Source organism: Podarcis bocagei (genome assembly GCF_964188305.1).
Source record: "Podarcis bocagei genome assembly, chromosome: 6".
Classification (NCBI taxonomy): domain Eukaryota; kingdom Metazoa; phylum Chordata; class Lepidosauria; order Squamata; family Lacertidae; genus Podarcis; species Podarcis bocagei.
Window position 1 is genome coordinate 29,699,013 of NC_138130.1, and position 60,948 is coordinate 29,759,960.

At 44.1% G+C, this 60,948-nt stretch overlaps 2 protein-coding genes across 5 annotated transcripts; one reads left to right on the forward strand and one right to left on the reverse strand.

Moving 5' to 3' along the window:
- The first annotated feature begins 13,601 nt into the window (after nt 1–13,601).
- Nucleotides 13,602–48,714, forward strand: FHL2 (four and a half LIM domains 2). Of its 3 annotated transcripts, none has more exons than XM_081198617.1 (6): nt 13,602–13,758; nt 35,795–35,974; nt 40,216–40,390; nt 46,187–46,356; nt 46,759–46,945; nt 47,294–48,714. In XM_081198617.1, the coding sequence occupies exons 2-6, from the start codon at nt 35,819–35,821 to the stop codon at nt 47,443–47,445; spliced, it is 840 nt and encodes a 279-aa protein (XP_081054743.1). In that variant the 5' UTR covers nt 13,602–13,758; nt 35,795–35,818; the 3' UTR covers nt 47,446–48,714. The 3 variants fall into 3 exon arrangements, with proteins under 3 accessions (XP_081054743.1, XP_081054744.1, XP_081054745.1); XM_081198618.1 differs by lacking the exon at nt 13,602–13,758 and adding an exon at nt 24,717–24,894; XM_081198619.1 differs by lacking the exon at nt 13,602–13,758 and adding an exon at nt 33,632–33,729.
- Nucleotides 48,715–54,321: 5,607 nt separating this feature from the next.
- LOC308589412 (ashwin) lies at nt 54,322–60,546 on the reverse strand. Of its 2 annotated transcripts, none has more exons than XM_081198651.1 (4): nt 60,362–60,546; nt 58,025–58,191; nt 55,213–55,582; nt 54,322–54,482 (listed from the first exon to the last, which is right to left on the reverse strand). In XM_081198651.1, exons 1-4 carry the CDS (start codon nt 60,485–60,487, stop codon nt 54,426–54,428), a joined length of 720 nt encoding a protein of 239 aa, XP_081054777.1. In that variant the 5' UTR covers nt 60,488–60,546; the 3' UTR covers nt 54,322–54,425. The 2 variants fall into 2 exon arrangements, with proteins under 2 accessions (XP_081054777.1, XP_081054778.1); XM_081198652.1 differs by lacking the exon at nt 60,362–60,546 and adding an exon at nt 60,137–60,292.
- Nucleotides 60,547–60,948: the final 402 nt, after the last annotated feature.

Genomic DNA, 60,948 nt, shown 5'->3' on the forward strand with positions numbered 1-60,948 from the left:
TCATGATGATGATGTGACTTCTACATTCCAGGCTGGGGGTAGTGGGTAGGACCTGAAAGGCTGAAGATTGCTCCTGCTTTTATTAAATCCAGCGCTGGCCTAAGACATTTTCCTGCATGAAGCAGAGCCCAAATTGCTGCACTGTTCAGACATCAAGAAGGAGGGACAGGCCTCCTTCTTGCTGCCCAAAGCAAGTCATTTTGCTTGCTACATGGCAGGACTCAACAATGCAGTTAATCGGCTAAGGCTTTTAATTAAAAATTGACCCCTAATTAATCAGTGGACTTGACAAAGAAAGCTCTGCGCACTATACGAACGAACCACTTTCCAGCCCTAGATTTGATGAGAAAGCAGTCAATGTTTGTCCACTCCACTCCAGTTTCTGTGTAAAGCTAAGAGCAAAATTTGGCCTTTTCTGTCCTACTTTGTGAAGCACAGGCTACCAAATCAGACAGCGCTCAGTCACGGCAACTTGCGTAGGTCAAAATATCAAATGATGGGCTCAGCCACAGATAAGAGATTTATCGGTTTGCTAATGTTTTGCCCAGCAAAGTGCCTGAAATAGCATTGCTCTCGTCGTCCAGATAACCTCCAGTCAGAAGGCTGAACTCTTCTAATTTCATACATGGACTACGTGACTCTTGTCAAGGTGTTGGTAGGCAAGTGGACCAGGAGCTCCGAAATGGCAGGGCAAGTGGAGGAGGGAATTCTGCTGAGGTCTCTTTCTCCACTTGTAATGACTGAGTGTGCAGATGATCCCAGAGGCTGCAAGCCTTGGATGGCTTATTATGATGCAGCAGAATGAAGATTTGCGTTACATTTTCCTAACCATATGTAACTGAGGAAGAAGAGTGAACAGATAGCCCTGTACCAGTGCTCTTAGTCTGGCACAGAAGAAGAGTTTGGATTTGATATCCCGCTTTATCACAAGGAGTCTCAAAGCGGCTAACATTCTCTTTTCCCTTCCTCCCCCACAACAAACACTATGAGGTGAGTGGGGCTGAGAGACTTCAGAGAAGCGTGACTGGCCCAAGGTCACCCAGCAGCTGCATGTGGAGGAGCGGAGATGTGAACCCGGTTCACCAGATTACGAGTCTACCGCTCTTAACCACTACACCACACTGGCTCAGAATAGGAAAGAGCGTGACTGGGAATACGGTCTGTATGAAGACATGTTACACACTGGTAAATTTCATCACTTTGGGCACTGAGTGAGCTCTGAGTACTTCAAAACAAAATAAGGGAACTGGAGCAATAGCTACCTCATTTAATCTCTCTGTACCCTGCTGCTTTGAGACCTTTCCCACTCAGGCCCAGATGACTTAGATCGTCTTCTTTTTAAACAACCATGAAAAGCTGCTCCAAACTAATGACATCTTATCGTATGAGCACTACTGTGCGCATTGTTCATGGAAAGAAATAGACCTGAAGCAACAGGCAACAATATCAGCAACGTGATGTTCCTTAAAAGACAATTTGGTAACAACTTCTTGAAGAAGGTGGACATAAGAAACAATTTGTTAAAAATATTATTCCCTGCGTTTTATCTTCATTTTGGCCGGTGGACTGAAACTACCGCTGGTTTTGATTATATCTCCACCCTCACTAAAGCCTCAAGATACAGTGTTTACAGATCTCTCCACCCACCTCTTTTTCCTCCAGTCACTACTGATGTCCCTAAATTTCCCTTCAGCGAAGTGTGTAAAATCTGCACTGTAGACTGTCCAAATATTTGTCTGGCATTTCAAAACGTTGTTTAGAAGAAGAAGATGTTGACGTATCACGTCAAAAAAATTCCAAGTAGAGCCTGGTAGTTATAATATCTAAGTATCTGGGAGTATTTTGTAGCTGAGATGTCTGCTCTGGAAGTGATGCAAGAAATTGCTAGCTAGGATTAGGCATTAAGTCTTGCACAAGAAATCATTTTAGCAAGGTCATTCGAGAGAAAGGCCGATAGCATCTAATAGGAACCAGCTGCCTTTCATTTAAAATTGAGCCCCTGATAACAGCATTCCAAAAACATGCTGCACATGGCAAAGAATGTGGAGCTGGGCTTGTGTCTTCCACCACGGAAGATACACCATGCAGATTCTGGGGGCAGCAGCAATGACAGACCTCTGGTTGTCCCTCATAAGCCCCCTTTCCCCTGCCATTTCGTACTCTCGGTCTGTCCTGTACTAGCTTGCTGCTTCAGGGCAATCCCCACCAAACCATTGCACAGTTTAAAAACTCTGCTACTCCATTCCACATGGTTGGATATTTTAGGCACATTTGAAAAAGTTCTGATTAACATCTCAGTCCGCAAAGCCTCTCCTCCTCCCAGAGGGGAGGTGTTGTGAGCGGGAGCTGTTCCCGCGTCAGCAAGGGGGCGTATTCAGCCCCCTGCTTCATTTTCCTGGCTGCTGCGCCGCGCCCATCAGGCCAGCCAATAGGGTTGGCTTGAGGGCGGGGTCTAGCCGCATTCAAGCGCCTCATTCTGTTTTGATATATAAATTGTTTGATCCAATGCCTAAGCCAATACCACTCACATGCTGTAACCAATAAAGTTGTGGCCTTCTTTAGCCCATTAACCTAAAATACATGTGTCCTTGTGTCTTATTTACCCCTACACGGGTTGCGGGTCCTCGACTCACAACTAGGACAAAGGCTGTGCACACGCTACACCTTTAAAACACATTCAAAGCACATTCTTTCCCTCAGAGAATTATGGGCACTGTAGTTTGTTAAGGGTTGCTGGGTATTGTAACTCTGCAATGAGGAAACCACAGGCACCAGAATTCTCTGAGGGGAAGAATGTACTTTGAATGTGCTTCAAAGGTATAGTGTGTACACTGGAATCTCTGTACCTGCATCTCCAATGGCTCAGAGACCAGTGTGGACATTAGAGCAATTGTGTCAGAGATATGGGTACATGCTTACATTCAGTGATATTTTTTCTAGAAAAAGAGGTTCACTCACCATGAACACTGCCCTCTTTCTCTCAGAATGGCAATGGCACCCACCTGAGAGGTGCCAGAACTCACCTGAGAGGTTACGGAACTCACATGAGAGGTGCTGGAACTGAGTTCCGCCGAGTTCCCATGGGGGGGGAGCCCTGCTTACATTAAACATAATAATAATAATAACAATAATTTTTATTTATACCCACCCTCCCCAGCCAAGACCGGGCTCAGGGCGGCTAACACCAAATATAAAAACAATTGATTGAAATACAGCTTAAAAAACATGATTAAAATACAACATTAAGATTAAAATAGATAGATAGATAGATAGATAGATAGATAGATAGATAGATAGAGCCTAGGGCTTGCCAATCAGAAGGTCGGCGGTTCAAATCCCTGCGACGAGGTGAGCTCCCGTTGCTCAGTCCCTGCTCCTGCCAACCTAGCAGTTCAAAAGCACGTCAAAGTGCAAGTAGATAAATAGGTACTGCTCCGGCGGGAAGGTAAATGGCGTTTCCGTGCACTGCTCTGGTTCACCAGAAATGGCTTAGTCATGCTGGCCACATGACCCGGAAGCTGTACACCGACTCCCTCGGCCAATAAAGCAATATGAGTGCTGCAACCCCAGAATCGTCCGCGACTGGACCTAATGGTCAGGGGTCCCTTTACCTTTTAGATAGATATTGGGTGGTATCCAACTAAACAGTTCCCGTAGTGCAATGAGATTTAGCTGTACAAGGAACTTCTCCACTCTCTCATCCCCCCCCCCCAAATGCCCCCTGTGCTATTCCTATATCTGCTCTGGGGATTTCCCCAACTCTGCAGAGCAGGGATGTGCAGGGGGAGGAGAAGGTGGGGATGTTCCATTGCCCGGTTAAAACTCTTTGTGGAGCAGTCTACTTGGATACCCAAGGTGACATGCATCAGCTAATCAATAACCCGAAAATGTATGTGTATTGAGCAATCTGGAGAGTCTCAGAGCTGCAAGCAGAGCACAGCAAGAAGGGGGGGGGGGGGGACGGGGACGACGACTGCACAGTGCAGGTAGCACAGTGCGAAACTTCTCTCCCACTCAGATCACACACACACACACACATTTGTGGTAAGACTCATGCAAGAGTCATGTTCTTTCTTTGGTATGCATAGAAGATAAAATCGGGACTTGCAAACCAGTTCTGCAAAGGGGGCTTTTGTAGGAGGAATAGGGAGGAGACCCCCCCCCCATCTGTCCTTCGCCTTAGGCAGCAAAATGTATAGGGCTGGTCCTGCCCGATGGGGACCTTATATACCTTATAAAGGGGACCTTATATATTAGCTTCTACATATTCCTCTTCCTCCCACTGGCCCTCCCACAGTCAGAATACTCAATGCTGTTTTGCTGCTTGCCATCCACGCTAGTGGACGGAACATGACAGAATGGGAGGCATTCGGCAGAGTGATACTTACAGTAGACCTGTTGAAATCAATGGACTTGACTTAGTCATGTTCATTAACTTCAGCAGATAGTCTGATACATGCAATGTATCTGGGCTGTGTTTTGCTGTATCTTCACTCAGCCACCCCTCCCCTGCACTCCAGGTATCTGTTTCCATCCTGGAAATGGTTGCAGCTATTTCTTTATCTATGTGCATGCATTAAAAATAAGTAAATTCCAGGAAGTGCACAAGAACAAGCATTATCAGCCTTGCCCAGACAGTTTCCCAATGGCCAAAATGGAGGTTTATGCTGTTTTTTGAGGGGAGGAGGTGATATAATATCAATATCAATAATAATAATAATAATAATAATAATAATAATAATAATAATAATAATAATAATAATAATATATTTATTATTTTTACCCCGCCCATCTGGCTGGGCTTCCCTAGCCACTCTGGGTGGCTTCCACCAAAATATTAAAATACACAAAATATTAAAATACACATATCCATTTGGGCATTTGGGTTTATTTTTCTCTTTAAAGAAACAGTGAAATCACCCACAAGAATGATAGAGGTATTGTGCAAGACCTATGTATCTTTATTTTATTTTATTTTTAAATCCCAAATGTATGCACTGTCATTAGTCTCCCAGGTAATCCCAAACAGTTTGTTGTTTCACTAGCCCCAGCTGGCATTAAGTGTATACCGACTATCACTTTAAATGATAAGTAGACAAAAGCAAAAGAAGTGAAATGGTTTGCAAGCAAACAAACCATTATAGCCTGACATTTCTGCAGCATTTCACAACAGGGCAAGAATAGCGTTATAATCCCGGGATTTGAGATCTTGGAGGACACTGGTCAATCTGCCCTTCTTGTTTTACTCTGCCCTTGTGGCTCATTAGTTAATGTAGTTATCTGTCCTCATACTTTCCAGATATTGCAAATGCTACTCTCAGAATTTTTAATAAATGAAGGGTTTAATTCAATTAGCCTGTTTGTTCCCATTAAAATTATATTTTTAGAGTCACACTTGCATTCTAGAAACGAGGGGCATTGCCTCCATTTTTAAGACACCCTATTAGAATGAGGTGGTACTAATTTTTTAACAAACTTGAGCTATTACCAGCTTCAAATCTGTTCAAAGTGGCCCACATCAGCTTGGAATCTGCTGCACACCCTACTGGGATCACAATTTTATGAGGGCATTAAGAACCTTCCATCAGAGACCTGCAACCTCTTCACAGAACTGCAAATTTCAGGGCCCCTATACTGAGAATTATGCGACATGGGTGGCACTGTGGTCTAAACCACAGAGCCTACGGCTTGCCGATCAGAAGGTCAGCAGTTCGAATCCCCGCAATGGGGTGAGCTCCCGTTGCTCGGTCCCAGCTCCTACCCACCTAGCGGTTTGAAAGCACGTCAAGTGCAAGTAGATAAATAGGTACCACTCCGGCAGGAAGGTAAATGGCGTTTCCATGCTCTGCTGTGGCTCACCAGAAGTGGCTTAGTCATGCTGGCCACATGACCCAGAAGCTGTCTGTGGACAAACGCTCATCCCTCAGCCTATAGAGCGAGATGAGCGCGCAACCCCAGAGTCGTTCGCGACTGGACCTAACGGTCAGGGGTACCTTTACCTTTACCTATACTGAGAATTACAACAGGTAAGCACACGGGAAGTGCAGATTGGGGGTTGTTGGGTTGAATTGGCGCTCCTGGAGCTTGGAGAAAACTATGCTTAGAGTTATTGCCAAAGAAGGCCAGGAACCGCTGTCCCAAGGACTCTACGAAATGGCCTATATCTCGCAAGAGAGCCATATTCTTGTGAATGCAACTCATTCTGCACATTAAAAACAACAACCACAAGTCAGCGATAGCAACTGGTTGGCAACTTTTCGCAGAAATTAAGCCTTGCTTAATTAAATAAAAATAAATTGCCTAAAAGCAGGTAAGCACGAAACTATCTAATGAAATAAATGTTCCCTTGGCCTCTAATTGCATGCACCTCATCAAAGGCTGCTGCATAAATTAATGAAAGCAAGTGGAGGACTGTGAGGAGATCACTTGAATGAAGTTTTCTGACATTTAAACTTTGTTTTGGTTTGCAACCGGTTACTTTTGCTGTCACAACCAAAAGATGATTACACCCAAATGAAAACTTGTCGAGATTAATGAGGATTTAGATGGGTGGATTATGAGATGAATATAGATTTGGGCCAAAGTTATTTGAGCGTGTTCTCTAAACAGAAGCTACAGAAGAATGAACAAACAATGGAGACAGCCTGGGAGAGCCAGAAGCAGCTGCAAAACAGAAGCTTTTATAAATCATACTATTTGCAGAGGAGAGAGAGAGAGAGAAGGGGAGAGTAGGGATTAATAAAATTAGGACTAGAAAACTCATTCATTCTCCCAAAGTACAGAAGCTTATTCATAGGTACGTAGATGGTTGACAAAAGACAAAAGAATGTGCTTTGGGTGCATTCTTTCATATACTGGACTTCATCCAACAACAGTGTTGCGCAAAGGAACGACTTCTGCTCACACAATGGAACTTTCCCTTCTTCTTTTCCCTTCTTCCCTTTCCCTTCTTCTTTTCCCTTCTTCCCTTTCCCTTCTTCTTTTCCCTTCTTCCCTTTCCCTTCTTCTTTTCCCATGTGCAATGCTGCACTTGCATGTTCCCTTGTGGGCAGCCATCTGGGAGCCACATGCGTGGTGGGTGAGGCTAGAGGCAAAAGTGGCCAAAACTATGGATATGATTATTACCTTTGGACAGTAGGTTCCATCCCAGCCATGCAAATGGCTGTAGTTTCTACACACCTGACCCCACACCTCTCACCCTGTGAATGTATACAAACGAGTTCTCCATTGCATTTTGAACATAGGGGAATTTGTCAGGGGAAACCTGTACAATTTAAGGCACTGCAAACCATAGTTGTGGTTGCAAGTTTTCTTCTCCTCATAGGTGGACCAATAGACATCCACAGACATTTGTTGACATTTTGTACACCTGCATCTTCTGTTTGCATCCATTTTCAGATGCGGTGCACTTCGGAGGCACTTAGAAGCTCATGGGACACAGAGGGAATGGGAAGAGATGAGGTCTTCCAGCCAGAGATGCAAGAACTAGGTATAATCAGTGCAGATACAACTGCAAACCACAACTGCACAAAGATTAAGAAAGTTCTGTACAGTGCGTGAGTGGAAGCAGGGAATAGGTTCCATGCATAACATTTTGAAGCAAGTCCTGCAGATCATGTTAGGAAAACTCTGCACACACCAGTGGAATATTCAGGACTGAATTTCCTTGCTACAGTACTTATATAGGGCTCCCGTCCAATCAAAACACCAGCCTTTATCTTAACCAATAAACACTGATGAAAAGTTCAATATTTGTCCTAGGCTGATTTGGATCGGGCTGCGAAAACCTCTAGTCCTAATCTCCTTGGGGATAGTACCAGCCATGTACATACGCAGGTGGTTAACAATTCCTGTGAAAACCAACTCAGGTATCATGCACCCGTGTACAGGAGGCTGCTAGGGAGCAGCCCAAGAATTAAAAGCTGAGAAATTGCAAGGTGATGAGGAACAAAGAGCAACACAAATGCACAAGACAACAAGCTCTATTCCAGGCATAGGCAAACTTCAGCCCTCCAGTTGTTTGGGACTACAATTCCCATCATCCCTAGCTAACAGGACCAGTGATCAGGGATGATGGGAATTGTAGTCCCAAACATCTGGAGGGCCGGAGTTTGCCTATGCCTGCTCTGTTCTAATGCACTGACTCCCTCCATTCATTTTAGAGGGAGAAAGTTTTTCTTCCAAACAAACACTGGGTGAAAAGTTCCCAGAACAATAGGTTGCTGACATTTCTGCATGCTGCTTTCTCTTTGCCAGCTCTGTCCCCGGGTCCCTTGGAATATCATGTATTGTCCTTACCTCTTAAATCTACCAAATTAGATTAAAGGCTCAACGGCATTGCAATGCAGCGTTTAATCCATTGTGCTCCTTGTGAGCGGCAGGATAGTGACGTCAGATTCCCACAAATACCTCTCTGGGAAGCTCTTTTCCTAGATGAAGAATGTGGTATTCAGTCGGTGCATTCTGATATAATCTTTTTATTGCTACTTATTTCAGATTGTCACCCCCCCTCCTCTGTGACCCAGCCTTGGGGGAAATTCACAGGCACCTGCAAGATAAGATCCCTTAAGTTTCTGCTGTTGGCATGCCCAAATGCTAACTAACTGTATTGTATTAGGAAGAGAGTTCTTTCCTTCAGCAGCGGGAGGTGCTGGGACTCAAATCTGACTTCAGCCCACACCTGTTTGGCATGGCAGCCACATGGCTTTTCATTCCAGATGTGTTAGGGCTGGTGTCGTTCATTGGTGATGAGATGAAATACACTCTGCACATGTACAGAGAGAGGGTCTCTGATATAGAAGAGAAGAAGAAGAAGAGTTTGGATTTGATATCCTGCTTTATCACTACCCTAAGGAGTCTCAAAGCGGCTAACATTCTCCTTTCCCTTCCTCCCCCACAACAAACACTCTGTGAGGTGAGTGGGGCTGAGAGACTTCAGAGAAGTGTGACTAGCCCAAGGTCACCCAGCAGCTGCATGTGGAGGAGCGGAGACGCGAACCCAGTTCACCAGATTACGAGACTACCGCTCTTAACCACTACACCACACTGGCTAAAGACTCCACCCAGGCCATTGTGTGGCTATGGTGTGCCCTGATTCAAACTAAACATCCTAGAGATGGGGGCATTGCCAAATGTGCCTTGAAAACCCATTTTCATGGCCACTAGGACACCACCGCTATGAGAGTTCACTCTAGCCATAGTTCAAAAGTTCTCTCCCAACTTGCCAGGTTGTCCTTTCACAAGCAACTGTGTGAGGGATGTTAGGCTGGAACTGGTGACTGAGTCAAGCGCACTCAGTGAGCTTTCAAAATGGGTTGGGATTCAAATCTGGATCTCCCCAGACCTACTCAGCCATTCTAGCCAATGCAGCACACACTAATTCTTAAGTCCCATGGACTCTGGAGAGATGTAAGGCTAAGCTAAACTCTCTCCTTGAAATAAACAAGACAATTTCGCGTGAGGCTGAAGGTGGCTCTTGCTTCAGCAGAATTTGTAAGTGCAAATGTAAAACCTGCTTTGCTGAGAATGGCTATTTACAACACAAGTGCCTCTCTCCTGTTTTCTCTCCCACTTCAAGAAGTTGTTGACGTAAATAGCAAGAGAAGTTTAGAGGCCACTTGAAGGTCGTACGAGACATTACCTGTACAACGTCCCATTCGCATAAAGCGAGGTATGAGTATCTTTCTCTAAACCAGTGTTTCTCAAGCTTGGCTCCACAGCTGTTGTTGGACTACAACTCCCATCATCCCTGGCTAGCAGGACCAGTGGTAGCAGATGATAGGCGTTGTAGTCTAACAAGAGCTGGCGACCCAAGTTTGAGAAACACTGTAAAACATACATTGAATGGGGGGGGGACTGAAACCTCTGCCTGCCCTATACTTCAGACCACTGAGCCAAGCTGTTACCCTATGTTACTTTCATCCTGTTAAACTTTTCTTTTGTGGTAGTCTGATGACGAAATGCAAATCAACAAATCTGGCCTGATCTGATGCAAGCACTTTTCTCGGTCTGTCTCCCGTAGGAAAGGGTGAATCTGTCAATCCTGTTTTTCCTCAGGTTCTTGTTTCCCAGTTCTCTGTGTTTCCGCCTCCACTGGCATTTTAAAACAAGAACAACACAAGTCCCATTGAAAATTCAGCAGCATTATTGTGGGATTTTCTCCTAACACACATGTTTTTGTAAAGCAATCTCCCCTTTAATAATGCATTTTGTGTGCTGTTTCCACTAACACACATACACACACATATTTCTGTGCACACGTCACCCTAGTATATGCATGGTTGTGCATTTGCACATACATTACCAGGCTGGAGAACTGCAGCGCAAAGGGGTTCTGAGGATCATCTAGTCCAACCCCCTGCAATCCAGGAACATGCAGCTGTCCCATATGGGAATCGAACCTGCAACCTTGGCGTTGTCAGCACCATGCTCTAACCGAGTGAGCTATTGTGTTTCAGTTCTGTATTGTTTTGGAAAGGGTGAATTATGTACCTGTGCATAACAATGTGAACTGGATCAAATGTATTCCCCATCTCTGATCTCCAGTTCCTTTCCACTATTTGAATTGGGGAAAGGGGAATAGCTTGGACCACAAAACTGATGGAAGGTAAAACACAGGAGAAGGAGAAGTGATGTCTCTCTCCCCCCGCCACACCCCCACCCCCACTTTATATATGGATGGGGTAGATGTGCGAAAAGACAACACATGGAAAGCATCCAGCTGCCATTGTCACGTCTAGTATGGCCCTACATCTCATATGTTAATTGATAACCAAATGTACCCATATTTCGCCCTGTTGGACACTGCCACTTAGTGGTAAGCAGGAAGAACTGTAGTTCCTGTCTACTTCGCTTGCAGTTCCTGTTGGCCTTACCAATGCATCCTCATTACTCATCTGGACTAGATTTCGAGGGCTATTCGTGAATCTTTGGAGTGTCTTGGAAGCAAGCCCTCCAAAGATTTTGCTGGGACTTTCCCCCAACAAATTGTGCCTGGGATTGCAACTTTCAAAGTGCTTAACTTTTCACCTAACTGGTTAAGGAGATCAGGGCTGTGGGCACACTTCCAGTCGGAAAGGATTGCCTTAAATGAGCCTAGCGACTCATTATCTGATGTACACCCAATATTATTAGACTCAGAAGAAAGTGGACCACCAGATATTTGCACAAATGAAAAAGCAACCTTGGCTTATCAATATAAACGTAGAAACACATTTAGGAGAAAACAGACAGCTGAATATTTTCCCCAGGTTTAAGAGAGAATTGCTATCAGTTAATTGCACAATGCCGTTTAACACGCTAGGCCATCAATAAGAATTGTAATGAGCTGTGCTGGGAATGTGGCAGGAGAAAGGTGATTCTTTTGGTTACTTGTGGTCTTGTAAGAGTACACAAAGTTTCTGGAATCAGATCCTTTCCATGATTAATAATATTTAGAAGTTCAGAAATAGATCCAGGGCAGCCACTGATGAATCACTGCCCCCCCACCTGAAATAAAGAGTAGATAATTACCTATAGAGCAGATTGGAGCCAATAGCTCATTCCAAAGGAGGAGCAGAGGAATGTACCATGATAGCTCTTCAGGTAAAGGACAGTCAAACAGGAAACATGGCCAGCCTGTTGAGGCCCTAATTATTTTTGTTGACCAGTTAGAAAGGATCAGTACCCACAGAGAAAGAAGCCATTTTGTTCTATCTGATTGAACCCAGTATAGCTTATTTGCATGTTAAGACCCCGAGCCTCCGCCTTATGTTGAATAACTACACCTGGACACAGTATTTTAGGTTAATGGGCAAATAAAGGTCACAACTTTATTGGTTACAGAATGTGAGTGGTATTGGCTTGGGCACTGGAATTGAACCGACTATACCTGACTCCTGCCTGCCATTCAGGTAGTCCAGTAAGGGTCAACCACCAACAGGGGGAGCCCTGTTGATGTACATCAACTAAGAGCTCCCCCAGGGTCCCTGATGGGGTCATGGCATGGCCCTAGCCCCTACCCAGGCTTCGGACAAGATCCACACACCCGGATCCCTTTAATAGAATACCCTTAAATTGGAGGGGCAGGTGGTTGTCAGGAGCTCGTCCTACTCTCGAGTAGGACCCTGGCAGAGACACATGCCCGACTGGCATGTTCTCTCCCTCCTGATCTATTGTTTGGGAGCTTCAAAAGCTTTCTTCTGCCCAAACATCACAGTGACTGATGCCAACAGACACCGGAACACTTAGGGATCTGCAGAGTCTGTGCAGTTCCCAAGACAGACCTCAGCAACTCAGCATTTTGGCTAATCTACTTTATTTACATATAAACACACATGGAGCACTGCAACATAGCTCCCTCTCTCTCTCTAGTATCAGACAGCAAAGAGAAAAAGAACAAAGGACAATAGTCCCACTTTACGGAACATAGTAGCACAAACATCCTGTCTCCGTCACTTCCCACTCTGTGGACTCGAAACATATACTGTCATGTGATAGACAAAAATCCCATGACTGCAATCATGGAGCAGGAATTCTAACATCAATGGCCACAACCTCCCCTCCTCTGAACCAGGCTTTACCAATGCCTAACTCCCAAACCTTACAAAAGCTGTGACGATTGCTATGAGGTAGGTGAAAACCAAATGGCTGGTGCCAATTTGCCAAGTGGGAAAATTCCTACCAGGCCCCTTCAACTAGGCGACCAACTGAGGTCCATAGCATGGCCAAGATGACGAACGCTTAAAAAGAGGGTGGGAGAGCCGCGGAAGCAGGAAACAAGGAGGAAATCTTCCCGACCGCGCAGCTGCTTAAATTTGCTAAGCCACGCCCCCCCAGCGAACCAGATTGATTGGCTGGGGGCCGTGATGCGGCAGGAAGTCCCCCATGATGCGGGGCTTAGCCACACCACTGCTGTGTATGGGAGACCACGTGGTCTGCCCCCAACGCTGCCCCACAAGGAATGGAGCGGCCTTGGTAGAGCACAAGACTCTTCTTTGTCTTTTAATCTCATAGCAGCTACAGGGCCCCCCAATCCAAATGGGGTCCAAGGTATGGAGGAAGGTATTTTTTAACCCTTTGCCTGCTGAAAAATCCCTCCTAGAGATGCTATTTATAGCACATGGCGGCTTAGCAAGTAAACAGCAGCTTGGGAGATTTTTATTTTTATTTTGCTGGAAACAGCAGGGGGTAAGGATTAATATCTCCTCCCTTTGAACCATTGCCCTGATCTGGATCAGCTGAAGCTAGGTTTTAAAAAGAAGAAAAGAATCCCAAGTAGCGGGTTCCCAGACAACCTCACATCTAGTTTGACCCTTCGTAGATAAACTATATAGCACATTACAAACTAGATCATGCGCCTGATGAAGCAGTTCCTAAAAGCTTATGCGGCAATAAATCGGACAGTCTTTAAACTGCCTCGGGACTCATTGTTTGTACAACTGTCCATATATGCAGAGATACAAGCGTGGCTGCCTCTGGCAAAGAAACTGGAGGGCTTCTCTAACTGGGGCCAAGGCCATCCTTTCCGCGGCAGACCTGTGCTCCTGTTCACAGCGATTCCTTAAAAGGCAAGCCCTTCGCAGAGATGCTGTTGGCTCTTATCTCCCAGGACGGCTGCTTCTTTGGAGATATTGTATTTATAGCTCATCTGGCAAACGAACTCTTGACAGTCTAATTGCTAAATACATAGTTTGGGTAATCCAATAAAGGAATAAGCCTCAGTACCGGCCTTTTGTCTCCTCATTTGCTGACTGGAACACGCAGGCACCGTTCAGCAAGGTAAGAGCAAAAAGAGCATGTCTACGTATCTTTTCCAGCTACCCTTCAATCTTGCTGCTACAAGGAGAATGGGGCTTAAGGGAATCTTGGTATATTTTTCTTTGGAACCCTAAGGAATACCAGCATGCACAAGATGTTTTTGTCGCTTCTCACAGACGGAAGCCAGATAGCCTGTTGGCCTGATTCCCCTCTGATGAACTTTGCTTGCTTTCGTGTTGCTGTGGGATGACAAGAGCTATCTCAGTTGCGGTTCATGCCTCATCATGTTTTTGCTGCATGTGTAAAGGAACTGACAAATTCGACTCAGTTCACATTTAAAGCCAAACCTGCCTAAATTCACATTGCATTTAACAATGTGAGAAATGAGAGTCCTTTGAAATTCACACTTACCTGATTTTTTCAGCGCGGTTCTCCAACCATGTCATGTGTCCCAAAACTGTGAATAGAAATGTGCATATTAGTAGCAACTTGTGCTGAAATGCTAGCGACTTTTCATTGTTATTCTTTCTATAGGAAAAAAATGCAGATTGCTGCAAAAAAGTGAAGGACTAAATTTAGAATTAGCAAAATGAGAAGCAGAGTGAAACTGAAATCTACATATTCACCCATCTCTGTTGTTGTTTAGTCGTTTAGTCGTGTCCAACTCTTCGTGACCCCATGGACCAGAGCACGCCAGGCACTCCTGTCTCCCACTGCCTCCCGCAGTTTGGTCAAACTCATGCTGGTAGCTTCGAGAACACTGTCCAACCATCTCATCCTCTGTCGTCCCCTTCTCCTTGTGCCCTCCATCTTTCCCAACATCAGGGTCTTTTCCAGGGAGTCTTCTCTTCCCATGAGGTGGCCAAAGTATTGGAGCCTCAGCTTCACGATCTGTCCTTCCAGTGAGCACTCAGGGCTAATTTCCTTCAGAATGGATATGTTTGATCTTCTTGCAGTCCATGGGATTCTCAAGAGTCTCCTCCAGCACCATAATTCAAAAGCATCAATTCTTTGGCAATCAGCCTTCTTTCTGGTCCAGCTCTCACTTCCATACATCCCATCTCTGTTACTTTAATTTAATTTACTTCAATGTGTTGAAAGGCATCAGCTTCATCACCAAACACAGACTAATTTGCCTGGCAAATGGGGTTACCCAGTATAATTACATACTGCCTGGGTGGGTGTGCTCATTTGATTGTTTCCATCATTTCTATCCCAATTTTCAAAAAGTTTGTTTTTCAAAGCAGCTTACAAAAGGAAGCCAAAGTTCTGTTCTGTCTTCTCTGAGCCGGGATGGGTGGTTTTCGCAAAATAGAATACATCTGAAAATAAGGGATGCCTCACTTTTAGCAAACTGTATACTTTTGTAGAACATTAGAACCCTCACGTGTACCATGTAGTATTTTCAGCTACTATTCTTTGAATACTTTTGGGGGGAGTCTATCCCCTTGAACCTATTTGGACTTTCTGCATACTGAGTAAACTTAGAAAGAATCAAGTTCTTCCCCTGAGTGCATAGGAGACAGAATAGTATTCTAGGGGAAATGCCCTTTCATTAGTTTCAGTTTTCCCATTGCAGTGGAATGTTTGGACATTGGAAAATGAAAAGGTAGCATACCCTTAGTATATGCATAGCCTTCTGAATTTTTTCCCTTCCTGTTGCTTCCTGATGGCTTTGGAGAACGAGCCTGATAATATATTTAAACAGCTTTGCATTAGAGGTAATAGAAGCTGTGCTAAAGGAGACTTTAAAAAACCCCCAACTAAACTGTGTGTGACTTGTGACAGGAGAATACTTCATCATAATGATTGTGCAAAATAGCATTAACAGCTGCCGAAACATGCACTGTAAAGTGTTCATCACCCTGAATTGCTTTTAAAGTGATCTCAAGGGAGTACTACGTTTTGTCTGCAAATGATGTTTGCATGGGGGAAGTTAGAGTGATTGTACTGGTATTTGCAGGCTGTGTAAATTAATACAGTAATTGTTTTTGTTTGCAGTGTGCATTATAGTTCTGGGACCAAGAACTTCTGAGTGAGGAAACCTGTGTTATCCCAGTTCTAGGCATCAAGGTTAAATCAGATCTCCCTCCCACCCACAAAAAAAAATATGTGTGTGCATTATAATGGATCAAAATATAACCAGCCTAATTTCTACATATAATTTCACCCGTAGTTGTTGATGCTTTATTGCTTTATTTGATTATGTTGTGTCCTGATCTACTATTGATTTTAATAAAAAGGAAAATATGCTTCCACTAAAGAACATGGGCATAGCCAGGATTTATTGGGGGGCAGGCATTATGTTGGGGGGCAGAACTGAGTTATCAGCAACGCAATTGGTCAGTTAGTTAAGCATATTTATTTATTTACTTGATTTAAGGAGGGCAGCTTCCCTGCCCCTGCAGCCCCCTGGTTAAGCCCATGCTAACCAATGGGAATTAACTAAATAAATAAAATGCACACCTGTGAAAAATAAGACACCTGCATCTGATCCTGGCCTCATATCTAACCCAAATTCCATTGTTGTGAATTTGGCTTGTGCACAGAAAAGTAGCTTGCCAGGCAGAATGGCTTTGCCTTAACTCTCCTCCTGAGAGTGCTTGTTTTCTATGTGCAAGGCAATTTTTATTTTATTGATTTCTTCATAAGAATTGGCTTGCTAAGCCTTACCAAAAAGCGCGTTGCCAATATAAAGAGTTGTGGCTGTGTGTGTTTTAAATAACAGCCATTCATTTTTAAATAAGAGGAATGATTATTACACAGACAGTTCTGTCTGCAGACTTCCTCTAAGCTGAGGTATCGTACAATAAATCTAGCACCCAGTTTGACCGCATCAGTAAGCCAGGCAGTGCTGATTGGCTGAGTGAAACCTAGCTGAGAAGGTTTCATGGTTTATGGATTTTATAAATTGAGTATGAATGGAGATAGCTGCTTTTCCTCAATAATACTATGATTATAATAGTGATTTATGTACGTGCTGCTTTTTCTGCTACTAAACTCCAAGTGGCCCTAGGATCAGATAGCTGCATTTCAGGAAAATCTTATGGCAGAGTCGCACGACATGTTACATTTGTTACACCAATATCACACCGGCAAATACATAACATATGAAAGTCAAATCTGCTTGCGCATGCATGCATTTAGAAAACCTGGTTTGGGAGACATGTACATAATACATAATATATTTTACATTGACATTTGCTGCAGAAAATGGTGCAGCAACCATAATTTGCAGTGCTTTCTAGAAGGCATAGACAGTGTTCATCTCCTGTGAGGTTTAAATTACTGCTTTTGCACTATTTATGTGAGTGTGTGATTCTTATGGTAGGGAATAGACAGTGTATAAAGGGAATAAAGACACTTGCCATTGAATGTGCACCTTGCCTAATATAAGTTCACCGTAAGCCAGTGTGGTGTGGTGGTTAAGAGCGGTGGACTCGTAATCTGGTGAACCAGATTCGATTCCCCGCTCCTCCACATGCAGCTGCTGGGTGACCTTGGGCTAGTCATGCTTCTCTGAAGTCTCTCAGCCTCACTCACCTCACAGAGTGTTTGTTGTGGGGGAGGAAGGGAAAAGAGATTGTTAGCCGCTTTGAGACACCTTAAGGGGAGTGAAAGGCGGGATATCAAGTCCAAACTCCTCCTCCTCCTCCTCCTCCTCCTCCTCCTCCTCCTCCTCCTCCTCTTCATAACTGGGAAAATCCCAAACATCTGACCCCAGCCACCCTGTGTAAAGTCTTGCATCTTGCATTTAGCCTCTCCTAAGGACGGGGCCATGGGACGCAGGTGGCGCTGTGGGTTAAACCACAGAGCCTAGGACTTGCTGATCAGAAGGTCGGTGGTTTGAATCCCCGCGCCGGGGTGAGCTCCTGTTGCTTGGTCCCTGCTCCTGCCAACCTAGCAGTTTGAAAGCACGTCAAAGTGCAAGTAGATAAATAGGTACTGCTCCGGCGGGAAGGTAAACGGCGTTTCCGTGCACTGTTCTGGTTTGCCAGAAGCAGCTTGGTCATGCTGGCCACATGACCCGGAAGCTGAATGCCGGCTCCCTTGGCCAATAAAGCGAGATGAGCGCAGCAACCCCAGATTTGGCCACGACTGGACCTAATGGTCAGGGGTTCCTTTACCTTTAAGGACAGGGCCAGCGCCAACATCTGGAACCCTTGGACAGCTGCTGAGATACCCACAGAGAACAACACTGTCAATAACCTTGGTTTCCTCATACCAGGCAGCTCAATCTGCAAGTAGCCTGCTGCAGATTACACCACTGCTATTGCTGCCCATCCCTCAGCAGGTAAGCCTGCCTGGGAGACCCAGAGATGTAGGAGAGAGTAAACCAAAGGACACTTTGCTGGGGAGAGACCTCACACCCTGCCTGAGGAATTCCATGTGTCCAGGATTTCTTTATTTTTTTACTTTTTCCTTTGAACAGTGGAACTGCCCCTTCCCTGCCTACTCCTATATACCTACCTGGACTTCAAGGTCATCTTCTGTGGACCTTCTCTAGATGCCTCTGCTGGATGAGGCCCAGCAGGTGGCTATCAGAGATACTAGGTCTGGATCCAACCCATGGTGCTGCTTGCTTCATTTTGAGGTCATCATTGCTTTTTTCCAGCCTCCTGAATCAAAACATCATAATTATTCTTCCTCCTCCTTCATGACCCGAAATGCTCTTAAACACATGCCACAGTGGAAAAAAATGCTGCACAGTTGCTATTTTTAAAGAAAGTGGAAGATTTTGAGATGTTTTCCCCACACCACTCATAGTTTGATCAGTGTGGGGGTACAGCACTTACCATTTTTTTTACTCTATAAGACTCACTTTTTCCCTCCTAAAAAGTAACGGGAAATGAGTGTGTGTCTTATGGCGCGAATGCAGGCTGCGCAGCTATCCCAGAAGCCAGAACAGCAAGAGGGATTGCTGCTTTCACTGCGCAGCGATCCCTCTTGCTGTTCTGAGATTCAGAATATTTTTTTCTTGTTTTCCTCCTCCAAAATCTAGGTGCATCTTGTGGTCTGGTGCGTCTTATAGAGCGAAAAATACGGTATTTTCTCTGTGTTTTTTGGTGTTTATTTCAAGGCTAGAATAAACATTCTTCTTCTTCTTCACAGAGCCATTATCTCAGAGGAACTTTCATTTAGTTGAAATTTTGGAGACATTCGAATCAACAAGTCCCCAGTCCAAGTCCTAAAAGAATGTGTTTCTGAGAGCTAGAAAGCTATCCACAAGCTGAACCTTAAGAATGGGAGTGAGAAAAGTGAATAGGTGAAAAGTGTGTTCCTTCTGCAGCATTACAGAGCCAGTCCTTTAAATCTATGGTAAAAAAACGGGACGCAGGTGGCGCTGTGGTCTAAACCACAGAGCCAAGGGCTTGCCAATCAGAAGGTCGCGGTTCAAATCCCCGTGACGGGGCGAGCTCCCGTTGCTCGGTCCCAGCTCCTGCCAATCTAGCAGTTCGAAAGCACGCCAGTGCAAGTAGATAAATAGGTAAACCTCCTGCGGGAAGGTAAACGGTGTTTCAGTGCGCTGCTCTGGTTTGCCAGAAGCGGCTTAGCCCTCCTGATGCCACACCTAGCATCCCTGAACATTAACTGGCTGGGCCTGATGTCCACAACATCTTGAAAGCTACAGGGTCACCAGCCCTGCCTTAATGTGTCAAGCAATGCAAAATATACAAGATCTTTCTCTCCCACTTTCAAGTGGGAATCTGGAGATTTGCTCTTTGGGTCTGCCACAGACTGGGAAACTAGATAGATTTTCATGCTGTCCTTGCCACTGATCCTGTTTGTGTCTGCCTGCTGTGTGCTCCCGAAGCTCTGTGGAATTCACAGCACAGGCCTCACTTCAGTCACAGTGTAATCCACAGAGCTTCGGGAAAGTGGGAGAGAAATGAGTGGTCAAGCATCGCCAAGTTAGTTAATGGCATGGTAAAGCTATGTTGTGGGTACTTTTATTCTCTTTTTTCAAAAAAATGAAATGAATTTCGTACTGTGTAACCAATGCCATTATTAGAATCCTAACAAATAAGTTAAACAGGGGCGGTTGCCTGGGCACAAAATTCTTAGGGGTGCAAAATTTCAAAAGGAAAGAAAAAAAAGAATAATAGTAAATTTAAAAATAGCACACCCTCTCCCTCACACAGAAAATCTTCCAATGTTTGTGTGGGCAGGCTAAGGAGCAGATTTGGGCAGCAGCTGGGTGCTAGGGCACTCTCTGTGCGGCTTTAGAAAGATACACACTCCCAACCAATATCCCATCCTGCTCTCCACTGTGCTTGACACTCATGGGGCACGTTGGCTGCCACTTGGGCAGGTGGCCAAGCTATTGCCCCTTCATTCCAGCCTATCAGTGGACAATGTCATGAATACTTGCCTTGCCCCAGCTGCCAGCAACCCACGCTACACCACTACATTCATTTGCATGGTGGCTTGGCTCTCCCGCTGATTGAGATTTGCCAAAGTACCAGTGCAGGAGACACCCAGAGAAGTTAATGTAAGCCGAATGCAATCGACATTGGAAACTGACCTTGCTTAGTTAATGGCATTGTAAAGTTAGCTGACATATATATATATATATATATATATATATATATATATATATATGCAGGTTATGGTGTCTTCGGGTGTCTTCCCGTGTAAGAGTTGGGGTGTCTAGGCGACGTTTCGACGAGGTCTCACTCGTCATCTTCAGGCTGGTGCTTTCGGCTTCTTGTTACTGGAACAGAGCAGGATCTCAGTGTTTGAGTTCCTATAAATACTGTTGAGGGGGTGTGGTGTATAGCCTCCAACGTTCTGGGCAGAGAGGAAGTTCCCAGGTTAGTGTGCCTTTTCTTCTTTTGTTCATTAATTACTTGAGGGATATCTTGAGTGATTTCTTGAGTGATATTCTGAGTACCACTTAGGAGGGTCATTAGGTGTGGATTAGTTGCTAAAGCTTTCGTGTCTTGACCTCTTGAGCTTGTGAATAGTTTTTCTGAGAAGATGGCTGTACTGCAAATAGTTGTGCTCTGGCTTGGCTTCGTGTATAGGGGCGAGCTGTGGTTTTGTGCCCTGTGCCAGCCAGATCTGTGTAGGGATTGCAGGGGGGTGCAGCATCCGGAGGTGCCACTATGGTTTGGCTACTGGATGGTGTCTGTAATTTATCTGTGGAAAGGGTCTGGGTTTGGGTCTGGTGTGGTTGATTGGAGATGGCGTTCTGTGTGCCTCTGGTTCTGGTGTCGGTTTTTGTGGGGAGGGCTAATTTCCAGATGTCAGGCAGGCGGGACGTGTCGTCACGCTTGTTCATGTTGTGAGGGTGTTTCTCTATCTCGATGGCTTCCATGATTATTCTCTTGTGGTGATGTTCCATGTTAAAGAGCAATTTGGAATCTGTAAAATTAATTTCGTGTCCTGTTTCTTTCATGTGTTGGTAAAGAGAGGAAGTTTTTTCTTCTTTTTTGACGGCATTCTTGTGTTCTGCGATACGTGCATTTATTCGTCTGTTTGTTTGTCCAATGTACGTGGCTGGGCAGACTTTGCAGGGTATTTCATAGACCCCTTGGTTTTCTAGCTGGATTTTATCTTTGGGGTTTCTGAGGATATTGGCTATTTTTTGGTTGGTGCAAAAGGCTGTTTTGATATTGTGTTTATGGAGGATTTTGCTAATTTTATCTGTAGTGCCCTTGATATAAGGAAGGAGGGCCATGCCATTGTTTTCTTCTGTGTCTTGGTTTTTGGGGGGTGTTTCTTTTTGGATTAGCTTCGTAACCCTGTTTTGCTGGTATCCGTTGGCGATTAACACATTTGAGAGATTCTGTAACTCAGTTGTTAAGTGGTCTTTGTCAGCCAGGCGTTTGGTTCTGGAGATGATGCTCTTTAACATGGAACATCACCACAAGAGAATAATCATGGAAGCCATCGAGATAGAGAAACACCCTCACAACATGAACAAGCGTGACGACACGTCCCGCCTGCCTGACATCTGGAAATTAGCCCTCCCCACAAAAACCGACACCAGAACCAGAGGCACACAGAACGCCATCTCCAATCAACCACACCAGACCCAAACCCAGACCCTTTCCACAGATAAATTACAGACACCATCCAGTAGCCAAACCATAGTGGCACCTCCGGATGCTGCACCCCCCTGCAATCCCTACACAGATCTGGCTGGCACAGGGCACAAAACCACAGCTCGCCCCTATACACGAAGCCAAGCCAGAGCACAACTATTTGCAGTACAGCCATCTTCTCAGAAAAACTATTCACAAGCTCAAGAGGTCAAGACACGAAAGCTTTAGCAACTAATCCACACCTAATGACCCTCCTAAGTGGTACTCAGAATATCACTCAAGAAATCACTCAAGATATCCCTCAAGTAATTAATGAACAAAAGAAGAAAAGGCACACTAACCTGGGAACTTCCTCTCTGCCCAGAACGTTGGAGGCTATACACCACACCCCCTCAACAGTATTTATAGGAACTCAAACACTGAGATCCTGCTCTGTTCCAGTAACAAGAAGCCGAAAGCACCAGCCTGAAGATGACGAGTGAGACCTCGTCGAAACGTCGCCTAGACACCCCAACTCTTACACGGGAAGACACCCGAAGACACCATAACCTGCATTCCTGTACCCGTGAAAATCTACGAAAGCAAATATATATATATATATATATATATATATATATATATATATATATGGTATTAGCGAAAGCCGTCAGAATCTGTGCGAAAGGCACTGGTCCTCACACAAGGCAGATGTGTGAACTGTGGCAAAGCCATGCTTGAGTTTGGCTGTGGCAGATTTCTCCCCTATACCTCCTTACCAGTGCATATCCCACCTCTCTGATCAAAGGCTGTTCAAAATGTTTTTGGGATGGGGGTCCAAGCCCCCCACCCCCACATTCTACTGTGTCACATTCTATTTGGACCGTGTCAGTAGCAGATCTTGGGTTCTCGAATTTCAGTGGTACTCTGTGTGATGCCAAAATTCAGCACCCCTCTGCCTCCCTCACTCCATTTCAAAGCATAGTTGCAGCATCCTCAGGGGTCGTCGTCCCCCCCCCGAGACTCCCCCCCCCCAGTGTGACCGATCCAGCCGTGCTCCCCTAAATCTGCCTCTGGTCACATTATGCTTGAGAACAGGGCCCCATTATGAAACAGACTTCTTCTCATTAGTTTTGCATGGTCGAAGTCAACATCCTGCATCCTCCAACTTTTCTAGCAATCACTGTCTCTTGGGGTGGGAAACATATATAAAATGTAAGGAGAAATCCCAGCAGGTTTTCTCACCTGCAGCGCGAGCCTGATTTCCTCCTGGCTTCCAATCTGTGGGGCAGCCACATAGCCTAGCAAGTCAAATAATTGATTAGCTGTCAATCTTCCCCACACACACTATTTTAGCTGGGCTGCCTGCTTTATTTTTTTGGCACCCTGTGATGTGCATTTATACGTTTCTCTCTCTTCCTTTTTTTAAAAAAAGTGGAAACATTTTTGAACAGTTGCAAAACTTCTCTCAGGGGTCAGCAAACTTTTTCAGCAGGGGGCCAGTCCACTGTCCCTCAGACCTTGTGGGGGGCCGGACTATATTTTGAAGGGGGGGGATGAACGAATTCCTATGCCCCACAAATAACTCAGAGATGCATTTTAAATAAAAGCACACATTCTACTCAAGTAAAAACACACTGATTCCCGGACCATCTGCGGGCCGGATTTAGAAGGCAATTGGGCCGGATCCGGCCCCCGGGCCTTAGTTTGCCTACCAATGAACTGGGGGGGACTATGTGCACTGTCCACTTTTTTGCCTTTTTTTGCAAAATTACAGAACTGTTCACACACACACTGCCACCTTCCACTTGGAGATTAAACAAAATTACGTATGTCTGGGTGTAATATGGTTTTCTCATTCTTAGATTAGTCCCACTGCTCTAGATGTGGCACTAAATTTAAACTGCAAGTAATTTTATCATGAGGATTTTCACCTTTGAGCCCCATTCCCATTATTTATGTTAATGGCTGATTCTTTTTTCCTGTGAAAGAGGAAATGAGCATGCTGGCCAAGGAAGGTTTTACATGATTACAAACTCAGTGAAGGCAATGCCTCCTGAATTCTGTAACAATCAACGCCTGACACACTCCCCATTTAGCTAGCACCACTCTCTGCCAACTCAAGGAATGGAGTACAAACAGAATTTGAACAGGACATTAATGTGCCCACACACCAGTGTTCAGGTGCGCTAACAGTGCTTCAACCCTGTGTGTTTAAAATCATTCAAAACAGTCAAGAGCTGTTTACTAATTGCCTAATGAAACCCAAGAATGTCCGTTTCTTGACGGTGCTGTAAAGTCTCTGTTGGCAAATCTCAGAACTCAGTGCCCAGAATTCGCTTGTTGCAAGGCTTGGTAGTCAAATCCTCATTTGGGGATCAATGGCTAGTGTGAACTGGCCCTCAGTCCCACCAGACACATTGCTTATGACCTTTGGCTACCCTGACTCTCTTGAACAATACAGCATGGCCAATTCAAGGGGACACAAACAGGTAACATCATAACCCTGTTTAGGACATTAACCAGGCGAAGAGGCACACAAGATTAATGGGGGAAAGGTGTGCCAGGGTGCCTGCTTGTGCAAGATTCAAACGCTTATGCATTTTTCTTCATGTGGGCGGCAATTGTTTCAGTTGGCTGGCATTGCTTAGAAGCGATGCTGAATTTAAAACAGAGATTATTTTTAACAAAACCTCCCCAAAAAGGGGGGGCAAGTATGAGAGCGGAAAACCCACTTATTTTGTTGTTTTTCATATAAAAAGAACACCTAGGAGCAGAGTCAACAAAAGAGGGTGTGGGGATTTAGGGGTGCGAAGGATCTGCTCCCTAGAATAGTGTCGAATGCCAGCTGCACTGAGCCTCAAAGAGTGAGTGTCTCTAGTGCTTTTGTCTCCTTATATGGTAAAATGATACACAGGGGTTTTTCACTAGGCTGTGAAGGCAGACGCCTGTTTCCACACAACACAGACGGCTGAGCAGAAATCAGAAGAGCCGCTTGCTCACAACTGGAGGAATCCCCGGCTAGCTGTACATCTCTCCTCTCCTCTGCCAGCAGGTCACTGTGTTGCCCATTTATTAATGGATGTGACTCCCCATCCCAACTCCAGAGGGTACCATTAACTGCCTGCCTGTAAGTAGACGTCCCTTTTTGTCCCTCCCTGCAACAGCCAACAATAAACCTTTGGAGCATCTGCTATAAATAACAAAGGGTGTGATGGGGAGAACAGGGTGTGATGTTGAGGCAGAACAATGGTTTGCCCAAGATGCAGCAACAGCCCTACCTGTCTGTGTTATATACGGTGACAGGGCTGGCCCTTTGTTTTTTAGCAAATATGGGCTATAGAAAGAGGTCGGGTAAGAATAATGGTGTTGTCTTCAGGGGGAATGTTCGGTGTTTGAATGTGACATGTGAGCAGGGAGGTATGGCATTGTGTCAGATCCCATCGCGACAATTTTCACTCCCCAATGACATGCTGGATAAGCCCCGGGGAAGCTCATAAATGAGAGTTCAGATATTGGTTTCTTTTACACCTCTGTGAACATTTCCTGCTTCCCAAAGCAACAAAAGACCTCATTAATTCTTTCCAGTAGCAGAATCAGAGGAAACAAAGGTAGCCTTGCCTCTTTGTTGTCTCTCTCTCTCTCTCACGCACAAACACAAAATAACTAAAAGACAGAGAGTCCTCTAAAGTGCATTGCTATTGTTTCAAGATATTTAAATAGAAGGTACACGGCTCTTTTCTTCCTTTCATTCGTTTATTTAATGTTTAATCCCCACCATGCTTCTTCTATGTTTGCAACTGAGAAAATGCATGTGAGTCGACAGCAGCAACTTTTGTATCTTGTCATTTTTATTCAATTATAAATATTCATGTCCCCTCTTTCTGACTTAGCAGGCTTCCAAGGTGGCTTTGTGTATATTTCTGTATTAATGGGTCACTTCCTCCTTTCCTATTTCCCACCATAATACCTTTACCCTTGATTCAAAACATCTTGGGTTACTGCACATGCCAGATGAAACAATTTCTGGAGGTTGTTAAAACAAACTGATGATTTACTCTAGATTGAGCAGTTGCCATATGAATAGTGTATTATAATTGCATGCGAGTCACGCATGAAATGCAATTTTTAAAAGATGAATTCAGGAGAACCAAGAAAAGAGAGAGAGAGAGAGTTAAAGTCCCATTTAACTCAATAAGAATAAATTGCCAAGGCATTTTAGTTCCATTGATATCAGTGATATGGACTCAAAACTAACTGGCTTTGTTGTTGTTGGCATCTGTCAGTCTCAAGAGACAACGACTCCATGGATGAAGTCAAACCGCTGTGTTAGCAGCACCAAAGTGACCTCTGTGGGGTGCAAGCCTGGGCAGTGTGTATAGAGATCCAGGGCTGCCCAGTCGACAAGACCTGCCTCTCTGCTTACTGATGTGGTCCAAAGGAAAGCAGAGCAATACATTTGGTACCAGCTTGGCTGCAGAAGTTGCTGGAAGGAGGCGTACAAGGCGCCATCCAACAATCTTAGGGACTCCACTCTGGATTTGCACCAGTGTGGTATAGTGGTTAAGAGCGGTGGACTCGTAATCTGGGGAACCGGGTTCGCGTCTCTGCTCCTCCACATGCAGCTGCTGGGTGACCTTGGGCCAGTCACACTTCTCTGAAGTCTCTCAGCCCCACTCACCTCACAGAGTGTTTGTTGTGGGGGAGAAAGGAAAAGGAGATTGTTAGCTGCTTTGAGACTCCTTAGGGTAGTGATAAAGCGGGATATCAAATCCAAACAACTCCTCCTCCTCCTCCTCCTCCTCCTCCTCCTCCTCCTCCTCCTCTTCTTCTTCTTCTTCTTCTTCTTCTTCTTCTTCTTCTTCTTTACTCTTTAGCCTTTTCTTCTCCTGAAGATATCCCACAAGGCAACAGAGGTTTAGGATCAGCTTTCCTTCTCCTAGATGGGCTACCTTCTCAGGTTAATGAGCCCCATCTGCCCCTCACTTCCCTCTACAATATGAGCAGAAACCGCCTTCTTAACTGCTGGACCCACCATTGGTTTCATCCATTCAATTTGCCAGAGCCTGTTTTTGCGTGCAGAGGTATTCCCTAAGAAACTGAGGGTTTAAGACCCATCGACTACCCTCACCTGGTTTAGCCGGTCATAGCCGTTCTCAGGTTGTGACCACTGTCACATGCTGACAGCTTCTAGGAGCTACAGGTAATTGCAGGGTAGAGACCAAAGGTGGACCACCCTTTCCTTAACACCCCATACACTGTGGAACAAACGACATAGGATGATTTCCCCCACATTATTTGATTATCTCCTGCCAATTACCTGCTACTTACTATATTAAAAAGTAGGTTTCCCGTAAGCAAAATGCAATGTAATATAATAAATGAACAGAGGATATGCTTTCAAAAATGGTGTGTACAGAGTGTCTGTTTTGTTGTTTAGAGTGTCTTACTTCAAGACTGGGAAGGCTAGAATCTATACATACTAATAAGGCCTTCAAGTTCCTATGCGGAAGCAATCCAATGGTGCATTCAGCCTTGGGACTTTTGGTTCATCTGCACTTTTAAGCCACCTATTGTAGAACCCAGGAAAAAGAAAAGTTAGGGCAAAATGGACAACCGCAGCCTTGAAAAAGCTTCATTCATCTGATCAAAGCTGTGGCTCAGGAGTCACTATTGAAAAGGCTGGAGTATACACACATTCTGAACATGGCCGTGATGAAATGGCCCAATGTGGTCTGGCACATACTCAAGGCTAAACAAACTACGGCTGGCTTACAGAACCACCCACAAGTCTCAAAAGTTCATGGAGACAGCAGAAGAGGGTGTAGCAATTTTCAAAATGGGCTGCCTGTGTGTTCCTGCCACGCATAGCTGACAGGTCCTTTCCTCCTGAAAGAGTGTGGATAGGCATTTCTCAAATGCCTCTCTAAACAGCTATGGCAGTGATGGGGAACCTGAGGCTATTTTGGGGCTACTGCTCTCATCAGCTGCAGTCTGCAAAATCAATGGTCAAGGATTTATGGGAGCTAGAATCCCACATCCGGAGGGCATAGGTTCCCCATCCCTGTTCAATATCCTGGATCCCCACTCCTTTTCTTAGGAAGGTAAGGTAAGGAAAGAGGAAAGAGGATCCTAGCATTCCTCGATCCTCTCTAAAAGCCTTCCTGACCAACAAGGCTGGGCAGCAGCAGCAAAAAGCAAGTGCACCAACCTCTTCTCATTGTTGCCCTGTTTTCCCAAATGCACAGATAAGAAAACACCATGCTTAACATCAATTTTACTTCAACTAGGTAAAGGTAAAGGGACCCCTGACCATTAGGTCCAGTCATGACCCGACTCTGGGGTTGCGGCGCTCATCTCGCTTTATTGGCTGAGGGAGCCGGCGTACAGCTTCCGGATCATGTGGCCAGCGAACCAGAGCAGCGCACGGAAACGCCATTTACCTTCCTGCCGGAGCAGTACCTATTTATCTACTTGCACTTTGACGTGCTTTCGAACTGCTAGGTTGGCAGGAGCTAGGACCGAGCAACGGGAGCTCACCCTGTCGTGGGGATTCGAACCACCAACCTTTCGATCGGCAAGCCCAAGAGGCATGGTGGTTTAACCCACAGCGCCACCCATGTCCCCTTAGTCTGGATTAATGCAATATAATTCATGTGGGGCTGCTTTTGAAGGTAGTTCAGGAACTTCAACAAGGACAAAATGAAGACACCCAGCTGTTGTAGATGGCATCTGGTTAAATGCTTTAAAATCCCTGAACACTTTGTAAAGTAGCCCCTGAAAGCCACAGAACACACTGTGGATCCCTGTACCTTCCGGTTCCCTCAGTTTCATGAAAGGTCAAGTTCCTACTCATCACAAGGATTCTCTTGTTGGCTCATTAAACAAAAATCAAGTTAATCCCCAGCAACCCACAGCATTTTCTGCATGGTCCTTCTCCCCTTCCTTCTCACAATTCCCTTTTTCTCCATCTGGGTTTTCTCTTTAAGCCTCACCTGAATGAGATTCCCTCCCACCTTTTTAAAGACTTGTATTCCTTTCATCCATCCTTAGATTCTCAGTCCTGTCTCACTCCTGGCCAACAATCATATCTGTTCCTCCCAATGACTGCCTTTTGTGACGCCACAGTACATGCTAGAACATCTCCTTTGACTCACCTTCCCACTGACATTCCTTTTCTGACCCACCCATTTTTTTGCAATCAGGTCAACTGCAAGGGGGAATGCCAAAGCAAGCATGAGTAATTGGCGTTGCTTGTCCTTCTCCCTCACACAAGGTTACCTCAAGGAATACCCGCACCTGAATCAACCTCTCTGTGTCTTAAGATCCACTTCAGAGGCCCTGTTTAAGTGCCTAGGCAACTAGGATGACAGGTAAATGAAACAGGGCCTTCTTGGTGGCCCCACAGTTATTGAACTCTATTCCACTTGAATTTAGGCAGGCATCATTCCTTGATTCCTTCAAAGGGGCATTAAAGACCCATGACTCTACTTCTGCTTGTAGTGCCTAGCCTGTGGCTGTGCCTTGGTTTTTTGCATGGCTGCGCTGGTTCGTGCTGGTTTTAGCAGTATTTCATACTGCTGAGCATGCTGTGAAATGTATGCTTGCATCTGTTTTTAAAACTGTATTATGGTTTGCTTGCATGCATTTTCAGTGAACTGGTTTGGGAAGAATTTTCTTTGAAGAGCAGCCTGTATCTTTTGTGTGTGTAAGTAAACAGATGCACTCTAGATCAGCAAGAAGAACCATTAAGTTGGAGAGGGAAGATACCGTATTTTTCCATGTATAAGACAATGCTTTTTGCTATAAAAAAAAAAGGCAAAAATTGGGTGTCGTCTTATACACGGATAGTGAATGCAGAAGGGGGACGTGCGGTTAATGGCAGCAGCAAGCAGGAGATTGGCAGCAGCAATTGGGCGGGTGATTGGTGGCTGTGGCAAGGCCTGCTGGCGATTGGCTATGGCTGCAGCAATTGGGCAGGTGACTGGCGGCTGTGGTGAGGCGGGCAGGCAATTGGCTGTTGCGGCAAGGTGTGTGATCGGCAGTGGCTGCGGCAAGCGATCAGCAGTGGCGGGCAGGCGGGTGAGCGATTGGCGGAAGTGACCTGCCCCCCCCCCGCAATTAAATAACTTAATTTCTTAATTTGAAGTTTAAAAAAATAGGGGCTGTCTTATACATGGGGGCGTCTTCTACACAGAAAAATATGGCACATGTTTTAAGACAGGGGTGTGGAACCTCAGGCCTGGGTACCAAATTAGACCTTCTTGCTTTCCCCAGTCAGCCTTCAGGATTCTCCCAGGCCCAAATCTCAGCCCAGGTTGCAATCTTCACTGGAACAGCTCTGTACCTTCCTCCAGAGCTTTTGCATCCTTGATAAGACCTCTTGCTTGCCTGGGTATAGGATGAAGAGTTGTGCATGCAGAAACCTCTGGCTTTTGCGTGTTTGGCACGTAGCTCACAATGCAAAGGAAACAGCCACATCCATTGCTTTGTCCACCTTTTACCTCTGGTGCCACCCATTTTTGACCTCTCGTCCTACACAACATTGGTGTGTGGCCCCCGCATGGTTGCACCCAAGAAAATGTGGCCCTTGAACTGAAAAGGGTTTCCTATCACTGGTTTAATACAAGCAGCTGTTTCCGGGCCCAGTTCTAAATTCTTTTGAAATCCCTGGATGCTTTGGAACCAGGTGTAAAGTTGCCCCTTATAATGAGAACCACCTGAGCCCCAAAGCACCCTCTAACCTCCCAGGGTCCATCTTGCGAGGGGGGAGAAGCCAATTCCTTGCATGCAGAAAATTCCAGGTTCAATCCTCAACATCTCTAGCCGAAAGGACAAAAGAGCAAGTGATGGGAAAGGCCTCTCTTGAACCCAGGACCTTTGAGAGTCACGGCTAGCCAGAAATGACACAGTGCGGCAAGATAGGCAAACCACCTGAACTTTGGCTGAAGCAGCTTAGTTTCATTGCTCCTAAGTAGAGATGGAAATATGATGGATTGTGCAGGGCTGGGGTTCTGGGATACTGACTGTTCTGAGGAGTGAAGAGATATTAAAAGTCTATACATTTCCCCCCCACAAAAGTGTGACATGGAAAATTGTGAAAAACATTTGCATGTTTGCATCTGCACCCTGCTAACTACTCTACAGATAGAGGGATCGATATATCTATCATCTATCTATCTATCATCTATATCTATCTATCTATCTATCTATCTATCTATCTATCTATCTATCTATCTATCTATCTATCTATCATCTATCATCTATCTATCTATCATCTATCTATCTATTTATCTATCTATCTATCTATCTATCTATCTATCCATATCTATCATCTGTCTGTCTATCATCTATCTATCTATCTATCTATCTATCATCTATCTATCTATCTAATCTATCTATATCTATCTATATCTATCTATATCTATCTATATCTATCTATATCTATCTATCATCTATCATCTATCATTTATCTATCTATCTATCATCTATCTATCATCTATCTATCTATCTATCTATCTATCTATCTATCATCTATCTATATCATCTATCTATCCATATCTATCATCTATCTATCATCTATCTATATCCTCTATCTATCCATATCTATCATCTGTCTGTCTATCATCTATCTATCTATCATTTATCTATCATCTATCTATCTATCTATCTATCTATCTATCTATCTATCTATCATCTATCTATCTATCATCTATCTATCTATCTATCATCTATCATCTATCTGTCTATCTATCATCTATCTATCTAAAAACACACATACTATCTTTTCTTATTTTCCACTCTCTTCATTCCATTCTTGTTTGCAGGGATTTGTAGCTTTGATCGGAAAATGGATTAGAGTTCTTGGAAGGAGGACATAAAGTTCTCGCGAAGCAATGAGAGGCAATGTTTGTGCCAACAAACTGGTAGGGGACTGAAAAATGAGCTACTCCCGGTAGTTCAGTTTTGCTAGGCTGTAACAAAAAGAGGACCTTGTAAATCTTTACAGCTTTTGAAACAATAACAAAAATCCTTTCCAAACACCTCTTCCTGCGTGGATTTATGTCTGCAAAATGTTCCAGATACAAATCTTCCTTTCTTTCAAGAAGGAAAACAAAGAGGAGTGCCGGGGGTGGGGGGTGGGGGTTGTACATTGGGCACAAATAATGAATGCCTTACAATAGGCTCACACCAGTAAAACAAAACAGAACCCCAAAATAACTGTGAAGAAAAACTACATTCCTGCATAGAATTGTACACTAGTCTGTCAGTCTCATGAACTATGAGGCCACAACTGCAACATATCTGATCTTTTTTTTAAAAAAAAATGACAAATCCTAAATAGAGGGACCTGGGAGATAATTACTGGGACTGTGATTTAACTCCTTGGACTAATGGCAACATGGGGAAAATTTTCCTCAGCAATGCAGTGTCGGTAGTATGAGTTAACCCCCCTCCCCATTTTCCTATTCTAATCCTGCTTTCTATTTAAGTTAAAAACACACTGATACAGTGGTACCTCTGGTTACAGACGCTTCAGGTTACAGACTCTGCTAACCCAGAAATAGTAAGAACTTTGCTTCAGGATGAGAACAGAAATTGTGTGGTGGCGGTGCGGCAGCAGCAGGAAGCCCCATTAGCTAAAGTGGTACCTCAGGTTAAGAACTGTTTCAGGTTAAGAACGGACCGCCAGAACGAATTAAGTTCTTAACCAGAGGTACCAGTGTACATCTGAAATTCACACAGCTCCCTTTCTGGCCTGATACTTCCCTGAGAGTATCGCAACAAGAAAGGTGTTTGGACAATGTCTGGCACCAGTGCTATTTTACTAGAAAAAGAGGTGCCGGAACTCACCATGAATACCTCCCTTGTTCTCTTAGAATGGCAATGGCGCCCACCTGAGAGGTGCCAGAACTGAGTTGTGGTGAGTTCTAACTGAAAAAAGCCCTGTCTGGCACTGAGGTCCAAAGGCAGGCAAATGCTTAGAGGAGGTAGGTGCAGGAAGAGATGACAAACGTAATGAAGAGCAAACCTGACCAAATTCAGGGAATGCCACAGGGCTGGGAGCTTTCTGGTGGTTTGTTGGGGCAAGAGACCATCCCATACTTGGAAATTTGAGGGTTTCCCCCTCAAAAATTTCCCCTCAGAATTGGACTTCTTGCGGTAAGGGAAGCAGTGAGACGATGCGCTGGAAACTGGGATATAACGCTTGCATGATGCAATGTCATCAATCAAGCGGTATATACAGTGGTACCTCGGGTTACAGACGCTTCAGGTTACAGATGCTTCAGGTTACAGACTCTGCTAACCCAGAAATAGTACCTCGGGTTAAGAACTTTGCTTCAGGATGAGAACGGAAATTGTGTGGTGGCGGTGCGGCAGCAGCGGGAAGCCCCATTAACTAAAGTGGTACCTCAGGTTAAGAACAGTTTCAGGTTAAGAACGGATCTCCAGAACAAATTAAGTTCTTAACCTGAGGTACCTCTGTAAATTGTATGAATATTTTTTTTTATTAAAAAAAAGCTCCCCACAAGCAGATCAGTATGAATGCTACATAAATAACCAACACCATCTAACCTCCCTGCAAGCTTTGTGCAAACAAATCACGGTGAATGAGCATCTGGAAATTACCTGACATTACCTGATTCCTTGACTCAAATTACATGCAGCAAGTTGTCTTTTCAAATCAATGCCCCGACAAGGAGGAGGGAACTGGTGATTGACCCCCATAGCTCCTGTCCTGCTTCAAGTTCTGTGGTCGCCTATTGTCGGCATCTAAACTCCATGCCATCATTTTTACTGAAGCTTTTTGCCTCTGGTTTCAACAGCTTTTTCTTTTATTAAATCTGCTTTTTGGTGCAGAAGTTCGCATAAGTGTACCATACTTGCCTCAGGGGAATTATGAAGGGTCAAACTCAAGAGTGCCCTGTTATTACAGTGTAATCATACACATGTTTACTTGGAGGTAAGTCTAATTATGTTCAGTGGGGGTACTCTTCAGTAAATGTGCTTGGTTAGGACCCAGCCTTCTTCCCTGGGGACTGTAAACAATATCCTTCTTACTTACTTAATACAGCAGAAAACAGAGAAAATTGTGTGTGTGTCTTTGTGTGTGGTGTGCTTAAGATCTGCTTTTTCTCCAAGGCAAATTAAAAGAGTACGGCTGCCATGGAATTTCTATATTTCCCTATATTTCTATATTTCCTGTGTATCTGAAGAAGTGTGCATGCACACGAAAGCTTATACCAAGAACTAACTTAGTTGGTCTTTAAGGTGCTACAGGAAGGAATTTATTTGTATATTTCCCTTGTGTGTTATAATGTTTCTGGGATTGTTATAGGAATACAGAGAGGGCATATTTTCATATTTTACTATAATGCTAACGAGAGCATGATATATGTTTTCGAAAAAATTTCCCACACAATAGTTAAAATAGTTGGGGTTTAGTTCAGAAATATTTCAGAATCAAAACCTATCCAACCCTGCAGAAATTATAGTACGGACCTTCCTGAACTGGTGTCTACTACAGCCTGCAGGTGGGAGGGAAGAGTTATATATTTCATTTTTTCCCCATGTGACAAAACCTCCCTGTGTATATAAAGCAAGCATAGGTTTAGCCTAGCTGCCTCCCTTTGTTCTTTGAGTGCAAGGATTTTTTTTCCAGCACTCCCTCATGTGATCTCGAATTGGTGACACTGTCCAAGGAATGCTATGTGTTATATTTGCATGCAGGAATAAGGCTTCTTGAACGCACTTGAAATGTGTGGGCTGCTACTAGCAGAGAGACAGACAGACAGACAGACAGACAGACACACACACAGAGAGAGAGACCTCACCTGCATTTCCTGTTGCACATTTAAAAACCAGTTCTCTTGACCATTCAGCACTGCAAGGAACCTCTCACAACCAACCACATGGAGGCAGCTCCACTGACATAACGCCTCCATGAACCAAACCCCATCAATTTTAACAACATCAGCAATGCAAATACAAACCACAAACGTATACAACTCCTAGGGGCTGAGGTCCTTTCGGCACTCCCCATAAAGTTGATGGGCATTGTCATTCAAATATTGTGTGTGCAGTATGTCATGTGATCACTTGTGCAGGGTGGGGCTTACCTGGGATCCCCCAGTATTTTATTCAAGTTGGCACCCCTGCATGGCGGCATGGAAATAACTTCTTGTCACATCCACACTATTCGTTTGAAGCTCATTTGAAGCATGTGATTCCCCCCAAAGAATCCTGGGAACTGTAGTTTGTTTAGGGTTCTGGGACTTGTAGCTCTGTGAAGGTTGTACTGAGAGGTTCCCTGGGAAGAGGAATTGGCTGTTAAACCACACTGAGAATTGTAGCTCTGTGAGGGGAATAGGGGGGTCTCCTAACAACTCTTAGCACCTCTCAATGCCTCTGACGCTTCACAGCATCATGCTTTGAACCCATGGAGGAGATAGGGCCTATGTCTGCCTGCATGATAAATAGTATGAGGGAGACCAAGTTCTGGGAAGAAGATGCATCAGGCATTTTCTTATTTGTTTATGCACCACTACAGTGGATTCAGCAGGTTGCCTAAAATAAAGGAAACTAACAATTTGACGTGAAAGACCAAACTGAGGGCTAGGGTAGGGGTACATACAATGTGATCGGTTTGAACCAGAGAGTTTATACCTGCTTAGCTCATGGCATGGCTTTGGGTGATCTGTCCCTCTAATATACCTCTTTTAGGTGGAATAACCACATTTTGCCAACCCCATAACTCCTGGGCAGGATGGTGGGATACAAATATGATAAGCAAATGACACCTCACAACAAAACAGACCTTTCTCTCTCTGACATTCAAGGAGACACCATGTTTATCAGTGCTATTTTTCTAGAAAAAGAGGTGCCGGAACTCACCAAGAACACCTCCCTCATTCTCTTAGGGTGGCAATGGCGCCCACCTGAGAGGTGCCGGGACTGAGTTCCGGTGAGTTCCTGCTGGAAAAAAGCCCTGGTTTTTAATCCAAAGCTGCTTGTTTTCTTGTTGACAGGCAGGCAGAATCCTAGATGTCAAAATGACAGAGCGCTTTGACTGCCACTACTGCAAGGAGACACTGTTTGGCAAGAAGTACATTTTGAGGGAGGACAGCCCCTACTGCATCAAGTGCTACGACAGCCTGTACTCCAACACATGCGAGGAATGCAAAAAGCCAATTGGCTGCGACTGCAAGGTACTTTGGATGCACATTTCAACTGGCCTCGTTCTTGGATCACAATTAATTGCATTACTGTGTGCATTTTATTTATTTGTGTTTTATGCAGCGCTTCCTATTTCAGCAGTTTGCAGATCCCAGCAAAAAGGAATGTACAAATAGAAGATAAAGTCCACATTCAAAATCAAACAATACCACTGCTACCACCACAATCACAACTACTGCTGCTAATGCTGCTGCTGCTACTACTAATGCCACATTTTAAATAGAAATTTATTTGTGGCATCTGGTCTTTACTTCACATCTCTCCTACTCTAAGGATGCTTTTAGATGGATCTTGTTTATTTTGGGATTTCTATTGCTCATGTACACAAACTTTTCATAGCATCCCTACAACGCCTTTGGCATCACAACACCAACCCATGTTTCTTTCCAGTCCAATCTACATATGGATTAGGGAAATCTGATAATTTAAAAATAGCAGTTGCCAGTGACCCATTCACAATATTAAGTCTATGTCTGGAAGCACCCTAAGATAATATTTTTTGGGAAAGTCGGTCTTTCCTTCATCAAGCATTGGGCTCCGGTAGTGCTGAGTTCTAGAATTTTTCCTCTTGTGCCACTGTCTGTGTTCAAAATCATCCCTAAAGCTATTAGCCTTAGGTCAGGCATAGGCAAAGTCGGCCCTCCAGATGTTTTGGGACTACAACTCTCATCATCCCTAGCTAACAGGACCAGTGGTCAGGGATGATGGGAATTGTAGTCCCAAAACATCTGGAGGACCAAGTTTGCCTATGCCTGCCTTAGGTGCTGGGGGAGTATAGAGACTCTGTTCCCTACTGCTCATCTAAGAGCAGCTTTGGAGTGATGATATAGATCAGGAAAACAGTTTTGGGGGAAAGGTTGAAACCCTCCCTCTTCCAGCACTTACTGAGCCAATCAAAACTGGAACATCCATTGACTGCTTTAAGGTAAACATGAACATCTCAGATGATCTAATCACAGATCTTCCACATCTCCTTTGGTTGGCCTCAAGTCTTCTTCTTTTTTCAATAACACAGTTTTGGTTTCTCTCAATTTCTCATTTTTCCAGACTTAAATTCAGTTCTCTGTAGCAATAAATGATTAATAATAATAATAATCAGCACTTTATTGTGAATTTATCCTAATACACACATTTTTATGGAACTTTGGCTAATATGCACAATTTTGCAAACAAATTTCTAAAATCCTATACATTTTTAATGCATTTTTGCACACATTTTCTCGTTGGATAAATTTCACTTCAAAATTCAAAGAAGTGCGAATTTTGGAGGATAGTTGTGTTTTGATTTGTGTATTGGTTTAAAAGTGTGTGAGTTAGGCAGTTTCTCATGGAAATGCCAACCTAGTCTAATTTCTTCCCATCCCTGCTAAACATACATGTGCAAAGATTCTCCGAGTTGCCCAGCAGAAAGAGGGCAGCAGTTTCTTTGGTGAGTCTACTTCTAAGATCTTTTCCATCCCTTGGGGACTTTGAATGTGTTGACATTCAAGAATCCCTAAACTTGACTAAGCTCCAACAAATTTCAGAGCATGGAATTAATCAGCTGAACTTTTCAACCCAGACTGATGGATTTGGGGGGTGTAGGTGTTATCAGATCTGTGTGGTATTTTTTTTTAACAAAACGAAAAACAAGACTTTCTGCAAGGACAGATAAAGTACTTGATAGCCAGAAGATTGGTGGTGGTTGTTTTTTCCCTGGTGAAGGATTAGGAATATATTGCTATAGATAAGAAAAAAATATGTACACACATATTCCCACTTGAAACTCACATGTACACACAGAAGCTGACAAGAGTGACTTAACAGGAGAGAATAACAAAGATGTGTTTGTGATTAATATCTCTTTCTGTCAGTTAAACTTCAGTGATCCTCACTTAGCAACTGCCGCAATAAACTTTGCCCATCATGTGGCAACAGCATTCCATATCAACTATGGATCAGTTTTGATGTGTATACTCTTCATGGAATAAGGTGCTGTGTGTTAAACCACAGAGCCTAGGACTTGCTGATCAGAAGGTCAGCAGTTCAAATCCCCGTGACGGGGTGAGCTCCCATTGCTCGGTCCCAGCTCTTGCCAACCTAACAGTCCGAAAGCACTTCAAAGTGCAAGTAGATAAATAGGTACCGCTCCGGCGGGAAAGTAAACGGCGTTTCCGTGCGCTGCTCTGGTTCACCAGAAGTGGCTTAGTCATGCTGGCCACATGATCTGGAAGCTGTACGCCGGCTCCCTTGGCCAATAAAGCGAGATGAGCGCCGCAACCCCGAGTCGGCCACGACTGGACCTAATGGTCAAGGGTCCCTTTACCTTTACCTTTACATACCACAAACTCTTCTGCAGGACACAAAACTTGCTTTACAAGTGTCTTCATCAGCAAACTATTTTGAAATCCCTTGAAAGTTCAAAGTCCTTTATTCAGTTATGCATACCTAAGTCCCAAGGAAGTCTATGCCAGCCCTACCATTAGGCAAAATGAGGCAACCGCCTCAGGCGGCAGAAGCTGAGAGGCAGTAGCCATAGCCCTCCTGCCTGTCCTTCCTAAGCTGCTCTGCCATTCTCCTCCATTGGAGGGCATGCTTGTGTGTGCTATGTGCAACACGTCTTGCCCCCTTCCAACTAGCCTGCCACCTCGGGTTCAAAGGAGGACATTATCCCATCACCATTGCTGAAGTAAGATTCAAGGACCAGTTCAGCCAGCTTCTGCATGTGGAAGTATGGTTTTATTTGCCCACACAGCTCAGCAGAAAACTAGAAGACTAAATCCCTAAAAGATTCCTATCAAGGGAACAGTAATCAGATGGGGCTTTCTTTTCTTGAATTTTGTATTTTAAAAAAAAGATGCTACTACTTCAGTAGACAAACAGAGGGAGGCAAAAAGAAAATGAGAAGGAAGAAAAATGCAGAAGAGAGCAAATGCAAAGAAAGGAACTTGATCGTTTTTATACACCTAAGCTTTCACAAACTGCCATTGTTTCAAAGCAGGAGAAATATATATATATATATATATATATATATATATATATATATATATATATATATATATATATATATATATATATATATATAAATGTCCAGTAGCACCTTAGAGACCAACTAAGTTTGTTCTTGGTATGAGCTTTCGTGTGCATGCACACTTCTTCAGATAGCTGAAGGGACATTGCACATATTCCATTTGGCTCCAAGTTGTTGTTTTCCATAAAAATTCCTTTCCAGAGATACTATCAGGATTATGTGAGGTAATTTCCTGCAAAGGAAAGTTGTTGAATTTTCAGTGCTAAACGAACAATTAATATTACTCTTTTGCTCGAGAGTCACTGGGCGGTTCTGATAGTGACAGATTCTGTGTTTCAGGGCTTGCATTTGCTTTATTTGGGGGGGGGAGTGTGCCATTAAAATACTCTTTAATGAATATCCCCTTTGGTGGGTTGGTTGGTTTGTTATAATAAGGAATAATAAACGAACTTTTCTTAAAAACTGGGGGGGCAGATCATTAAGGGTATGCAAGTATGTGTGCTGGGAGCAGTATACAAAATCCTGCAACTAGCTGAACTTAACTGCAATTGTTTTAAATTGTTTGAAGTTCTGTAAGTGAAGCTTTTGAACCCTATATTTGGACTGGATAATATTTATTTCAAAGAAGACTCCGTTTCTATTCACCCAACTGCGATATTAATAACCTCAGTAGCCCTGACCCAGTGGCGTAGCGTGGGGGGTACAGGGGGGCCGGCCTCACCGGGCGCAACATCTGGGGGGGGGGTGCTCGCACTCGCAGCTCTCTGCCCCTACCTGGCTCACTCACTTTCTCTCACTGCAGTGCTGGCTGTGCGAATCCGAGCCGCTGGGTCGCCGCCCACTGTGGAGGGGGTGGGTGCCAGGCGTGCGGTGCGGAGAGAGAGCGAGGGACTATCTGGGGGAGGGACAGTGCAGCGGCCACCCAGCACAGCGCTGAGCGCAGGAGAGAACCACACCAGCCCAGCCTAGGCAGCAGCAAGAAGAAGCTGGCAGCGGCGGCAGGTTAGGGGTTAGGGGGCGCAAATTACTTGCTTTGCCCCAGGTTAGGGGGCTCAAATTACTTGTCTTGCCCCGGGTGCTGACAACCCACGCTACGCCACTGCCCTGACCTAGTTCTTACTTTGCATTGTCTGAGTAAATTCTCCTCCATTTCTCTTAGTAAGCTCTTTACTAAGCCTCCTTTGTGCCTTGGGATTTCTACAGGATCTGTCCTACAAGGACCGGCACTGGCACGAAACTTGCTTCCACTGCTTCCAGTGCAAGAACTCGCTGGTGGACAAACCTTTCGCAGCAAAAGAAGAACATCTTCTCTGCACAGAATGCTACTCCAATGAATACTCCTCCAAGTGTAGCGAGTGCAAGAAGACCATCATGCCAGGTTAGGACTTGGTCCGCTTTCAGGACGGGGATGGGAGTGTCTTTCGGGGACCGAATTCAAGACCAATGCGAGGCTCTTCCACAATCTCATTTCTGTAAGCCAGGGTGATGGGGCAGGAGGAGATACTCAAGGGCTTGTGCTTCTAACATTTTAAAAATGCAGGAGATAGATCTTGATAATGAAATCCCTGAATCTTGGCTGGTTGTGCCTCATTATATCAGTTTGTTGCTATTGCTTAAGTCTGTGAAGTAGATAATGCCCTACATTGATTGCAGAGGAATACTGGAACCAACCCAAAGACCCGTCACTTTTTTTTAAAAAAATAAAGGTTTCATAAATTTTAATATAAATGAAAAAGCTTACCTGGAGGCAAGACGTATTCTCCATACTTTGAAAATTAAGTACATAATTATTATTTTTAAGCAGCAGGGGTTTTTTCCCTGGCTTTCTGACTTTTAACTGGGGCTATCAGAAGGCATGCAGTTTATCTGCTTTTATAAGAAAATCAGAAAAGGCACTCTCTCAACCCCTGGAAGCTGAGCATGCTTCATGCTCAGGTTTCACTGCCCCCAAACTAGCAGCCTCCCAACATCCTGAATCGTGGATTCAAAGCCCAATTAAACGTGGTATGATTTTACTTGCTGAATAGAATGCAATAGCTTGGCTGATACGGGTGTTTTTGCTGGCAGAGTCTGATGGCTGTGCTGAAAATAGAAGGCAGGGGAAAACCAGTTTTTTTATGAGTCAGGAAGTCGATGTGTAATCAGCAGATGATCACTAGTAAAAAAAAAACAAAACCTTTTTGAATTGCCTCTTGTGTCGCTTATCCTCAAATTAATTTTTATGCTTGATTAGCCATGACATTAAAATTAGAGAGGTTTGGGTTACAAGAGAGGAAAGCAGAAACCACAACTATGCAGCTACATTCAAAGCAGATGACCAAAATCCGCTGCAATTTTGCATTAGCTACAGGTCTCTCCCCACAACCACCACCGCCAACCCTGCTATCTATAATGGCAAAAGTCCTAGGTGGTGTGTTAAAGCGCTTGCAGAGATTACAGAGGCTTGATTCAAGGCTTAAATGAAACCACACATTTGGGAGTTGCAAGGGGGGGGGGACAAGTGTTTGGCCAAAAGCATACCCCCAGAGTTCACAAAAGGTGCCCTTTATCATCTGGGAATTATCTGCAAGGACTCTGGTTTTCATGTTTTAAATGGCTGCTAGCATTTGCTTTTGAAACGGAACCTGCATGACATGATTCGGGACGAGGAAAAGGAAACACCTTTAGCAGGCGGGTGTCAGGCTTTGGGGAATCAGGTTCCCTCCCCCGGTGGCAGCAAATAAACAGATAAAAGAAGAGTTCTTACCAATTAGTTTATTCAACAATCAAAGGGAGAGACAAAAGAATGTGTCTCTCTCTAGAAATGGTGTTGATCCAAGAAAAGTCCCACCCCCTCCAGTGTGCCAGTGTGTTGTAGTGATTAAGAGCGGTAGACTCGTAATCTGGTGAACCGGGTTCGATTCCCTGCTCCTCCACATGCAGCTGCTGGGTGACCTTGGGCTAGTCACGCTTCTCTGAAGTCTCTCAGCCCCACTCACCTCACAGAGTGTTTGTTGTGGGGGAGGAAGGGAAAGGAGAATGTTAGCTGCTTTGAGACTCCTTTGGGTAGTGATAAAGAGGGATATCAAACCCAAACTCTTCTTCTTCTCTCCGTCTCTACTATTCTGCGTCACCGCTACGTTGGCTAATATGAGCTTTCTGCCGCTGAGCTTTCTCTTCTGCTACCCTCAATGCCTGCCTTGTCTTAGGATGGGGAGGGGGGTCAGGAATGCTTTCAAAGGACACTGCGCCTGTCAGCTGTCTCTCCCCTGGTGTTTCCTCTTCCTGCTGTTCCTCTTCCAGTATTTCCCAGCTTCTATTCTCTGCAGCCTCTGAACTATGACCTTCTGCAAACCACTGTTCTAAATCTATGCTGTCCTCCTGTCCTTGGGAAGGTTTAGGAGAAGGGGCGGCGGCCCCCACCATTCCTCCTCAGTCCAGTCCCTGGCAGCAGGGCTGGCCCTACCACTGGGCAAAGTGAGGCAGCAGATATTGAGGGGTGGGGGTTGGCAGGCCCTCTCAAAGGTCTGGAGAGACCCAGGGCACTTCCAGCTTTTGAGACCCCAGCCAAAAATAAAAAAGATGACACACACAGAAAAAAAGCATTAAAAATGTGAGGGTTTTTAAAAAATATATAATCAGCTGAGGACACATGTATCACAGACTAATCTTGTACCATCAGAACTGTTCTGCACAGAGTCCGGCAACGATAAAAGGACCGTGGTAGCCAGTGCTATTTTTATAGAAAAGGTAGCCAGTGCTATTTTTATAGAAAAAGAGGTGCCAGAACTCACCATGAACTTCTCCCTTGTTCTTCTAAAATGGTGCCCACCTGAGAGGTGCCAGAACTGAGTTCTGGCAAGTTCCGTCTGAAAAAAAAAAGCCATGGTGGTAGCCCTGCTGAACTGAGGTCATCCTCCAATCCTACCATCAGAAATCACTGGAATCAATGTTTTTAAGCCCATATATTTAAACAGGTCTACTCTGAGCATGAGTAACTCTAGATATCGCCTCGTATAATTAAACAGAACAGAAATTACGAAAATAATTGTACACACAAATCCATCCAGATGCAGCTTCATAGTGCGTGTCTGCACAGTGTGCTTACAGCATGCAATGCAATGTAATAAATATAATAGTGGAAATGAATGAAACACGACCCCTTTCTGCATAGGAAAGGCAGATGCTACAGGCTCTGGATTTTCCAGTGTGGTATATTAAATGCGGTAGTATAATAGCTCTTGCTGGCATGTACAATGTGCGCTGACAAGCGCATCGTAGGTGGGCAGATGTTGTTGCTATCTCTGATCTAAGCAGGTTGCAGTGGTCCAAACAGAATGCGATAAAATTATACCCTCGTAGTAGGAATGGAATAAGAACTGAAAACATCTCAGCAGTACTTCAAAGATGGGAACTTGTGAAGCCACCCAGCTCTTTCATTCCTTCAGGGATCGACACTTTAGATCTCAACTCTACCTAATTCTTTTTTTTTTTTAATAAAAAAAAATCACAAAAGCACTAAACGTAGCATAATTATAGCTTTATTAATATAGCACATTAATAAACTGATAAGATGTGAAAAGCCATTTAAAATGTCATAGAGCAAGATAATAATCTGTTAACACATTTGCTACATTGCTTTTATGCCAATTAGAGCTCACTTAATAATTTTTTTAAGTCTCTTTCAATGTAGCGCTTACTCTAAGAGGGACAAATTCTCTCATCTGATAAATGATGTTAATATCACTGAAAGCTGCTTGCAAATCATACAGAGGTAATAGCACTTTGCCTTTAAACTGCCGCCCAACAATAATGTGGTTGATTTAACTAGGATGCCCTTCAACATTGGCTTTTCAAAGACCCCACGAGGTGTGCTTGAAATATTTACCGTAAATGCAAAAATTCCTCTTTCGTTTTGGCTGGGCTTCTTCTGCTCTGGTTTCTTTTCAGAGAGGGAATGAATCGGAAGTGGTTTTAGGGTGGCTCAACCAAGTGCTGTCATGGTGGGCGCCATGATACAGGGGACACACACAAAAATGCTGTGCTGGATTTTAGCATTGCATAGGACACCACTGAAGTTTGAGAGCCCAAAGTCGACCACTGAATGAATGAGCATGTGCTCACATTAGGGGAATCCATATGTGGAAATGAGATGTCTCCTGTATTTGTGAGAAAAATTCAGAACATGGTCTCTTTCAGACAGCCCATTCATTGAACATGGTAGTTCCATTGCACTCAGAAACCCGGGGTGTGTGTGGCTTGAGCGAGGACATTCTCTGTAGCAATTTCTAAGCTGTGGATTTTCCACCCAAGGAGCATTTGACACCTTTATTGTGTCTTTCATCATCTGCTGAAGATTCCCCACTGACCTCTTTTTGACACCCAAGATATATTTTAGAACACATTCTGTGCTCTTGGTTGTCATCTGCTTTTACTGTTTTTTAATATTGCATTTTTTTATCGTTGTAACCCTTTCCACAAAGCTTGCGAACAAATATTCCAGGTTACACATTCCCAACTGGTTTGACTTACTCTAGCAAGTCTCTTTTTACAGCCAGGGTCAAAATGGGTGGTGTTTTTGTTGTTTGTTTGTTTGGTTGGTTGGGTTTTTTTGTTTTTGTTTTTTTGGAAGGGCTGGTGTGCTGGTCCGGAGGGTTAACCGTGTGGCGAGGTCCGAGTCCAGTCCGAGGTCGAGGGTGTGGTATGGAGGCTGTCCGTCAAAGCTGAAGCGGGGTCCAAGGCAGGGAGTCGGGTGAGGTCAGGAACTCTGGCAGGAGAGCAGGACAGGGTGCAGGCAGGAACAGGCTACCAACAATATTGCTCCCGCAACCTGGGACTGGGGCTGGCTGGCTTTATCTGCTCTAAGGCATAGGGCAGCCCTGGTCCACAAGTGACTCACCTCTCCTGGCCTGGAGGCAAGCACTCCTCCTGTGGGAACTTAGTTCCCTCCGCCTCTCTGCCCTGAGCCTCTGCAGCTCAGGAGAGGCTGGAGGGTTACCGGACCCTGAGGCAACCTCAGTTTCCTCTGATGGGGCTGAGAGTGGAGCACCTGCAGGCAATGGGTCCTCCATCACCTCAGGAGCCAGAGCAGACTCAGCTGGTGCCTGCACCTGAGGATCCAGCACAGGTGAGGACCCTTCAGGCTCATGCCAGGCCCGGCTCAGATGGTTCTGGAGGCGGGGAATCCTGTGCAGGCTGGGATTCCTCAGGTTCAGCCTCCGAGTCCGAATCCCAGGCCATCACAGCTGGGTTAATTCAGTCCTACACCCAAACTCAAAACTGTCTAAGGCAGAAAATGGGCTGGAAAAATGCTGAAGACAGTAGGAAAACAGAAGTACCTGTAGAGGAAAAATTGGTTTTAAGCATTTGTAACGGAGCCTAGAAAGTCAGAGAGGCAAAAGAGGGTTAGGTAATCATTAGCCAATAATCAGAAAAGAGAAGATACAAATATAAGATGCAATAAGTGCATGTTGTATTTGGATCAGAATGTAACCAGGAAGGAGCTACAGAGTTCAGACCTTGTTTGGGGGGAATGGCCATCTCCAGTTGCCCTGTGCTAGAGCTGCATGGTGAGGTTTTCCACTTAGGTGAGGGCAGTCTCTTCAGTACTTGGAAATTTTCTCAGCAGCTTTAAGAGATTGACTTCTCCTCAGTTCTCGAGAGAAGCACCAAAGGACCAGTCTCATTGGCGTCTTGGTATTTTGCATCAACATGGTCATGAAGGTGCCAAATTCCACTTTGCACAACCCAAAAAAGCTAGAATCTATCTCCAGTGCTGAGAGGTGGGACTGATGCCAGCCCCCAGAAAGGGAACAACGGGAAAGGATGGAAGGAAATCAAAACTAGGAGAAAGGAGTGTTTCACCCCGAGCAAAGGCCACTAGTAAATGTTGATGAAAGGCCACAAAGCCCCACAACCTGAATTGTTTTCATAATCTATTGAGAGAGTCACTCGAAAAGGGGCTCTTCATGCAGCCCTCCTGCACATCTTAAACATCAGAATGGATCTGAGGAGTGTAATAGCTGCAGGAATTTATACTTTTGCTGCTCCCACAGAAACCCAAGTTTCTGCTAAAAGTGTGTCCGGCTTCTCCTCATATGCTAACTGGAAAATGGAACACGGTTTCTACTTACCTTTTCCCTACACAGCAGCTTGAAAGCCAAGGTAGAAATCTCATGCTGTGGTCTCCTCCTAGGTACCCGCAAGATGGAATATAAAGGAAACAGCTGGCATGAGACCTGCTTTATCTGCCATCGGTGCCAACAGCCAATCGGAACAAAGAGTTTCATTCCCAAAGACAGTCAAAATTTCTGCGTGCCCTGCTACGAAAAGCAGTTTGCTATGCAGTGTGTCCAGTGCAAGAAGGTATTGTTTATTGCTTCGTGCAAATGACTATTAAACCGAAAGCGACACACACACACACACACACACACACACACACACACTTGTCTGCTTTAGTTCGAAGCAAAACTGCAATCCAGTTATGCATATACTTTTGCTCCAACACGTTCCAGAGCATTGAACTATATCAGGCTGTGCAATGCTTTGAAGTCATGCGTATTTTGGCTTACCTAAAAGACAGAAAGACACGGGAACAAAGAAGGTTGTCAGGGGCTTCGCAGAAAAGGTGTGAGGGGTTAAGCATGAGACTAGTTCTGCTACCTATTGCTTAAAAGATTTGCAAGGTGAATGGAAATGGGGCACAAAATCAATAGGAATTCCTTTTTTCTTTTCTTTTTCATTCCCATTTTTCTTTTCATTTCACAGCCAATTACTACAGGAGGAATTACTTACCGGGAGCAGCCATGGCACAAGGAGTGTTTTGTGTGCACTGGGTGCAAAAAACAGCTCTCTGGGCAACGCTTTACTTCCCGGGATGAGTTTGCCTATTGTTTGAACTGCTACTGCAGCCTCTATGCCAAGAAGTGTGCAGGATGCACCAATCCAATCAGTGGTAAGTATCGTGTTACCGTTTTCCTTTGCAGACAGAAAAAAGCACCTCAAAAATAGCATCAATCAGTTCAGAATAAAGTTCATTCGTTCATTTTATTTATTTGCTGCTTTTCCTGGAGGGCCACAGGTTTCTCATCTCTGATCTAGGGACTGACAGGAATCTAGAATTCTGCATGCAGACTCAGCTGTGACAAAGTCATGTCAATGATGTGTTTAAATGCAACTTTCCCACATGTTTAAGTCCAAGGAAGTTTATTCACAACTGGAAACGATGTGGGAATCTGACCCAAATGACCTTACAGAAGGTGTTCTTGTGTTTTCTTCTTAAATACTTGTTTTGCCTTTTCAGGACTTGGAGGAACCAAGTACATCTCCTTTGAGGAACGCCAGTGGCACAACGATTGCTTCAACTGCAAGAAGTGCTCCCTGTCGTTGGTGGGCCGCGGTTTCCTCACAGAGAGGGATGACATCCTGTGTCCTGAGTGTGGGAAGGACATTTAAAATGTGAAAAGAATAAAACCACCACCATCAGCTCTCACAAGTGCATATATTTTCTCAAATAAGCAATGACAGCTGTGGGTTTTGACCAGAAGTGAAAAAAGTGTTTGGGTTTCCCCCCCTGCAATACATAGTCATCAGGATTTTTTTTCTTTTTCTTTTTCTTTTTCTAGGTTGTAGAAATGCTTTAGAGAAGGGAAAGACAAAAGGGTGGGGAGGTGGTTTTGACATTGACTGCTAGGCAATACATTTATGAATCGAGTCCAGTTCAAATACGGAGTTGTGAGTTGCTCAGATATTTAGAGGATAAAAGCTACCAGTGAAGATGGCTGATTATTATCTCCAGGTTTAGAGACAGTGTGAACTCTGACTGCCAGGTGCTGGAGAACACAACAGGAAGTGTGGTATTGAGATAGCGTTGCCATAAGCCTGGAATTTTCCAGACATAGCCAGCATTCATCCCCCTTAAGCAGCGTCCAGGCGGAAATTGCTTAAATGTCCAGGAAAATCTGGACACATGGCAGCCCATGTTGGTAGTGTAGATTTAATTTAAAAAATAGCTCAAAAACGCATTTTTTGTTGTTGTTGAGATTTCATGGGGGGGGGAAACTCAACAACTTTGCCAAAAAGAGCAGAGCTCAACAGCTTCTGTGTCTGGATTTTCACTTTTTGAAATATGGCAACCCTAATTTAGCTCATACCCTGCTTGTGGACTTCCCATAATAATCTGCTTGGCTACCACACAACACAGGGTGCTGATGTAGCTGGGCCTTTGCTTTGATTCAACAGGGCTGTTACATTCTTAGCAATGCAAATTTCTCTTCAAAAGATGTATGTAGTTTAAAACTGATAACATATTCGACTTGGGGATTCTGGAAAGATTACAGGAGCTACTGTTTGGTATTGATAGATCAAGTATCAATGTTCATCATGTCCAAGTAGGTGATAATTTGAAAGTAGGGTATGTTGGTTCAATCAGTGATAGAAAGTTAGATAGAAAGTTTTGGGTTATGCCTTAAAATAAGGGTTTTGAGGCTACAATTCTATGCATACTTTCACTGGAATTACTCCCATTAAACTGATTGGGACGTTCTTCGACATAAATGTACACAGGAACAGACTGCATGAGGTTTAAATTGATGTGAATCCGCAACACATTATTGCATGATACTGCAAGGCCATTTTGCAAAGTACATTTTTCGTTTTTAGTACTCGTTTTGAAATTCCATTGCACCTTGTATTTTATGAAGTAATAAACGTATTTCTAATGAAGTCTGCTGTATTTTGGTGAAGTTGACATCTTAAAGACTTAACTTTCAATAAATGTTAGCATTTGAGGTAAGGCGTGGATAAACTCCTTTTATTTAAAAAGGATGGATCCATATGAACAACAAAACAAAACCCCAAATCTCGGTGAGGCCATTAAAAAACAGAAGCATTACATGTTCAGAAAGTAACAGCCCAATCACTGGCTGCTACTGGTACAAACAGAAAATTGCCCTTATTTTCTGAAATATTAGGCAATCATGGAAATTAAGAGCAGCTACATTCCTGTTCCAGGTATTTCCAGTAGTGTAGCTGCAGTGCTTGTACAATATTGCTCCTGTGTCTGCTGTTCATCATACTTTCGCAATCAGTAACTTCAGGCGCTGATCAAAACAGATTCTGAAATCATAAATAAGCAAGAGGCAGATGAGATCGCAGCTTCCTCAGATTTATACTGTTATGCATAACTATTAGTAGGGCTTGAGAAGGCTTTATCTTCCTAGCTTAAGGATAAGGTAACTAGGAGTCAGCTCCTGCTACTGCAGTACATTCATTTTCACTTTGTGTCCAATTATATTAGGTAGATAGTTTGTCCGCTTTACGAAAACATGGGGTTCGTTTTATCTCAGCTCTGGAAAACAGGTCCGAAGAAAATGTATACAGTGGATGCTTGGGTTGCGAACATGATCTGTGCGGGAAGCACGTTTGCAACCCGCAGCACTGCGTCTGCGCATGCGTTGGTCGCAATTCGGCGTTTCTGTGCATGCGCAAAGCTCGATTTAGGATTTATGTGCATGCGCGAGCACCGAAACCCGGAAGTAACCCTTTCTGGTACTTCCGGGTTCGGCATGTTGCGCAACCCAAAAATGTGCAACCTGAAGCGTCTGTAACCCGAGGTATGACTGTATATGGACCAGTGACAGAATATTTTCTGCTTTTCACACAGTCAGGATATTAATTCAGATTTAAGATCTCTCAAACAATATAGGGAAAACATCTCAAAAAGTGTGCAGGGCATAATTATTTATAATGTTAGTATTTTCAGGCAAATTATAATTTTGGGGAAGAATTATGTAAATCCATTTCTTGGCATATGCTGTTTCTTTTCTACAATAAAAACATAAGCTCTCCAGCGATTAATGCAGATTTAAAATCCATATATACTCTTAAGAGAAGACCATAAAAGCTTGATCTCTCTCCCCAAGCCAAATATTAAACTTTGACCCAGCAGTTCTGTCTGTATTTCTACCAGTCATGAGAGCTGCTCATCACATATACTGCTGCTGTATACACACAGTTGCTGCTGAGGAATTCAAGGCAGGCTCTAGAACAAAACAAATAATGAAAAGGAAACCCCAAATCAATCTTGATCTTCTTTTTTTTTCTATTTCCCAGATGGAAGCATACATAACATTATTTAACAACTTTCTTTTCCCCAGAGGGAATCTTTTTCTACCAGGAATACATACCGTTAATCCCGATCTCTCTTAACCTCACCCACCCAAGAGATTATTCCAATTGTTATCTTTATACGGAGCCTGACAACCGAAGTTCCCTTACTATGACCAATCTATAGCTCTTTTTAAAAGTGTCAAGGCAAGAGCACCAAGCAAACGTGTGTAGGATTGCACTGTTACCTTTAAGTAGTTATATAGCCATTTATACATTAATGAGGTTGAGAATTTAGAAGCAAATCTTCAGGACACTGACAACCTGATAATCTGATAAGCTAATGTTTAGATCACTGTCATAATCCATTTACAATCGATTCCCCTATTGGCCAAACTACTTTGTGTCAAAGACCATATTCACATTAGCCTTCGTTGGTATTTGTTGCCCTCTCTCACATGCTCCTGTGCAGAACCCAGGTCAATTCTGGGAAGCAGCACGATCGTTGCCATTCATGAAGTTGCTGGAATGTATATACTTAACCTCTTGCATAGGTTCTAAGACAGAGATCAGCAAACTTTTTCAGCAGGGGGCTGGTCCACTGTCCCTCAGAACTTGTGGTGGGCCGGACTATATTTTTTGGGGGGAAATGAACAAATTCCTATGCCCCACAAATAACCCAGAGATGCATTTTAAGTAATAGCACACATTCTACTCATCTAAAAACACCAGGCAAATAACCCAGAGATGCATTTTAAATAAAAGGACACGTTCTACTCAAGTAAAAACATGCTGATTCCTGGACTGTCCGCGGGCCGGATTTAGAAGGCAATTGGGCTGGATCTGGCTCCTGCGCCTTAGTGTGTCTACCCATGTTCTAAGATAACATAGTAAAATTCTGTACCAATGGCTCAGAGAGAAGAAGAGTTGATATCCCGCCTTTCACTTCCCTTCAGGAGTCTCAAAGCGCTAACATTCTCCTTTCCCTTCCTCCCCCACAACAAACACTCTGTGAGGTGAGTGAGGCTGAGAGACTTCAGAGAAGTGTGACTGGCCCAAGGTCACCCAGCAGCTGCATGTGGAGGAGCGGAGACGCGAACCTGGTTCCCCAGATTACGAGTCTACAGCTCCTACTGCAGAGGAATGTAATGTGATGCTTGCTATGCAGTGTGCCACAATATATGTCATGGCCTCTGCATGAAAGGTACCATGAGATGAAACCTTTTTATACTTGTCCAAAAATACAAAGTTCATCTTACTGACTCCAAGAGCGCTGCTCCTGCAGCTTTCTTTGATGGTATGAATCGGTAGCAGCTGCTTTTTGCATTTCATCAAACATGGTAATGAATGGATGTTGTTGGTGGCAACCATGTGTCTTGGGTATTGACAAGGTTTACGATGTGCAGCCCACTAACTCAGTCTCTGTTTAGAATGGTATCAAGCAAATCATCTTAAAATGCTTGAAAATCTCTCATTGCTGTATCAGAAAAGGCAACACAGGGGCAAAGAAATGATCTTCTGAACAAGTACTTGGGGTTGCGAATACTGCTTTCTCCTCACCATCTTCATGACAGGGATATGAAAACCCACATCGTTTGTGCTTCATTTGGCTGGCTGCAGGACAGATATGCGCTGGGATCTGTGGGAATGATCCCATTGACTTAAAAGTGAAAAGCAATTTTTTTTACTTCAGTGGTACCTCAGGTTAAGTACTTAATTCGTTCCGGAGGTCCGTTCTTAACCTGAAACTGCTCTTAACCTGAAGCACCACTTTAGCCCGATTTCTGTTCTTATCCTGAAGCAAAGTTCTTAACCTGAAGCACTATTTCTGGGTTAGCAGAGCGTGTAACCTGAAGCGTATGTAACCCAAGGTACCACTGTACTTCCATGTTCACTACCCATTTCGTCTTCGGTGCAGCCGACTTTTGAAAAAGATCTCTTCAAACAGGGTGTTGGAGCATGGGGAAGACAGCGAGGACCTGCTTATTTTGAACGCATCCTGCAAAGATTGAGGACAATGCGCCACACCAAAACCAGTTTTGCAGTACTGAGAATGTGTGGCTCTGCAGATCAAATATGCCGTTAAAGAATAATGTAGCCAAGCCAAAAATCAAGTACGGGCACACACCCACACCCCTGATCGACTCACCTGTGACCACATATATGCAAGGCACTGAGAAATAATTTAATAATTCAATCAAACCCGGACATGGCAGGAAAATGCTGGAGTCCTCGTGGCTCATGAGGAGACCCTCCCTGGAGCCTGAAGAGGATGTCGGTGAGGGCAGAGGAAGCCCCAAAGGGACCTGAGGCACAGTGGGGCTTTGTTTAGGCTGCTCAGCCGCCCTGCCTAACACATCATGTACAGGGTAGGGCAGAGACAGAAGCCACTTACCTGTGTATCCTCCAGGCGGCCCAGAGCTTTGATTCTAGTTGTGGTTTATTTTGGGATCCAGTATTTTTAGTATGAATTGAAGAGAGAGCAGCAAAGACTGCACTTAAAGAGTGTTTAGAGAGGCCTCCCCACTTTACATGATTTCACTAACACGCAACACGCATGAGGGCCCAGAACGTAACCCCTGCATAAGTGAGGGGATGCTTGTATATAAAACAAATGGAGAACTCAAAGTTTTTAGATTTCTTTCCAACAACAAAATTGGGTTATATCTTTAGGACCCCAGGCTGTTAATTGCCTGATGTCCAAACAAGTGACTTATCGCAGCTCTGTCACTCGCTGGCTGAAACACTGATAGGCGGGATAGGCTGGCTCATTTCGCAGAAATTGCTTAGAATGGTTTCTTCTACACATTTCTTTTTTAAAGTGCTAGTGGGTTTTTTTTATGAAAGCTCAGAATCTGGGATCCCTGCCTGAGGGTGCCAATGAAGGCCTCTGCACACACCACGGCACCTATGGGTGCTGGGCTGGTGACCCCTGGACCAGTGTACAGTTCCCTCAAACCCTTTTGAAGACTGGGATAACAGGTGTTTGTCTCCAGAGATGGTCCACACAATTTAATACATCGTCAGTTTAAATCAATTTATTTAAATCAGGTGAGGCTACTAAAAAGACAGCTCAGATACAAAACACACAAAATTAAACTGTGCTGTACTAAAGTACAAAACTTGCACACGTGTTCAGGAAGAGGGAAACTCAAAATACACCTCAAACACACCATTCTTTCCAAATCTTTGATCATGATCTAGTGGAAGTCGTGCACCAACAATGCAGTTATAACCATGTCTACTCAGAAGTAAATACCACTAAGTCCATATTCTGTGGTAGGCATGTACAGGATGGCAGCCTGAATTTGACTGGACACTACTTTGTGTATGGTACGCAATTCTAACTATTATACCCAGCTAGGTTGAGTTTTACATCATATGAAAGAGGATCCATGTGGTTTCAAAGAAATCCACATTTATTCACAGATAGGAAATAGGCAAGACTTCTTCCTTCGCAAACCACAATTGCTTACTCTCCGTATAATTTATCCCTCTATTCAAACTGCCCCAATGAGTGGAGTGTTAGCTTTTCTCCAGAATTTTAGCAGGCATTTTGTAGGCAGGCAAGTTAAATCGACCACAAAGGTTCATGTATTTTATGAAAAAATACTTATGCATGTACTGTACAAAAGCATGGCGCTAGTTCATGCACTACTTTTCTCTCAAATACTCTCTGTATACAGTCTATCATGTGCTTCCATCTGCTCAAAAGACAACAGAAATTCATCTTCAATTGTAACAAAAACTTCAATTTGAAGCAAAGAAATTACACAGTTCAGTATTTTTCCTATGTCTGTAAGAGGTAACCATCTCATAACAAGGCTGGAAAAGACATCTAGACACTTGGTATCAGCACCTAAGAATTCAAGATATTTTTCTTGCCCTGCCAACAGAACTTTGTGCAAAAGCCACTATTACCATGGGAAGTCCAGTTGAACGGGGAAACATAGTCTTCCACACTGTCTAAATACACTTGTGTAGAGAACTGTATTTGCAAAAAAGAAAAGCAATACTGCTGTACAGTTGAACATGAATAGTTATAAATGCACACTGCTTTTCTCTTGCCAGGTCATGCAAAGGCTGAACTGCAGTACATGTGAGAATTCCAAAGGAGGGCTGGTAGAATAATTTTGTTCCACCAAAACCAACCATTAAAATGGGAAGTAAATGACTCAAAGTGCAATACAGAAAATATCCTTAAGGTGATGGGTGAGAATATGTTAACGTTATGAAAAATCCACCGCAATCTGCAACCCTGTTCAATATGACTCATCTGTTCTGAAATGGAGGCTAAATGTTATTTACATTTCCAGCGCCTCATTGGTTCATGGCCATTTCACATGCTGGATCTTCTTTTTTGATTCCGGAGATTTCAGACCGTTCTGAGGGAGAAAGATTTAAACGATGTTAAAATTGCCTGTCCTAAATCATTTAAACAAACCTCGTATATTATACTATAGAGTTTGGCTTCTGATGCCATCTTGTGGCTAAAATAAAAATATGGTCGTAATTAAACATAGAAAAGCAAGAACCAAAAGACCACCCAATTCCATTTCTAAAATGAGCATGAAAATGTTTAGATCAGGCTTGTGTTTAAGCACTTGCCCAATGACCTTTGGGAACAAGAAATGGCATGCAGAATAGTGAGTGGATCGGCAGAGCATAGAAACCCAGCAGGATCTGGGTTTCACCTAGCATAGAAATCAAGCCGGATCTTAACTTCAAAATCTATTCCTAACAGAACTCATATTCCTGAAAAATAGGCATTGTTGAAAGCCAAAGCCAAATGAAGCTTGCCACATTCCAAAATAATGACCCTCACATTTCAGACTGAGTCAGAGAATTATGTTACTGGCTGGCCATAATTTACACAGTAATGAGGATGAAGTAATTTAGAAAGGAACTCGTTTGTGCCCATCTTACAGTTCTTTAACAATAGTAAAGTTGTGTTAAGGTATAATATATGATAATATTCGAATAATTAGTGCACAGCATCCTAGTGACCTGCAGAAACTCAGAGATAACAAAATACTGCTATAGCTTTCACATTTATGCTACGAGACATGGCAACAACTACATCTGGTTAAAAGAAACAGATGTGGAATGACTTACGGATGCATCAGATTCTTCTTTCGGAGCAGCTCTCTTTAATTTCACAACAGTAGTTCCTGTTAAAGGCACCAATGGGGGTGACCTTTGACCAGGTGCCATATTGTTATCGACGATAATATTATTCTGCTTAGCTTCATGAATCCTGGATCCCACTTTAATGTCCGGTGAAAAGGTGGAGACAGACACACAAGCTGAAGAATTTGAAGGAACCGTCAGTCCCTTACAAGTAGTGCTGGCGCTTCTTGCTGTAAGGAGTTTTAGACTATCAATAGCCCCATTCTCAGTTTTCCTCACTTTTATGCTTGTACTCGTTGAGCTACCATCGAACACAATGAGAGGTCGTTTCCGTAGACTTTCCGCTGGAGCAGTGCTGAACAAAGAAATGGTAACATAGAAACAATATTAATTACTGCAGCACAGATGTAAATGAAACCACAGTCATTACAGATTTACACTATCCCAAACACAACTACTTGGAAGTGGGTCCTATTTATTTCAGTGGAACTTTTATCTGGGTTTGTGTTCAGATCAGCAGGTCAGGCGCTGAAATAGACTAGGAATTCATCTAGTGCGCTATGGCACTGCTGCTGCTTTTTTCTGATATTCATTTATTTCGCATTTAATTCACTTGAACAATCAGGAAAACATTAACACTTTTAAAAAATAAACGAACACTTTCAGAAAAATTAAGTCATACTCAGCCTATTTAAATCAGTGGACTTAAATGTTGGGTATCAGATAAATTAACAAAAAACATTTTTATTTCTGCTTCTTTAGCTTCAAACAATTTAGGACTTGTACAGTTCATCCCAAGTTTCTTTGCATCTTATAATTGTCTTCAACAAGGATGGGGAATCTGTGGCCCTCAGGATGTGATTGGACTACTGCTCACATTATCCCTGGCCATTGACCATGCTGGCTGGGACTGATGGGAATTGGGAGTCCAACGCCATCAGGAGAGCCACAGGTTTCACATCCCTGGTCTACATAAATGCTCCTTAACGCAGTGTTTCCCAACCGGTGTTCCGCGGCACACGAGTGTGCCGTGAGACATCGGCTGGTGTGCCGCGAGATGCCTGGAGGGAGGCGGGCGAGTCGGGCGGCGAGAGGCGGGGCGGCGGCGGCGAGGAGAGGCCGCGCCTCCTGCTGCTGCCTGGCGCTCCTCCTCGCAGCCGGCAGCGCTGCCTGGGCGCCTCCGCGCGACTCTGCCTCGCTGGGTTTGGTCTCCCAGCAGAGACGGGTCACACGCGCACCTCCCTCCCTCAGCCTGCGCGGAGGGAGAGCCAGAGAGAGGCATCGCTCCTGCGCGGCGGGAGAGGGAGCAGCCGGAGCGATGCCCCAAACGAGCTGAATTCCGAGCGAGGGACTGAGGGGGGAGGGAAAAAACTTTCACTTTCGTGCGTCCCTCCCGGCGTGACGCTGCGCGCTGACGTCACGGGGCGGGGCTTTAATGGTGGTGTGCCGCGAGATTTTTTTTCAGTAAACAGGTGTGCCGTTGCCCAAAAAAGTTTGGGAAACACTGCCTTAACGGTCCCATCACAACTACGTCCACCCAGAAAGAAGACCACCGATTTTAGTGGATTTTACTGCCAGTTAAGTGGGCATGTGATTGCAGCCTAAATAAACTGAATCTGCTAATAGGAACCAGTCTATTATGAATAGACCAACCCAAATTTATAGATGCATTATTTCCCATTTTGATTAAGAGTTGTGAATGAAGCAATAGTTGAGACACTTCGGAAGAAACACTCTATTTCTAGAAGCAAAAACAGGACACGTTTAAATAGTGGTTATTTATGGATACAGGTTACTGATGATTAGATTTTTTTTTTAAAAAACCCAGTGAAAATAACAAAATGCCCCAGCACACAGCTAAGCATAATTAAGTTTGATTGATTCAAACTAGAGTTCAATAGAGGAAGCCTTCAGGTTCTATTTTCCTGCCAGAAGAGCAATTAAGATATGATATACCTTATCTCCAAGTCATGGTTCAGAGTTGGGCAGCATACAATTTTGTGCTCAAGTCCCAGAATCCAGAAAAATCGATCCCTTGCTTTAGCACTAGTGTTGCTATCATTCACTACATTTGAGCACTGGGATAATGTTCTTTACTGCAAAAAAACTGTGCAAGGCTTGGGTTTTTTTGTTGTTTCCAGAGTGGAGCCGCTATCAGCTGATCAAAGCCCATCCTCAATGGGACCAGACCCATTTCCCCAATCTTCTGATTGGCAGGCAGGGCAAAGTTAACTCATATCAGCTTCTGTTTGAAACAAGAAGCCACAGCTGGGGAGATAGGACAGGTTTGCAAAATATAAATAAATGTGGTATCTCACACACATTTAACAAATTTATTTGGCAGATTTATTTAATAGCTAGATACTCTGTTCTGCATGAACTCCACTGAAAAGTACTTTCCAGTTCTTAATCTAATTTGCTCTCGCTCTGGATTTATCAGACTGCTGACTACGCGACTGCTTTCAATAATAATTCTCTACATCCCGCTGGCAGCCCCAATACCTATAAAAAATAAAAAGCCATTGTTGTACTTACTGAGCGAGGAGGAACAGGTCAAAAGAAACACGGAACTCCCTTCTGAATGGAAAATTTGCCAAAACCCAGTGGCAGAGCACATGCGTTGCATGATAAAAGGTTAAATCCCTTGCCAGGTAGGGCTGGCGAAAGCTATTGCCAGAAATCTAGCAGAGCCACTGCCAATACAGTACTGAGCTAGATGGATCAATCAATGGTTTTACTTGGTATAAGGAAGGAAGGATTTGCATTTGAATCCACAAACTAAGCAAAACAGAATTACCTTTTGACCTCATGCTTGAACACCTGCTGACCTCTCTTCTTTTCCATCAACTTTCCCCATCTAGTTTTTGGTAACTCACGTTGAGGCAATGGTATGACATGCTGAACATAGAGATCAGTAAGGCCATCTTTACTGATCTTCACTTCATCTTCAACTGGGATGTTCTTCTGTTGCGGAGTAATAAAAAAACATTCATTATGACTGCAAATGTTCTCTGGATAACAAGTGTACATAATACAGTACACTTAAAAATCACATCACTTGTAATAAACTTGGTAATCTTCATTATAACAGTTAGAAATGCATAGAAATTTGCTGGACCCTGCAAAGGATGTGCAGTTCACCTCACTTCAGGAAGCAAAATAGAGTTGGGGGTGGAAACAACAGCTTCCCTCAGCCTGAAGACTCTGAGTGCCCCACAAATTCAAGGTGGGGAGTCTGTGGCCCTCAAAATGTTGCTGGACTCCAGCTTCCATCAAATCCAACCAGCATGGTCAGGGATGAAGCAAGCTGGAGTTCAGCAATATCTGAAGGGCCAGTTTCCCTTGTACACCCATACACTTTTGTAATATTATAGCTGCCAGATTGAGACTGCTGACCTAAACTACTTATCTAGAAGTAGGCTTGTTCCTTCTTTTACTGGCCCTGCTTCTGTGCCTTTAATGAGAGTCCAACATGCAGAAATTTAGCAGATGGGCCTTTTGCCCTCTCAGTCTGAATATAGCGTAGTGTTTTACCTGCTTAATGTCCTCATATTATGCTGCTGTTAAAGCCATAAAAAGGGAGCACCGCTAATAGACCTATCACTGTGTGGGCAAGTAACACCAGCCTCTTTACTCAGTGCAGAGCAACCATCATGAATTGGAGCAAACATGTCAGCATAGATGTTGCTGAAAAACAAAGGATGTCTTCAAATGTCAAGTGTGAGTACAACAATGGTCGTAGACAGGAACATCTGTCAGGGAGATATTGCAAAGTACTTTTTCGGGGGGGGGGGGCTAATATTCAGCCATTGCTGGGTTGGCTGTGTGTGTGCATGTTTTGTAGTGGTATTTTCGTATGTTCTGGAGAAACTTTGTGATGGCACTGTTCCCTGAAAAGTGAGTTTAAAAAATCTTCAAAATAAAACCACAAGCTTCTGTAAAGAGGAGACTAAGAGGAGATATGATGGTTCCCTTCAAATATGGGGAGGATGGGGCAAGCTTGTTTTCTCCTGCTCAACTTACAAGAAAGAAGATTCTGACTAAACATCAGGAAGAACTTTCTGACGGTAAGTGCTGTTTGACAATGGAATGGACTCTCACAAGAGGTGGTGGACTCTCCTTCCTTGGAGGTTTCAAAGCAGCAGTTAGATGGCCATCTGTCACGTATAATCTAGTTGAGATTCCTGCATTGCAGGGGGTTGGACTAGATGACCCACGGGGTTCCTTCCAACACTGTGACTTTGCATAGTCTTAAACATGCATAGGAATAATTGCAGGGCAGGAGCTGCTACAAGGGCTTCCAAGGCACCTAGCGTTGCCGGTTTTTCTCCCCCCTCCCTGGGCTCTGCTCTTGCGCTTTTATCAGCAGACATTTTTCAGGTGTGAACAGACTATGCTCCAAGTCAGGAATAAAACTTCCTCAGAAGATTCTTCCACATCTAGCAGGTACTAAAAGGCAGGTGGGTTTCCTTTGGGTTAAACTGGCAGACCCTCAAAATGTCCTTATTTTCCAGGGACAGTCCTGGATTTAGAAAAGCTGTCCCAGTTTCTGATTTGATCCCGGAATGTCCTGCTTTTCCTTAGGACGTCCCTATTTTTATCGGAGAAACATTGGAGGGTATGGAGTTATGTGACCCCTGAGCCAAGGAGTTAAGTAACTATACAACCTTCAGAAGACATCTGAAGGCAGCCCTGTATAGGGAAGTTTTTTAAAAAAATGTTTAATGTCTTATTGTGTTTTTATATACGTTGGACGCTGCCCAGAGTGGCTGGGGCAACCCAGGCTGACAGAGTATGAATAAATTATTATTATTATTATTTGAATCGTTATTATTATTTGCAGTGTTGTTGCTATTATTGTTACTATTGTTGTTAGTTGAACTATTATATTTGTTATTATTAGAATTACATTCATTATTATTTTTTGAATCATCATCAATATTACAGTATTATTATTGAACAGGACGTCTCTATTTTCATCGGAGAAAGGTTGGAGGGTATGAACTGGCAACCCGAGATCCGGCCCGGCTTTAAGAGCCCGGCGCTCCGCAGTCTTTCAGGTGAGGCGGTTTAACGGTTCCCTCCCTCCCTCGCCCCGCCCCCTTTCAACCGACGTGCCCCCCGCCCCCCTTACCTGCTCCAGCGTCAGCAGGAGGAATTCCTGCGAGAGCAGCTCCGGGTGCAGCAAGAGGTCCGAGTCCGCCCGCGCGCCGCTGCCTCCCTCCCCCGCAGAGCGCTCTCGGGACCCGAGCGCCGCCATCTTTCCGAACGCGAACCTGATTGGCCGCCTGAGCGTTCCTCCTGCTCAGAGGAACCTTCTTTCCGGTTACCCAGAATTCCTGCGCGTGCAACGACGCCGAAGAGATAAGAGAGGGAGGAAAGTGAAGAGAGGGCAATCTACGCTGAGTTTCCGGGCACCGCTTGGGAAAGCGGTTTAAAAGAAGGGCTCCACAAAACTCCCACTGCGGCCACAGCAAGCGCTGCAAACCTTACACCAGTTTGACTTCAGTTTGCAGGCGGACTCCTCCCTTGTCTCCCGAGATAAAGGGATACCAACCCAGGAGGGGAAGGCTGCATCGATCGGAAGTGGAGGCTGTGTATCACTCTATATTTTCCTTTATCTTATTTTTTTTGGGGGGGACAAGGTAGATGACGTAACACCCTGGAGCTGCACGCATAGAAATGACGCAAAGGAGGCGGAGCCAGGGCCACGAAGGCAGC

What these genes read in the sequence shown, in the direction of transcription:
- LOC308589412 (XM_081198651.1), bottom strand. Translation starts at nt 60,487, where the DNA reads ATGGCGGCGCTCGGGTCCCGAGAGCGCTCTGCGGGGGAGGGAGGCAGC. An exon ending in TCCTGCTGACGCTGGAGCAG is followed by an intron (nt 58,192 to 60,361) that starts GTAAGGGGGGCG and finishes ACTCCGCAACAG; the next exon opens with AAGAACATCCCAGTTGAAGA. An exon ending in AAGAAGAATCTGATGCATCC is followed by an intron (nt 54,483 to 55,212) that starts GTAAGTCATTCC and finishes TTTCTCCCTCAG; the next exon opens with AACGGTCTGAAATCTCCGGA.
- FHL2 (XM_081198617.1), top strand. Translation starts at nt 35,819, where the DNA reads ATGACAGAGCGCTTTGACTGCCACTACTGCAAGGAGACACTGTTTGGC. An exon ending in CAATTGGCTGCGACTGCAAG is followed by an intron (nt 35,975 to 40,215) that starts GTACTTTGGATG and finishes GGATTTCTACAG; the next exon opens with GATCTGTCCTACAAGGACCG. An exon ending in ATGCACCAATCCAATCAGTG is followed by an intron (nt 46,946 to 47,293) that starts GTAAGTATCGTG and finishes TTGCCTTTTCAG; the next exon opens with GACTTGGAGGAACCAAGTAC.